The 72089-nt window shown below is 40.5% G+C and overlaps 1 protein-coding gene across 3 annotated transcripts; it reads right to left on the bottom strand.

The window, feature by feature from the left end:
• Positions 1 to 20076: 20076 nt before the first annotated feature.
• Positions 20077 to 39989, bottom strand: SYPL1 (synaptophysin like 1; the record flags this gene model as incomplete). Of its 3 annotated transcripts, XM_080701548.1 has the most annotated exons (6): positions 20077 to 20211; positions 21931 to 22119; positions 26818 to 27025; positions 28623 to 28744; positions 39658 to 39729; positions 39939 to 39989. In XM_080701548.1, 6 exons carry the CDS (start codon positions 39987 to 39989, stop codon positions 20077 to 20079), a joined length of 777 nt encoding a protein of 258 aa, XP_080557674.1. The 3 variants fall into 3 exon arrangements, with proteins under 3 accessions (XP_080557674.1, XP_080557676.1, XP_080557675.1); XM_080701550.1 differs by lacking the exon at positions 21931 to 22119; XM_080701549.1 differs by lacking the exon at positions 39939 to 39989 and having other exon boundaries at positions 39670 to 39726.
• Between the last annotated feature and the right edge of the window lie 32100 nt (positions 39990 to 72089).

The raw sequence follows: 72089 nt of genomic DNA, 5'->3' as shown, positions 1-72089 counted from the left end.
AAGAACTCTAAGCTCCATGCTTAGTATAAGTAGTAAGCCCTTGCTCTGAGTGCTATAAAGTAGGGTAAAGGTCTTGTGTGCATCCTAAGGGTCTCCTGTCACTACCTGAAACTTGCTGACTCTTGCTTCACTACTGACTGCTGTCTGTTGATATCTATCCCCCATTACATCAAACCCTGGTCTTGGTCCTTGAGTTCCACAGACCGAGGTTGGAAGCACAACAGAGACTTAGAGAATGAGCTTTCTTTTGATTCTTCAGTCTGGTCACTTTCCGCAGTACCACAGCAGCCGCCCATGAAGCTCTGCCAGGGACGTGGTGGCCACTGTGCAATTGCTTACCTAAAAGCAGGTCCACTCTAGCCTCCTACACTACTTTTCTTGCTATTTCAAGATCAAAATGCCTTTCTCTGTTACCATGTAGAAACTGAGGGCTGTATAAAGAAAACTTTGGTAAGGAATCGCATAGAAGAAGTGTGAAGTTGTTGGGTGTCGTGGTGCACACCGCTAATCCCGGTACTTGAGAGGCTGAGACAGGAGGTTCGTAGGTTCAGGGCTGGTCTCAGCAGCTTAGTGAGGCCCTCTACAACTTAGTGAGAACTTGTTTCAAAACACAAGAATAAAATTAGGGCTGGGGCGTAGATTGGAGGTAGAATGTCCCTGGGTTCCATCTCCAGGAAAACACACACACACACACACACACACACACACACACACACACACAAAGATAAAATATAAAAGGGGGGGGTATACTGCTGAAATAGAATCCTCTAAGTTCAATTCCTAGTACCAAAACAAACAAAAAATATATAAAGCACATTATAGTATAAATGTAGCTAAAGCAAATGCTTGCACTTAGGATAAACATTCACTTTGCAATATTCTTATTTATATATTTTTCCAGAATTTAAATGGAACCAGATTTGATAAATAAACAAATTTTTTAAAAAACTGTCCCTAAGGTACTTTAGCTGATATCTTTTTTATTTCATTCCTAGAGTTCCCAGCCAAAGTGTTCAAAATCTTCTGCCTGACCTTAGAACTGCTAGGGGCAGCGCATGCTCCCTGAACACTTTGTTGACAAGGACTGCAACACTTCACAGTCCACTGGAAAGCCATAAAGGCATGTTCTGGGTCATTACTGAAGCTTCTAAGAGGAGCTGCTTGCTGCATTTGGGTAGTAGGAATAAGAAAAAAATTCTTTTATTACAGTTCTCATGGTTTTCTTTTTGTTGTTGTCATCTTAAAAATGAATTTCAAGTGTACCAAATGTAATTAACAAGATCTCTTGGTTCGTGGCATACTCTCACCTTTGGTCTATACATGGCTTTTTTAAACTTTATGTTACTTTTATTTAATAATGAATACCCGGCCAGGCCAATGCCCAATCAAGAACTAGACCAGACTATCGCCTTTTTACCTTGACTCCAGGAGAAAGCAAAGGCCCTCATACCCTCCCCACTCCATCTTTTTCACACAGGTTACTCTTCTAAATTTGGTGTTTGCAATCTCATTTCTCTTTAAAAATTAATTAACCAGCCGGGTGTGGTAGCACATGCCTAAGACAGGAGGATCACAGGTTCATCGCCAGACTCGGCAATTTAGTGAGACTCTGATTTAAAATAAAACACAAAATAGGGCTGGGGGTGGCCCAGAGGTAGAATGCACTTGGGTTCAGTGTTCAATCTCTAGCAAAACACACACACACACACACACACACACACACAATCAATTATACTTGGACACCTGCATAATATATGGGGGTTTTGTGGTTAATAAAAGTAGTGTTGTGCTATGTTTAGTGTTCTGTCGCCTCTTCTTTTTATTCACCATTGTTTCTGAGACATTGATGTTGCAAATCATTAATTTTCACCTCTGCTAATCGTCCATCATATAGCTCTACTAAAACATATTTATATTTTCTTCTGCCAATACATATTTGGGTTACTTCTATTTCTAAGAAAATATTTCCTGCGATGAACATTCTTCTGCTTGAAAGAATGCTGGTGCCAATGTTTCTCTTATGTTCAATACCTAGATGTGGAATTACTGGGTCTTAAAGCATGAACAATTTTACAAGATAATGACAAGTTATTTTCCAAAGGTGTTATAATAATTTTCATGCTTACCAGCAATGTGATTACACTGATCCACATTACCCTGAAACTTTTATTGTCAGCATTCATAGTTGTTATAGATATAAACTGGTATCTTTGTGTGTGTGGGTTTTTTTTTTTTTTTTTGCAGATAATGGGGATGGAACCCAGGGGCATTCTCTCTCTGAGCTACACCTCCAGCCCTATTTTTTATTCTTTATTTTGGAACAGGGTCTCACTGAGTTGCAAAGGGCCTCACTAAGTAGCTGAGGTTGTCTGCAAACCAGGATCCCCCTGTCTCAGCCTCCCAAATGCTGGGATTACAAGCGTGCACCACCGCGCCCAGCTTATTTAAGGGTAGTTCTGACTTAGGTTTTCCTGATAATGAGGTTGAACAGTGCTTCATGTATACTGGCTGTGTTTTTCCATCTCTGTGAAATGCATGAACCTTTTGTACAGTTTTCTAATGAGTTGTGTTTACTGGTTTGGAGGAATCCTTATTTATATATTCAGCATGCTAACCCTTGTGCTATGATAATTTCTCCTAGTTTCATTTTTTATTTCCTTAACAGTATCTTTTTTTTGTGTGTGTGGTACTGGGGTTCCTGGAAACCCTTCTACCTTCAGGCTACATTCCCAGAAACCTATTCTTTATATTTTTATTTGGAAACAGGGTCTCTTAAGCCAGCAAAGCTGGCTTCGAACCTGCGCGATGTCACCACGCGCAGTGTCTTAACAGTATCTTTTGATGACCCATTTGGATGGCTAATTTTATTGTATCTGAGACTGTGAATATTGTCTTTTAATGCTTAGCATATTTTTGTATTTTATTAGGAAATCTCTCCTATCTGAAGATTAGAAAGGTATTCATTTATGTTTTTCTTTAAAAGATAAAAATTCTCTCTTGACATTTAGGCTCTTAATCCTTCTAGGCTTTATTTTAATATGTGGTGTGAAGTGTGATCTGATTCATTTTTTTCTGCATGGATAACTAATTTTTCAGCCCATTTGTTAGAAAGTTTCCTTTCCCCAGTTCTTTACTTCCAGTCCATCTTAGAATTTCAAATACGCATAGGTATAATTCTGGGATCTCTATTAAGTCTGCTGGCATTTGTTTACTCCTACACTGATACCATCCTATCTCAATTATTATAACTTCTTAAAAAATCATTATATCTGCTGGGATAGTGTTCTTCAAATAGCTGGTTATCTTTGGTCCATTGCTCCTCCATATGTAAGAATCACATTTTATGAAAAGACTTTATGGGATTTGAGCTGTGATTGATGCATCATAAAGATCCATTTGGAGAAAATTGATGTGTTTATGATAAAGACTTACCTGGTCATAAAGATGAGATATTTCTCCATTATGTTCTTTAATCTTTCTCCAAATATGTTCTTTAATCTTTTTGCCAAAATTTTTGTGATTTTTGGGGGGAGGTACTGGGGATTGAACCCAGGGGCATTCTACCTCTGAGCTACACCCTAAGTCCTTTTTTTTTTTTGTTTGTTTTGAAACAAGGTCTAAGTTTCTAAAGTTCGCCTTGAACCTGGGACCCTCCTGCCTCAGCCTCCCAAATTAATGGGATTATAGGCATGTACCACTGTACTCAGTTTATGATTTTTAATGTACAGATTTTGTACAACTTTTGTTAGACTTTTTCCTAGAACTCATTGTTTTGTGATATTCCAAGTCAATAATAATGACTCTGTGTGTGTGTGTGTGTGTGTGTGTGCGTGTGCGTGTGTGTGTGTGTGTGTGTGTGTTGTTACTGGGGATTGAATCCAGGGGCTTTCTATCTCCAAACTATATTCCCAACCCCTTTTTATTTTTTGTTTTAAAACATAGTTTCACTATGTTGCTGAGAATCCTGCTGAATTGCTGAAGCGGGTCTTAAACCTGCGATCCTCCTGTTTGCTGGGCCCATGCCCTAATCCCTAACCTGGGAGGCTGTGATAGGAAGATTGCATGTTTGAGGCCACCCTCAGAAACTTATCAGGAACCTCAGCAACCTAGTAAGACCCTGTTTCAAAATAAAAATTAAAAAGGCTGGGAGTGTAGCTCAGGAGTATAGTGCCCCTCAATTTGACCCCCAGCACCAAAAAGTAAAAATAAAACAATAATAAATTATGTTTCTTCGTAGTGTGGCATATGGAAATAAAATTGCACTTTAAAAATATCTTTTATGTGTAATAATTTTAGAGTCTTTGGAGATTTCTCTGTAGATAATTATATCATCCCAAATAATGCATTTTATTGTCTTTGTTTTGATGGTTAGGTGAATTTCTTGACTCAATGTACTATATAGGATCTCTTAAAAATGCTGACTAGACATGGTGAGGCAGGCATCTTCAATTTGATTCTGATAAAAAAATAAAAAAAGCCAGGGGTGGTGGCGCCTGCCTTTAATCCTAGCATTTGGGAGGCTGAGACAGGAGGATCGCAGTACGTTCACAGCCTCAGCTATTTAGTGATACCCTTTGCAATTCAGTGAAACCCTGTTTCAAATAAAGAATAAAAAATAGGGGTAAGGGTGTTGCTCACAGGTAGAATGCCCCTGGGTTCCATCCCCAGTACTGAAACAAAACAAAACATAACAAAAAACAAAACAAAACAAAAACAACCAACCAACCAACCACCACCACCAACAACAAAACCCTTCCAATGTGTTCCTCGTTGGTATGAGTTTTGTTGTTGGGGCTTTACTTTAGTGAGAATGGATTTTAGTGAGACTTCTGAAGCCCACACGATATTGCTTTCATTCCATTGACCAGCATTTATTCACAAAGTCTCACACAGCCGCAGGGAGGGAGGCTGGCCGACAGACAGTCTTAGCTAGCTGGCAGCAAGCAAATGGAGTTCTGCTGAGATGGAGAGGAAGAATGGATATTTCCTTGCTAATGAGTAGACAGGCTCTGTTATATCTTGTAGATATTGCCCCAACACCAAAATAGGCAATCAGACTAGTATCATACAGATATTTCACAAGATATGATAATGTCTTAGACCTTTCCATGAAGTTATAAAAATAACACTGCAAAATAGATGCAAAGGCACTTTCTTAATCCACAAGTCAATCCTACTTATGTCCTAAATTCAGAGTTCCTTCTGGGCAAAACCCAAGACTCTCCTGGTATTATTAGAAGATACCTCCCTCATCTTTTCCATTAGCTACCCGAAGGGAAATTCTAATTTTAGTCTGAATTGTGATTGCCAGTGCTGTTCCTTTCCCCTCCATCCTTAACTTGCATTTTGTGGCACTGGGGATGGAAGCCAAGCCTCATGCATCTTAGGCCAAAGCTCTACCACTGAGCTACATTTTCAGTGTTTGCCTTGAGACAGGGTCTGGCTAAGTTGCCCAGGCTGGTCTTGAACTCCGGAAACCCAAACCTTAGCCTCCCAAGTAGCTGGGATTACTTACAGGTATGCACCAAGCCTGGCCTGTTTCTTGGTATTTTTAAAAGTACCTCCTTAGTTCAAGAGGTTACAGCCCTGTATTTGATGGGTCATTTCCAGACAATGTCAGGGAATCATAAGACTTAATGTCCAGGTGTAGTTTATTCAAATACACTTCTGCAGTCTCCATCCCTCACTACTTCCCCTGCCCCCGCCTGCCCTGCTGGCCACCCAGGCATCCTGCTATCCTGACTATGATTTGAAGGTGTGTGAGTTTGGTTGAGCTTGCACTATGTTTTCCAGAATCCCTGGCTTTCACTGTTGGCATGGCTTTAGGACAGTGCTGTGTGGGATCTGGAAGGTCGGGGTAAAGCAGCCAGGGGGCTGCAGGTGGGTGCAGGGTTTGCATAGCTGCTGGTTCACTTTGTTGATGGGGGCAGCTGCCAGGCCCGAGGCACCTGCAGCTGCTGCCCGATCGATCTCCTTCACCTTTGCTGAATCCTGTGCCTGCTTCCTGTAGCTCAGCAGCGAAGGGCACAGTCTGCAGCTCGCCTGTGTGGTGGAGGAGGTGCAGAGGAAAATGGAGTGGGTTCCAGTTTGTTCTTTGGGTTCCTTCCCAGTTGTCCCCACCTTGGCTCCACAGATTCCAGTTTGTTTCCTGGTTTCTGGCTTAGCTTCCTGACCCGACTACTGTTCCTACGAATCTACCCGAATGTCAGACCCATCACCCAATGAGCAAGCCATCTCCTCCTGACTACTTCACCAGCTCCCACCGCTGCACAAAACCAATATTGTCCATCAATGGCACGGTCCCTGCCTCTCACAGTGGCTCTGCTTTCCTGACTGAACTCTGGTGGGCGCCACACCTCTCCTTGCCAAGACACTCTGCTCTTAGATAAACTCCAGGCCAACAGCTGCATACTTCCTTCAAGTATTCATTCCACCGTTTCAAAGAGGCCTACCTCTACTGCCTAACTAAAAAGCTCCAAACCCGAAACACTTCTGGCTCCAAGCACTTGGGATAAGGGCTAATTATACTTAAGTATAACCCATACTTAAAATTCCAATCTCTCTTCTAACTGCCCTCACGCTCCAGAACCTGTTCTACCGCCTCTGCCTCTTCGCTCCTCACAAAACATTCTAACATTTTGGCTAAGGTAGTTTTTTACTCACTGAGATGTTTAGTCTCTGTTGTTTTTCTCTTCCTCTAGAAAGTAAGCACTTCAAGGTACTTTGTTCATTGATGTATCTGTGGAACGAAATAAATACTTAATAAAGAACTTTTCTCTCCGTCCTTGTTTCTGGTTTGACATCTGACCTTCCCAGTCAGGTGGTGTAATGAACTGCTTTGGTTGTTTTCTTTCTGGATACACATCAAGGTCAAAATGCCCACCATATGGATGAGTGATTTTCCTTTTTTACCCCAAAGTAAATTACATTGTGTATAAAGATTGTTTTGGTTGTGGAAGGAGCTGTGGGGGAAGCAGAATTCAATATTAGGTAAATATGTATATATTTAAAGGGGGGAAGGGCAGAATAAGGTTTCTGCTATCTCTGGGGCAGTCAGAGAATAATACTGTATCTCCATCCTCATGCCCAGGATGAAAGTGGGTTTGGTGGTTCAGTAGTGGGGAGCCTGCGAGGGGGGTGGCAGAGAAAGCGGCAGGAAGGCAGTAGGAAGACAGCTGGTGCCGTCTTGGCAGGACGGTGGGTGTAGAAAGGGGGCAGGATGGCCTGATACGCTGGAGGGCCAGCAAGGCAGTGCCCGAGTTCAGCTGAGAAGAGCCACCAGCGGGCACTGCTTCCACACAGCGTTGTCACCACATCTTCCTTGGCATATGTTACCATTTATTTTTACTAAAAGTTTTTATTATGTCATATTTGATACATAACAGTTTATGTACCATTTTTCCTTATGAAGTATAATAAAGCAAGCACACAAAAACCATCACGTAATTTATAAACTAGAACACCAACAGTGCTTTTGAAGACCCATGTGCTCCATCAAGATTCCACCCAACCAAGATAAGCACATTTTAGATTTTTTTTTTTTTTTTTTTTGGTGGTGCTGGGGATGGAACCCAGGGGCATTCTCCAAGCTACACCCCCCTATTCTTTATTCTTTATTTTGAAACAGGGTCTCGCTAAGTAGCTGAGGCTGGCCACAAACCTGCAATCCTCCTATCTCAGCCTCCCAAGTACTGGGATTTAAGTGTGTAACACCACACCTGGCTACATTTTGGATTTTATTTGTACTTTCCCCTGCTTTAAAACATATGAATGTATGCCTACATAAGATAGTTTGCTTTTGTTTCTTTTAAGCTTAATGAATAGTATCCTACTGTATTTAGTCTTCTGGAATTAGTTCTGAAATTAACAATCTGAGGTTTGTCCCTGTTGGTGCATACAGATGAAACATTTATTTTCACAGCAGAGGAGTCTCTAGTGTTAATATGGTTGGACATATCAATAATCTCATTTACAGTGAATATTTTATGTGTCTATTTAAGAAATTCTTTCTTATCCAAAGTCAAGAATATATTCTTCCAGAATCTGTTTTAAAAATTGTTAAGATTTAGTCTTCACATTTAGGTGTAAATTTATCTGAAATTGATTTGTGACCTGTGAAAGGTGTGTGTGTATGTGCGTGTGTGCGCGCACATGTGTGTGTGTATTACTGGGGATTGAACCCAGGTGAGTTTCTCACTGACCTACATCCCAACCCTTTTCTAGTTTGCTTGGTTCATATTTTACATTTTTGGGGAAGGGGAACACTGGAGATTGAACCCCAGTGAGCTTTACCCCCATACCGTTTTTTACTGGGGACTAGGAATTGAACTACTTCTGAGCTATCCGTCCAGAACACTTTTACTTTTTTTTTTTTTTTTTAAGTTTTTAAACAGTTAAGTTGCTACAGGTCTTGCTAAAATGCTAGTGCTGGCCTTGAACCCATGATCCTCCTGTCTCAGCTTCCCAAGTACTAGGATTAAAGGCATGAACCACTCTGCCCTGCCTTAATTAAAAAAAAAAATACAAATTGCTATTGTTCCAGCATCAAGGACTAAAAGAACCCATTGTTTTTCTACTCATCCATTTAGCCAAACATTGTTTAAAAATACACATTCAGTCAGGCGTGGTGGCGCACAGATTGCACAGGTTCAAAGCCAGCTGCGCTGGCTTAAGAGACCCTGTTTAAAATATATATATATAATGTCTGGGAGTGTAGCTGGAACCCCAGTACCACAAAGAAAAAAAAAATAAAAAAAATTGTATTAATGTAGATTTCTCACCAGCATGTGTGAAAGCCAAACATAGCCGGGCATGGTGGCACACACTTGTAATCCCCGCACTTGGGAGGCGGAGACAGGAGGATTGCACTGGATCGAAGCCAGCCTCGCTCGCTTAAGAGACCCTGTTTCCAAATAAAAATATAAAATAGGTCTGGGAGTGTAGCCCGGAGGTAGAAGGGTTTCTAGGAACCCCAGTACCACAAACACACACACACACACACACACACACACACACACACACACAAATACACACTGAAGCATAAGTTCCTTTCTTTAATGTCTTTTAATTAGTCAACTTGTTCTTCCTTTACAAATATTATTTACAATAGTTTTATAGTGTTACCATTTAGTAGAGCAAATCTTTCTACTGCCTTCTCTAGGAGTGCCCCTGTTATTTGGGGGCCTTTGCTCTTCCATAACAATTTTAGAATAAGTTGGTCAAAATTTGCCAAAATGTATGTAATTTTGATTGGAATCATGTAGATCAAAAAGACCTTAGTAGTTTCCTTAGCAACAATCCCGCATATTTTATCTTCTAACTCCCTAATCTTTTTTCTTTAAATGGTATATGTTCTTAAATTTTAGTTCTTATATAGAAAGTTTTGTATATTGATCTTATAGCCAACTGTCTTCCCAATCTAATTCCAGTGGGTAGTTGGTAAATCACATTGTTTTCTCTACATGGACACATATATGTTGTTAATAAGACTTTAGTTTCGTGCTTCCTAATATTTACTTTTTTCTTGTTTTATTGCACTAGCTAGAGTCTCTAGTATGATGTTATTTAATTGGTATGCACCATATTCATTTTACTTTATCTCCTCTCAAACCTCTGTCTTGTCTCCTTTCTTATCCTCAGGTGATAATCTTATTTCACTGAGAAAACAGCTACAACCAAGAGAAACTTCTTGGTCTAATTATCACTAAATCTACAAACCTTCTCTTAAAGTCCTGCTTTTCCTCCTAAAGTAATGAATGGACTGTGCTCCAAGAGCAACCTTTCCCCTCGGGCACCAGGTCCCGCCCTCTCTTCCCTTCTTGAAGATGTGATTGCAATTATCCTTCTTTTCCTCCTGGTAACAGCAAGTTTTTTGTCTTCTAAAACGAATCAGTCCTAACAGCTTAAAAACATGCTGTGATGCTTATTTATTAAGCACAAGAAATGCCTCACTTGATCTCACATCTCCCTTTAGCTGTTTTAATTCTCCGCTCTCCTTTACAGGGCAGCACCTCAAAAGAATCACTCATACTTGCTAGTCTTCACCCTCTCGCCTCAAATTACTCTGTTGACCTACTCTAACTAGGCTGCTGTTTTAGAAGTCCAAGAAAATCCTTGGCAAGGACTTTTAAAATAATCACATTTGTCAAATGTAGAGCTCTCACTCCTTATTTTACTTAATCTCTCAACAGCAAGTGTTGTTTGACCTCTGGGCACATGTGAAGGAGGTGTAAATGTGTACATGCCTAGGAAGCACTTTTTCATTAATTTTTTTTTCAAAGAGGTAATACCATTGGCTATATGATACCAATAAATATTTACCAACATTTAGTAAATCTCTAAACCACTAGAGGATTTTTTTGTTAAAGCCTTTTTGTTATTAGAAGTAACTTGGGGAGAGAGAGAGAAAGGAGGAGAGAATATGGTTAAAAATATGGATAAATCTAGGAGTTCTGGTACACTTCCCCTTTGGGACTAGCATGGACATTTTTCATTCTCAGATACTATTTATAAAGGGATTCTGTTTATATAGAGAGGGTGATTTATCTCTAGTACAGATGGTTCTATACTAATAAGCAGGAGGGAACAATGACAGAAGTAGCAGTGTATTTCCTTAAGTCTTCTATTTCGCTGATTAAATATGTAGTTTGGCAATTTAAAAAAAAAGGGAGGGCTTCACATTTCCTTTTTTCTCCTGCTACATGCAACTAAAAACCTGGGGCACCATGTATAAAACAAGACTCTGCAAGGTGGAGAGAAATGGGCTACAGGGATCTTGGAGGCCCAAAAAGCAACGCGGTGAATTGTATGATTTTCCTGTTGCTTCATAAATCCCTGACTTGAAGCTAAAGAAAACGGGTGACCTGGAAAGAGCAGTGGGTTCAAGTGGGGTGGGGTGGGGGACTCTAACAGAAGTTGGCTCTCTGTAGCCAAGACAGGAATGAGGAAACCTAGCAAGACAGACAACATTTATTTAGTAATGGAGATTGAACCCAGGGGCATTGCAACTCCAACCTACACTCTCAGCCCTATTTTTTATTCTTTATTTTAAAACAGGGTCTCACTAAGTTGTGAAGAGCCTCACTAAGTAGCTGAGGTTGGGCTCAAACCAATATCCTTCTGTCTCAGCCTCCGAAGTACTGGGATTATAATCATGTGCCACCACACCCAGCAACAGAAAACCTTTAGGCAATGGCCACTCTACTCCAGCCAAACATCACAGGAAAAAAACTGGTCTCATCCACACTCACATGAGCAAAAGCCAAAGCTTGGAAGAAGACGTTTGTGACATAAATAACCAAAGGAAGAGTCTTCGGAGTCTTACAGAACTACAAGCAGTCACTGAGAAAAAAGCAGAACAAAAGCCGGGCGTGGTGGCGCACACTTGTAATCCCAGCATTCAGGAGGCTGAGACCGGAGGATCACGGTTCACGACAGCCTCGGCTACTTGGTGAGGCCCTTTGCAACTCAGTGAGACCCGGTTTCAAAATGAGGAATAAAAAATAGGGCACGGGGTATAGCTCAGAGGTAGAATGCCCCTGTGTTTCACCCCCAGTACCACAAAAAAAGTAGAACACCACAGTAATTTCATAGAAAGAATATGAGCATAAAGAGAGGGTGCTTAGGCCTGCTGTGGTGATGCTCACCTACAATCCGGGTTCTTAAAAGGCTGAGGCAGAAGGACCACAGGTTCAAAGACAGCCTTGGCACTAGTGCATGACTTAGCTACCTAGTAAGAGCCAAAAACACACAAAAAATACTTAGATAAGTAAAGGTGACCTAACCGAGGGAGATGGAAGGGGGAAAGAGGGAAACTCCCAAAGGCACATGGTGAACACTTAACAAACATATCAAAGTCAACCACTAAGCCAAACAGGAGGAGTAAAGGGGGAGGGAATGGGGTTAGAACTGGGGAAGGGCTGAACAAGTGATGTGTGCATGCATGCCTCTGCCATCTTGTACCTCATTCAGATGTATGACTGCAATGCACCAATAAAAAAATATAAAAAACAAAAAACTAAAATTAAAATAAAAGGGGTAGAAGTATAGATCAGAGGTAGAATGTTCCAGGGTCCAACCCCCTGCCCCATGAAATTATGCTTAAGCCATTTATAACCAGGAAAATTAGAATGAATACGAAACATTTCACATTCACCATACTGGTAAGAAGTAAACAGTGTTGGTAAGACTACTATGAAACAGGGGGCTCCCTTCTTCGTTATAGGAGGGAGTGAAAACTTGTAAAACTATTTAGAGAAATGGTTTGGCATTCCCAGAGCTAAAATGTATATACATACTCTATAGCACAGAAATTCACTGTATTGTTTCACAAGAGTAAAAGCTCTTAAACAAGCCAAATGCCTGTCAATAAAATAGACAAATGATATATTACAAATCATGGTTTATTTACACAATGAATCTACATCTGTAAAAATTAATAAACAATGGCAAAATCCATTGACATGGATAAACAAAGAAAGCATGGGAAATAGCAAATAAAACATAATTTTATTTTATAAATTCCAAAAGCCAATAATCACAACCGCAAGCTATTTAAAACAGTGAAAGCTATGCCAGGTGTGGTGGCGCATACTTATAATCCCAGTACTTGGGAGGCTGAGACAGGAGGATCACAGGTTCAAGGCCAGCTTCAGCTACTTGGTGAGAGCTTCCACAACTTAGTGAGAACCTATTTCAAAATAAAAAATAAGGCTGGAGGTATAGCTCTGTGGTAGAATGACCCTGGGTTCCATCCCCAGTATGTAAAAAATAAAAATAAATAATAAATAATGGTAAAGCTACAAAAAAGAGATTAGCATAATGTTTGGAATTGAGGGCAGTTGAGATTTAAGAGATATTGGTAATGTTTCTTGGTCTGAGAACTGTGCATTTTCATATTTGTGTATATGTTGTAGTAATAAAATTATGTTGAATAATACAGTAGATATATTTGACCACTCCAAAATACCAAATCTGTATCTTTGGAATTTATAAGCGTTACCTCATTTTGAAAAAGGATTTCTGTAGATGTGACTAAGGATCTTGAAGTTCTTTATTCTGTATAATCAAATATGCCCCCTGTGTAGTTATAATTGTCCTTAAGGGAGGTAAGTGCCTTCCAAGTCTCTTGTACAGACATACAAGAATGTGAAGACAGAGATTAGAATGATGTGGCTGTAAGCCAAAGAAGCCAGAAACCAGCAGTGGCTTCGAGACATGGAGTGGGTTCTTTCTGAAAAACTCTGGAGGGACTGTGATCTTGCTGAAACCTTCATTTCATAAAGGAAAACAGTTTGAACTTCTGGTCTCCAAAACTGTGATAATAAGTTTTTATTGTTAAGGTATCAAGTTTGTGGCAACTCATTATAGCAGCTTTCCTTTCTACTCAGAGGTAGAAAGGAAACTCATACAGTTAAAATCGGCTGAGCGCTGCCTAGGAAGGGCAGCTAAGGCGATCCCGCAAAATGCCAGCACTGTAGGAGTATCAGTTGGCACAGCGGAGTGATCGTTTTCCTCGGTGATGTAGGAACAGAGAGCATTTGCAGAAGGATCTGTGTTGGCTTTTGCTAGGCAAGGCAGTAGAAAATACTGGCCTGGGTGGGGTAGACAAGCAGGGAAGTGAATGACCAGAAGAGGCAGGGAGAAAGAAAAGTAACCAGCAACCCTGTAAGATCAAAGAGCAGAGGAGTGGGAGGAACAGACACGGAAGATGGCGGGAGTCAGAATTCAGAGGGCAGTTGGGGCGGAGAGGTCTCGGGTATGGACTGAGTTGGGACAAGGAAAAGCAGGCACTCCCTCAGGTTCCTGAGAATGGCACTGTGATTAAGACCCCTAACGCTCAGCCCAGATCTCCAATAGAGCCGGAGTCTCCCTCAGTTATTTCAAGCAACAATACAACAATGCTCAGAAGGCCTTTATGTTCCTCATTAGGGGAAATTGTGAGATTCCTTTCTGTAAGAGACAAAAGCTAGTTTTTAAGGTATGCTCAGAAGTATCTACCTGGTGCTTTTTATCAACAGGAACCACTGTTACTCAAACTTGCATGTGCATTCAAGTCACCCGAGAAAGCTGGGTATAGTGGTGCACCCCTGTAATCCCAGTACACAGGATGCTGAGACAGGATGCTGAGTAGGGTCTAGGCCAGTCTCAGCAATTTAGTGAGACTCTCAGCAACTTAGTGAGACCTTGTTTTAAACTAAAATATAAAATAGGGCTGGGGTTGTACCTCAGAGGTAGAAAGCCCCTGGGTTCAATCCCCAGCACTTCCCCCGCCACAAGTAACCCAGAGAGTCTGTTAAAAAGCAGATCTGATTCAGTAGGTCTGGACACCAGTGGTGTCTGTTTCTTTTAGTTCCAAAAATGCTGGTGGTTGCTAGTCGGTAGATGAACCAGATTAAATACTTTCCTCTCTAAAAAAGCGATTCTTCAAAGCACGGCCCATTTGGAAGTGATCTCCCCATCTAGGGAAGATCTATTGCTGACTGTTTCCATTCAGTCTTCTCCTTGGACTGTGACAGTTGCCAATGGAGTATAATGAATACTCAATCAGTCCCTCAGGATATGACAGGGAATCAAACTGTAACTTGTATTGAAAACATAAGATAATTCTTATCTACTGGAATAAGTGAATTTACCAAGGCTACATTATACAAGATCAATATACAAAAATGAATTCATAGTTTTTTCTATATAACATCAAGGGACAACTGGAAATTGAAATTAATACTATTTACCATGGCATAACAATATTAACTAAAGATAAACCACACAAAAGATGTAGAGAACCTACATATATCAAAAACTATAAAATAATGCTCAGAGAAATAAAAACTTACATAAACGGAGACTTGTACCTTGTTCATGAGTCAGAAGACTAAATACTAGGATGCCAGTTCCTCCCCAAATGCTATCCAGATTGGACACAATTCAAACTAAAATCCAAGTAGAAAAATGTAGAAATTGACATGCTGATTCTAAAATTCTTATGAAAATACAAAAGACCTCTAAAATCTGAGACAACTTGAAAAAGAACAAAGTTACAGTGCTAACACTATCTCATCTTAAGGTTTATTATAAAGCTACAGTTACCAAGACGACCTGGCACTGCATCAACATAAGATAAACAGACCAGCAAGCGAAACAGTGTTAGAATAAAAAAAAATTTTTTTTTCTTTTTTCTTTTCTTTTTTCTTTTTTCTTTTTTTTTTTTTTTTGCAGGTCTGGGGATGGAACCCAAGGGCATTCGACCTCCGAGCCACACCCCCTGCCCTATTTTTTATTCTTTATTTTGAAACAGGGTCTCAATAAGTTGCGGAGGGCCTAAGTAGCTGAGGCTGTCCACGAACGGCAATCCTCTGGTCTCAGCATCCCGAATGCTGGGATTACAAGCGTGCACCACCATGCCCAGCTAGAGTATAAAACTTGACCTGCACATATACACTTTTTTTGTCCACATATGGACAAAGGTACAAAGACAATTCAGTGGCAAAAGGACAGCTTTTCAACAAATGGTGCTGGAATAACTGGCTCTCCACATGCCAAATAATACCCCCAAACAAAAATTTTTGATCAAGCCAGGCATGGTGGCACACACTTGTAATCCCCGCGCTTGGGAGGCAGAGACAGGAGGATCACGCTGATTTGGAGCCAGCCTCGCTGGCTTAAGAGACCCCGTTTCCAAATTAAAAAAAAATATAAAATAGGTCTGGGAGTGTAGCCCGGAAGTAAAAGGGCTTCCAGGAACCCCAGTACCACCAAAAAAAAAATTTTTTTTGATCAATATCTGAACCATACATGAAAATTAACTCATATTGGACCAGAGCCCTAAATGCAAAACCCCAAACCACAAAACTCCTAGAGAAAAAGCAAACAAGGAATCCTCTGAGAAGAGGATTTAAGACAAAAAGTACAAACCATAGGGAAGATGGTTAAATACTGAAATAAGAAAACTTGTATAATAAAATCCTACGTGAAAGCCAGGCGTGGTGGCACACGCTTGTAATCCTAGCATTTGGGAGGCTGAGACTGGAGGACTGCGATTTGCAGCCAGCCTCAGCTATTTAGTGAGGCCCTCTGCAATTTAGTGAGACCCCATTTCAAAACAAAGAGTAAAAAACAGGGGAGGGGATATAGCTTGGTGGTTGAATGCCCCTGGGTTTCATCCCCAGATCCACAAAAAAAAAAAAAAAAAAAAAAAGTAGGTGAAAATAACAGCCAGACTGGGAGAAGACATTTGCAACCTATACAAATAGTTACTTATCATAAATACAGAAAGATTCATCCTAAATCAGCAAGAAATGAGTGAACAGGAAATACAGAGTAAGGGAAAGAAAATGGCCAATAAATATAGAAAACGGCCACCAATTTCCATGGTAATTAGGAATATACAAGTTTAAAAACACTAAGTACTGGCAAGAAATATGGAGCAACAGGAACTCTTAACAAATTACTGGTAGGAGAGGAAACTGGTACACTTTGCTAACCACAATTTTGTAACATTATGTTACAACTAAAAGTATGTATCCCACATTCTTTTGTATGTGTTCCGCTGTGGCGCGCTGGGAATGGAACCCAGGGTATTCTACTTCTGTGATACACCCCCAACCCTATTTTTTATTCCTTATTTGGAAACAGGGTCTCACTAAATTGCAGAGGGCCTAAGTAGCTGTGGCTGACCCAGAACCCTGATCCTACTCTCTCCGCCTCCCCAGTACTGGGATTACAAACATGTGCCACTATGCCCACCTGTATCCCACATTCTGGTAGTTCTACTTCTAGTGATACGTTCTAGAGAAACCTTCCTATTGATTTCGACAGAATATTTACTTCTGAGCTATTTGTATTAATGAAGGGTAAGAAAAATCTAATAGTACCTCAGTAACGGAAAAGATATATTTGTAATGTCCATTTCCTTAAAAAACACCCAATGCTGCAGAGCATGGTGGCCCACAGCTGTAATCCTAGTACTTGGGAGGCTGAGACAGAAGGATGGCAGGTTCATGGCCTGCCTCAGTAACTTAGTGAGACCCAGTTTCAAAATAAAAAATAAAAAAACAGAGCTGGGGGTGTAGCTCAGAAGTAGAATGCCCCTGGGTTTAATCCCCAGTATCCCCCTACACACAAAGCATAAAAAGTATATATTGTCTCAAATATTACATAATTTAAAACGCTTGACGTCAATACATGGTCAGTTAAAAATCAAGTATCTTTATCCACTCTAGTCATAAAATAAGTAATGAGTCTGTCCATACAATTGTCTACAACACAGCACCTACTATGTTGGGGCTTTTGTTTCTGTCCTAGAAATCATCCTGTAAACTTCATAATCCTGTAATGTATACTCAAAAGTAGGGAGTGACGTAGCAGAATTCCCAAGTCTACTCTAGGCCCAAAGGCTTACTAAATTTAATTTCATTTACAGTATGATCACCTACCATCAACAGAAAAATAAACACACAAAACACCCAGGATTCTCTGAGGAGTGCTACTAAAGGCAGAGGCTATTGTATGCCTGAAGCTTTTCCTGCTTCTGGGCCCCAAACCACCACCCTCTCCACTCCTGCTCCATAGATTCTGCGCTAAGAATATCTACATTAGATTATATCAAAAATTAGTAATCAACAGTGAACATTTACAGTCCTACGTGCTGAATAGCTTCATAACCTTTACACTTAGGTATTCATTTCTTGTGTGTAGTAGTGGGGATTGAACGCAGGGCATCCCTACCTCTGAGCCACACCCCCAACCCTATTTTATTTTGAAAGAAGGCCTCAGTAAGTTGCTGAAGCTGGCCATGAACCTAAGATCCTCCTCTCTCAGCCTCCCATACTCATTTCAGTTTCAGAAACACTCTTTGAAGTCAGTGCATAACATTATAATTTCCATTCCTCAGATAAAAATATGGAGGCAAGGCATATGGAGGGTAATTTGCCTCAAGTCAACTAGCTACTAAGTGATGCAGAAGATTCAAATCCAGAAAGTTTGATTCCAGAGTATCAGAATCTTAACTTCCTAAATGAATAATCAATTAGAAAAGGATTATCTGAAAAACTTAAGCTGAGTTATAAATCAGTCTTTTAAAAATAGACCAAAAAAAAAGAGATAAAGTCAGAGTATACAAAGTATTTTTTATTCTTCACCAAACATTTAAAAACACTATTGTAATTCTATTTCCTGCTTTGAAAATCAGTTCCGTGCTTGACCTTTATTTTTATTTATATTTTTGTGGTACTGGGGATTGAACTCAGAGGACATTCCACTTCTGAGCCCCAACCGCAAGTCTATTTTGCATTCTTTATTTTGAAACAGGGTCTCACCTAAGTTGCAGAGGGCCACACTAAGTAGAGATGAGACTGTCCCCAAACCCGAGATCCTCTTGTCTCAGCCTCCCAACTCCCGACAGATTGTAAGAGTGAACCTGGGGATTGAAGCCAGGGGCATTCTCTCTCTCCTCTCTTTTGCGGTACTGGGGATGGAACCCAGGGGCATTCTACCTCTGAGATACACCCTCAGCCCTATTTTTTTTTCTTTATTTTGAAACAGAGCCGCATTGAGTTGCAAAGGACCTCAATAAGTAGCTGAGGCTGTAAGTGTGTGCCACCACGCCTGGCTTTATTTTTATTTTGAAGCAGGGTTTCATTCAGTTGATGAGTGTCTCACTACTTCCTAAGGCTGTCCTCAAATCTGGGATCCTTCTGTCTCAGCCTCTCAAGTAGTGAAATTACTACTTGCCCAACATCACGTAAAAAATTTTTTTGTGTGCGTGGTACTGGTTTTGCATTGTTCATGCCTTAAATATGAATCTTTCTTGCAAAATAACAATCAGTATATTCTTTCAACTTCTTTATTAAGTTTTTGCATAAAACATATATATTCTCATGTTAACAATTTTTGCTATGAAAAAGCAACAAAAATAAGGCAACAGCAAGATGTGTTTCACATATAAACAATCATGTTTTAAGAAGAAGAAGTCTGGATTCCTGTACAGCAAAAAGATTAGAAAGCAAAATATGAATAACCATTGTATTCGTAATATGCCCAAATGTTTGTGCAAAGACAGTATACTCATAATATAGCTAGCTCACTTAGGTTTATGTCACATAATTCCTTAAACATCCATTTGTGAATGAATATTAAGAAATATGAAATCCAATCACATTTTCACAATATCAATGCTAAACACAAAGTAGCAACTTCATTGACTCTAATGTTAAATGTTTAAAAAATAAAAGGCCATCTTAATTATTTTAACCCTCTGAATAGGGTAAAAAAGGTAGGTCATTTTACTGTACTTGTGGGAGACTAGGTCTCAACCTACACTTACGTGGCATAAGCAACTAAGCATAGCAAACAAATATCATTAAGAGTAATGCCTGCACATTATAATAATATCTAGTTGAACCATGTTCTACCTAAATAACAAGCCTATTAAACCACCAGCAGAGTGGAAGCTTAGGTGTCATGCAACAGAAATATTGAACCACTCACCTGTTAGACATTTCCAAATCCCTGCTCCTAACACAATTTTAGTACACCTATTAAGTATAGCAGGTCATTTAGAAAAACAAATAAAACATATACTCAATCTTTGCAGGTACATGAAAAATATTCAGATATAAAATTTGAACTAGATGTTTTTTCTAAATATGATTTATGTAATCAAGGCTTTCTTAAACAAAGACAGTCTTAGGCATATGGTCTGTACAAACTTACAGTAGTGTATACTCCAAATAAAGATTTTCTTCCTATTATGATATAATATTACTTTTCTGAAATATGTTAAGGCTTGAGGTGTAAACACTTTGGAAGGGAGCAACTTGATGGAAAAATTATCATTCATTTAAAAATGTATATCAAGGCACAACAGGCCCCTGAACTTTCAAATTTTACATGTGAGAATACGTTTACATCTTATATTTCTAAGAAAGGCACAAGTTTTATGTAAAAGAGCAGCAAAATTTTAAACCCACCAATTTACTGAAAAAGCCATTACTTTTATTAGAAACATATGCTTCTCAAGATGTTGGCAACAAGTCATATTATAGTCACATATTTCATACAGTGCATTTCTCCCCTCAATCAGATCCCGGTGGGAGGTGGAACACCTCCTTGGCTATGAGAAGCAGAAGTATTTGATGGACTATGTAAGCTGGTCTCCTTGTACACAAACCAAGCATTTCCTCCCCAAAGGATCATGTTCAGAAAGCCAAATATCTATAAAAAAGAAAAATAAATATAAAAATCTAATACCTACCTAAAAATTTTAGTTTTCCTTGAAATATTTAACATTTTTGGGAAGTGTATCATTTCATTTAATGTTTAATATTAAATACAAAGTAAAAGACTATATAGACTGTATTTCAATGTACAAAACTTGTATATATAATGAATTATTTCAAACACATAAAACTAAAGCTCTAAATCTGTAAAATACAAAAATCATAGCTAAAAATTTTATTTTTATGCTCATTACAAAAAGACGGGATTAGATTTGAAAAAACTAAAACTTTTTTTTATTCCTTTGTGTTTAGATTTGGGTGCTTCAGAGTAAAGAGGACAATAGAAATCCAGGTCTCCTCCCTACTTCTCTCCTGTCCAGAAAGGTTATGAACTGCCCACGTGTACCTTTTCCTGTTTCTTCCTCACCCTCTCTACTGTCATCTCTTCTACTTTCATACAACTCCTACATCCAGAAGAACCTTTTTTGCACTCATCAACCTGAAAGAAATTAATCTTCACAGGCATACACACTGACTAGGTCAAGTCTCAGAAATGAATTAACTGAGGCTATATTATTTTTCTCACATATATGATCCAACATGATCCCAAGAATTTAGGTAACTGCCTTGAAAACACATCTAAATAACATACAATTGCATACAACAGTTCTAGTCATCCTGTCTAAACACTTAAGGAATCATGACGCCCTTTGGTAGTGAGTGAGTAACAGAACTGCAGCGCATCCACACAATGGTGGCCCTGGGGTCTCTGAGATCCAAGGCTCTGCTCTCATCCACACCCGGCCTTCCCTGCCCGCTGCGGTCCCAGTGGACCATGAAGCTACCTTATTTTAAGAGTCCTTTAAAATATAATAGTGACATAAAAAGAAAAAATAAGGTAAGAAGCTTGAGGTTAATAGTACTGCCATGTTACTAAAGGTAAATGTTTTATATCTTTCTGTGTATCTACACACAAAAACATTTCTAAAATTATTGCTTTTAAATTACAAGTTATAAAACAAAAATGTGGTAAAATTTCTTTATAAAGACAGTACTGACTTCATCTAATGGAAAAAATGTTTTCTTGAAAAGACATGAAACCTCCCTAAACATAATATACTTAGTATAATAAACTTTTCTGTATTTTGGTAAAATAGCAGACAAATAACAATTAGTATATTATATAGATTAAACATTATAGATTAAATAAGAAAAATAAAAGCATTATTTTCATGTATCCTGAGTAAGTCTGATTTAGAGAGTAGAGTCTACAGTAAGATTTGGTTCAAACTTTGGTGTGCTTTTCTTGTAGGTCAATTAGCATATGAGCCATACTTTTTTCCCAGTTATAAAATTAAGATAGCAAATACCACCTTCCACATTCCTTTTAGGATTACTGAATAACTTAAGATGATAGTATAATGACATGCACATAATTTCAACAAAAGTTAGACTACTACTAGTGCCGTTGAGGTAAAAGCCCTGCCTCAATCGGGATCTGTTCAAATGGTTCACAAGTAATAATTTTTTACCAAACTTTTCTTTGCTGTGATAAAGGTAACACTATATCATAACCAGGATCCCAGATATCTTAGAACAAATAAAAACCAAGAAATTCATCCAGAGATTTGTTGAAAGTTACTGCTTTCTTAAATTACTAGTAAGGTTTTCCTAATTAGCTAAATAAAAAATTGTATAAATAATGCATACGTACCACAGATACATTTAGGGATCCCATACTAGTCACAGAGTCAAAATAACAGGTCACATTTGATTGTTTACAAGGCATAAGTTCCTGAACAATATTCTGACCGGTAGCTACTTTAATATCTGTAAGAGCTTTAGCCCAGGCTGATGTGCTCACTAACCACAAAAAAGTGGCAACCAGAGTAACAACAAAGTCCTAAAGCAAAAATAAGGAGGAGTTAATAATGAACAGGTGATTAAAAAATATTTCATTTCAAATCCACAATGAAACTGATATTACATTTAACCCTATGGTACCAAGAAATGACTTTCATAATATACTGTTAAAAAAGTCACACTCAACTGGGCACAGGGGCACATGCCTGTAATCCCTGTAGGTAGGAGACTGAGACAAGAGAATCAAAGGTTAGAAGCCAGCCTTATCAATTAAGCCAGGCTCTTCAGCAACTTAGAGAGATCCTGTTTCAAAACAGGGCTGGGATAGTATAGCTCAGAGGAAGAATGCCCCAAGTTCAATCTCTGCTAGAGAACTAAAATTCTGTCCAGAAGTACTAGTTATAGAAATCTAAGTAACACTTTAAATATGAATTTGTATAATATAAAGTTTAAGTCCTATCTTGTTTGTTCTTCCTGCAAATTAATGATCAAAGTGGGATAATACAAAATTTTAGGTCTAATGCTACTCTTAAGCATATGGACACCCTTTAAGACTGTGAGCTCTTGTACATCAGCAGCAATAATCTAAGTTCAGAAATGAATTTTAGGGTTTATCACCAAAGTTTTAAGTAAATTAGATTAAATTTTAATTATTTTGCCAGTTACCTTTTAGTTATTTGTCAGTAATCTCTTCGGATATAAAGAAGCTATGCTACACAGCTTGCCCACCTGATCGATCCTGTGATTAGAAGATCAAAACCAAGTTCTAACTGTATAAACTTGGAGGTATGTGCATTTTGCATTTAAGGTCTCCATTTCTACAGGTCCTCTTAAAAAATGTAGATCAAAGAGCAAAGGATAGAAATATTTTTGCTACCATTCTCTGCACTGTAGGAACATTTCCCTTTTCACTTTCTGTACTTTCTTATACTGACGACAGACATTTTCTAATATTTGTCAAGATAAACAATGACTTTTGGTGAACTGATAAATAGTATGTTATCACATGTTAAACAAGTTCTTTTGAACGGGGCTTAGTGGCACACTCTTATAATTCCAATACTTGGGAGGTTGAGATCCTATTTTCAAACTAAAAAATAAGCTGGGTGTGGTGGCACACGCTTGTAATCCCAGCAATTGGAAGGCTGAGAAAAGAGGATCGCACAGGTTTGAAGCCAGCCTCAGATACTTAGTGAGGCTCTCAGTAACTTAGTGAGACCCTGTTTCCAAATAAAGTATAAAATAGGTCTGGGTATGTAGCCCAGAGGTAGAAGGCCCCTGGGTTCCACCCTCAATACCACAAAATAAAGTGAATAAAAATAAAAAATAAAATAAGGCTGGGGATAAAAAGTTCAGAGGTAGAATGCCCCCAGATTCAATCCTCAATACCACAAAAATAAACAGCAATAAGAAAACCAAGTTCTCCCTAGGCTAGAGCTCACAGCTTTGATCAAGATATCAAATCCCTTGATTTTCAACTATTTTCTTCTTTCTAGATGCTGGCTGGCTGGCTGGCGCTGTGTGTGTGTGTGTGTGTGTGTGTGTGTGTGTGTGTGTGTGTGTGTGTGTGTGTGCGCGCGCGCATGCTCGCGCATGTGCTGCTGGGGAAGGGCCTTATGACAGGCAAATGTTTTACCACTGAGACACATTTCTAACTCTCCTCTTTCAAAATTCTTAACTAAAACTTGCATGCATATTTTCCCCCTTCTGGTCTATGCTCTTTAAATTTGCTTTGCTTATGGCAGAAAGTTTTGACACAGGATGAAGGAAAATGAGGGATTACTCTGTCTTCTGTAGACTGCAACTGTCCTGCTCAAGACTCCAGTCATGCTGCAATCTAAGTGAACAGCACCACCTGGAGTTCTGTGGTGCATAGCTGCAGCTGCCTGGAGCAGCTCTGCTTTTAATAAGTTAAATGTGTGCATGTATGCCTCACCATCTTGTATCCCATTAAGATGTATGACCACAATGCACCAATAAAAAAAATTAAAAAAACATTTTTATAATTTGGGATACCCTGGTTTTACTTTCATTTTTTATATACCTGATTGTTCATATTGCCTGAAATGTGTAAGCATCTGCTACGTAACACAAAAACATGCCATATTTACCTAAAGTGAGAACTGAGGTATATTTAAAATTTCACAATTGAAAAACTTAAGAATATCTTAGCATAGAATTGAGGATACTGCTAAGAAAGGCTTTCCCTTGTTAACAGTACAATGTTTTATTTAGCTATATTTAAAAATCTGACTGGGTATGGTGGTACATGCCTTTAATTCCAGTACTTGGAAGGCTGAGACAGGAGGATCACAGGGTCAAAGACAGCCTCAGCAAGTAGTGAGACTCTCATCAATCTAGTGAGACCTTGTTCCAAAATAAAAATGAAATAGGGCTGGTGGTCTAGCTTGGAGGTAGAATGGCCCTGGGTTCAATTCCCAGCAACCCCCTCCACACACACACATACATCAGGGTATCTCCAGAAATTTTGTATTTATATAGTTAAACTAAAAATAGGATTCAAAATTTAACTTAGAAGCTGAACTTTTACAGATAAGAAACACCTACTGGACCAACAATAAAAAAATAATTTACGGAACCAATTCTATACTATCTCTTTATGTGACCACTAATTGATCATTTTAAAGTAGAAAATTACTTTTAACTTCCTGAATGATGCAACTAGATCAGTTTTAGAGTTGTATTAGATAGAACAAACTTGTACACAACAGATCTGAATGATTCTTTAAAAAGTGTAGTACTTTTTCCGGCCCTGGTGGTGTACGCTTGTAATCCCCGCACTTGGGAGGCGGAGACAGGAGGATCATGCAGGTTCGAAGTCAGCCGCGCTGGCTTAAGAGATCCTGTTTCCAAAAATATAAAAAAATGGTCTGGGAGTGTAGCCCAGAGGTAGAAGGGCTTCCAGGAACCCCAGTACCACACACACAAAAAAAAAAAAAAAAAAAAAAAAAGAAAAGAAAAGAAAAAAGTGTAGTACTTTTAAGTTTACTAGCAAAATATATAAAAAAAGGGCTCACTGGTAGATTAATAAAAAAAATTGTTTGAGCCAGGCACGACCATGCCTGCAATCCCAGTATTTGAGAGGCTAAGACAAGAGGATCACAGGTTCAGGGCCAGTCTCAGCAAATTAATGAAACCAGTTCAAAATAAAAAATAAAATTAAGAGTGGAGGTATAGCTCAGAGGAAGAATGCCTTGGGTTCAATCCGTAGCCTCTCTTCCCCCACACACGTGGGATACTGACAAGGCAAGAAATAACCTCTAATTATAAAAAATGTTTAACAAAATATAATTATGTGATTATCCTCCTCCCTTTTTTTCATTTTTATATAAATTAATGTAACTTTTATTAATACCTACTCACTTTCTAAACCAAAGCTCAAAAAGTCTTCAAAAGTCAACAATTTCCTAACATGTAATTACTGTTGAATAAGCATTGCAAATTAAAATAGTTGCTGTCCATTTTTTTTTGGGGGGGGGAGTACTGAGTAGTGATTTGAGTTATACCCTAATACTATTTTTTTATTTTGAAACAGGGTCTCACTAAGTTGCAGAAGCCTCACTAAATTGGTAAGTAACGCTGGTGGCAAACCTTGATCCACCTGTTTCAGCCTCCCAAGTCCTGAGATTACAGGTGTGCACTACCACTACTACGTCAGCCTGATATTCATCTTTTTGAAAAGTACTTAACAACCAGGAAAACATCTGGTTTTCTTTTGTCTCTTCAGACATAAAAACCAGACTCTCTCTAAAAAAAAATTTATTCCTTACTTACCCATTTACATTCTTATGATCCAGGCAGCAAAAATTAAAAGTAAATAAAACTTATTTAATAATTCCTTCATATTTAAATAGCCTTCCCTTTAAAGTAAGTTCACAAACAGCAGACATGTTTTCTCACAGACTCCTATGTTCTTCCTTCCATTCAATAGCACTCATCTGACTTTGAAGTTACTCTTTCATAGTGGAGGTAAAAGGTAAGACCATGGCTCATGTCTACATTTGCCACTAATAATCCAGGGCAGAGTATGTCTATTCTGTAAATCAGAGATTATTTTACTTCTAGTTCAGCAGACTCTGAAGGCAAGAAAGGTATCTATCAAGAATTTGAATCCAAATGCTTCGTTGGCATCAAAGATTTAAAATTAGCTAATAGATGCCACTAATATGAAATATAATTATCAGAGCCATATTTTAAGTTAAGGAGTTTAGTATGAAAGCAGCCATAGATAGTGTATAAAGGCTGGGGTATGGCTATGTTAAAAAAAACACTTTTAAAAAACAATGACTTAGATTTGACCTGTGGGTCATAATCTGCAGATCACTGATATAAACAATTAAGCTCAATTGTAGAGGCATAAAGAGGGCCTCTGAGGAAAGAGAAAAAAGGTTAAGAAGTAGAAGCAGTAAAAGTCTTCACCAAAGGCATTCATTTCTACTTAGTTTTTTTGCTATCTGCAACTTAATAAATTTTATCACATACTCGAGCTTTGAAAAGGTTAAAATAGGGCTAAAAACAAACATTTCCTGGAGTACGAATAGGCTAACAGAATTGAGTTAAACTTAATAATGAGAGAAAGTTCAACCTCATGGCAAATATCAAAACTTGTCAAAAATTTTGAATTCCAATAAAAAAATCTATAACTTCAAATATAACTTATCCTTAGTTTATACTATACAAGTTATTTTCATCACACACACACACAGTGGTTACTTACAATCATGGGCAGTTTACGACTATCCCGATATAGGTTCGTGTAACCAACATAAAGCAGAAGGGCAGCAGTGCAGTACAAGAATACAAAGACTGCAAATGTAACATAGAATTGTGCAGAAGAAGAGTAATCTCCTATGAGGACATGACGTTCCCAATTCACATCACACACATTTACAGCTGATGGTGACTGAAATGATGCCTGATTCAGCCTATTAAAAAAAAAGCCAAATAAACTTATGAACTATTCGATTCTCCCAAAAGAGATAGAAATATTTAAACAGAATATTGAAATGACACTTAAAAAATAATCCCCAAATATAAAAACATTTCCTTTGGGAGGGAAAAAAGGTGAAGACTCAAATATTTAAACTAAAGTTCTCATAATCATGTAAACAAATTAAATCTGATAACTGGTTTATGACAATCAGACTGAATTAAACACTTTCACACCTAGATATTGATCTTCCGGAAATAAAAAAAATTAACAGATTTGAAGAGATTATAACAAATATTTTATAACTTGAGACATACTTCATTCTAGGAGGCAAAATCTATGTGATTAGCCTTATTAGAAGAGCCATTATAATAATGATTCACATTTAACCGTGGTTAATTAGCTGCTAACTAAAAAAATCACATTGCCTCTAATTTCCTCCAACCATAAAATGTAAAAACACTAAAAACATTAAAAATGCTGGTTACATTAAAAATGCACTTAAACATTAAAAATTCTGGATACAGTTCCTTATATAGGAACTATGTAGAAAGGATAGGCGATGGTGGAAGCCAGAGGCTTTCTACCTCCGGGCTATACTCCCAGACCTATATTTTTTTGGAAACAGGGTCTAAGTTGCTGAGAGCCTCACTAAGTAGCAAAGGCTGGCTTCGAACATGTGCGATCCTCGATCCTCCTGTCTCAGCCTCCCAAACGCAGGGATTACAAGCGTGCGCCACCACGCCTGGCCATAGAATGGCTTTAAATAATTGTAAGCACGAGGTATCTGATATATCTTTAATATCAAAACATCCTTACAACGTAGTCACACTTTTTATTGGACAGAAGAACTGAGTGTTATGGACATCAAGTAAGTAATAAAGTTAGTTAAGTGGAAGAAGATCCACATCCTGGCTTAAACATAGGAAATATTCAGTAAACATTTTGATGAACACTGACATCTAAAGAAGACTTCACGAACTAAGTGTTCATTTTCATTTTAGAGTAAGAAAGTATGATTTTATATTAGGGATTCTTCACCTTATATAAATGTGTATCTTAAAACTATATAATGAACTATTATTCAGTAATTGCAAAAACAAGGATTTCTGTTGTGTTTGTTTCTTTACATTAGGAGTTCCCACACTTATGTAACAGAGAATTTTTGTTTTTTCATTTCCAATCTACTGTGGGATGACAGATTAAAAACGTCAAGGCAGCCAGGCAGGTGCATACCTGTGATGTCAGTACAGGCAATTCAGTGAAGACCGTTTCAAAATAATAAGGCTGGGGAATAGCTCAGAAGTAAAACACTCCCTGGTTCAATCCCAACTAACTAATTAACTAAGTAAATGAGGCAATGTCATACTGCTACCAAAGTTTCTAAATGCTTATTCTTATTTTCTATATGTCATCACAGTCTAAGAAAAGTTTGCAGACAGGTACTTGTCTATGTACCAGTTTAAGTAGCAATCACAAAAGAGCATATAATCTAAAATTCTTAACCCCCACAATCAAAATATTGTTGAAATTTTAGGAATTCAATATGAAAGTTAAAGAAGCATTAAATCATAAAAAGAAAAATAACTCACCTGAATGGATAACCAAAAGTGGCTTTAACAGTTTTATTTTCTTGTAATTTAGGACAAGTCACTAGAATTTCTGTTTTGCCCTTAAAACCTCCACAGGTGGAAAAAGCAAAGATGGAAGCAATCTACATTAAGTGAGACCAAAAAAGACAAAAGAGAAAGAGAGAAGCATTACTGTACCCCAAAGGTCATTAAAATTAAGTACACTGATAAAATGGCTAACGTTCTAAAAATCATTAATCATAAACAAAATACAGATAGCAAAAACTAACTAAAGTTTTATATGTGTCTCAATTTTATATATCTTCTATATATGTCAAAAATGTGATTTTATTTCCCCTGAGTATAAAAGGAATTAATATACCAGCCCATATAACATTTGCTCATACTTTAATATATTAAAATATTAGTATGATACTCAGATCAGACTTATTTCTTAGTATCAAAATCAAAAGGGATGATTTGGAGGTTATTTTTATTTGAAGTCCAAATTACCAGTAAACGTTATGGTCAAGAAGTTGTGTGGAGGGAAGAAATGCTACTTAAGCCTGTAAAGCCTCATTGTGTGGGTATTTCCTGATCTTAAAAAGTAGTTAGAAATTTGTTTTTCTAATCATGCATATGCTTAAAAAAATAATAATCTCTCAAGTGCTAGCTGTAAAAAAACTGAAAGCATCCTACTTGTTAATAGGGAATAAAATAAATTATAATTCACTAATATAATAAAACATGCAGAGGTTAAAATGTTAGGATTTACTGATATAGAAAAATAGTTATCACATATAGTTAAACAATGTACTGTAGACGTATCTCCATCTCTGCATACACAAAAAAATAAAATCTAAAAAGGTTAAGCATCAAAATTTTAACAGTGGTCACATCTCAACACAACAGAAAATAATTCCTTTTCTATTTGTCTTCTAAATTTTCTCCAAAACAAACAAAAACCCAGATATGTTATAATGACTAGAACTCAATCCTTTAGCAAGTGTTGATGGCAGTACTTGAACTCGAACCACTTCTAACCACCACATCCTGATCTTTAACCACTATCATCTCTTGCTTGAATTTTGCCCATGAACCTTCTAAATGATCCTCTTGTTTCTGTCCTTGCCTTGTCTTCAGTCTAGTATAGATACAACAGCCAGGGTGATCTTTTATAAATAAAAGGAAAAAACTCAAAACTCTTGAATTGCTTAAACTCTCTGAATAAAAAGGTTCATATAAAGTCCTCTGAGATTCTTTCCTCTCTTAGTATTTCTAATCTTGTGTTGCTACTTTTTCCTTTAATCTCTCTGAACAAAATGGTCTCCTTGTTATTCCTTAAACTTATTTCCTCTGCCTGGAATACATGGTTTACTTCCTCACTTCCAAAGTTCCCTGCTGCGGTATGAACTTATCAAGGAGTTCCTTCATCGCACTATATTTACTAATAACATCCCCTACCCCTAATACCTATTCCCTTTATATATGGTGCTCTATTTCTCCTCCATACTGTTTATCCTTCCCTAGAATAGAAACTTGAAGAGGTCAGGGACTCAAGGTCACATTTATCCAGCAAATAGAAAAAATTCAACAAAGATCTGTTATCAAAGCGTAAACTGTTGAACACTTCATCATGTTAGTTTGAATAAGTATTCCCTAGCAGCCCGTGTGTTATACAGACTAGATTGCCAGCCTGTGGCATTATTGGGAAGTGCGAAAACCTTTAAGAGGTAGGGCCTAGTGAAAGGGACTTAGGTTTTTGGGGTCATGCCCTTAAAGATGTTGGGGAAACCCCTTTTCTTCTTGGCTGCCTGAAGTGAGTGAGCAGGGCTTTGCTCTACCATATGCTACCTGCCATGACAGGCTGGCCCACTACATGCCCAAAATCAAGTGGGCCAATTAAACATGGACTGAAACCTCAGAAACCAGGAACCAAACAAACCTTTCACTTTTTAAAAGTTGATTGTAGCTGGGCGTGGTGGTGCACACTTGTAATCCCAGCATTTGCGAGGCTGAGACAGGAGGATCGTGGTTCGCGGACAGTCTCAGCTACTTAGTGAGGCCCTCTGCAACTTAGTGAGACCCTGTTTCAAAATAAAGAATAAAAACTAGGGCAGGGAGTGTAGCTTGGAGGTAGAATGCCCCTGGGTTCCATCCCCAGACCCGAAAAAAAAAAAAAGTTGATTGTCTCAGGTATTTTATTACAGTAATTGAAAGCGTACACACTTGACATTAAACTTATTCCAGGGCTTTGAATCTTACAGTCCATAATTAATATTATAATAACTATCAAGAGATTTTTCCCCCACAAGAAGAGATACATGAAAAAGAATCTGGTTACATATATGAAAAGTCTGAGGTAATGTCCAATACATGAGTTCATAGGTAAAGAATGGATATTCTCTCAGATAAAAATACTCATGAATATACAGAATCAAAGCATAAGGTCAGGGAATGAGTCCTGTACATAGACTCACATTTAGAGTTAGAAAAGAAGAAATGAGATAAATTGAACCAATGGAACAAAATAAGAGGCCAGAAATAAACTACCATGCATAGAAAATTTGTACCTAACAGGGTTAGCCTTGACGATCAATCACTAAGAAAAAGAGTAATTTTAAAGATGTGTTCACAAATTCTTTGATAAAACTCCCATAAGAAGTGCAGCTTAATTTTTCTTCCTTTAAGCGCAGACTGGACATACTGAATTGCTTCTAGAATAGAGTACGGTATAGGAAATGGATGTCTTCTAATATTAGGTTATAAAAAGCCCACAACTTCTTAAACTTTCTCATTATCTGGGGAAAGTCTGCTGTGTTGGGAGGATACTCAGGCCTTTAGAGACTCATGTGGCACAGAAGCAAGGACTGCCAGCAACCACATGACTGACTATGGTGGTGGAACCTCTAAGGCCTGCCAATGGTCATGCGAGTGAGTTAGAAGTCTGGGATGACTGCAACCCAGTCAACAGCTTGGCAGCAACCTCAATGGAAACCCTGAGATCAAACCATATGTTTCACTGCTCCTAGATTCCTGTACCACAGAAACTGAGAGAGAAAAAAATATATTCTGGATGCCAGGCGTGATGGTGCATGCTTGTAATCCCCATGCTTGGGAGGCTGAGAACTGAGGATCACACAGGTTCGAAGCCAGCCTCAGCTGGCTTACAAGACCCTGTTTCCAAATAAAATAAATTTTTTTTATATTTTATAAAATATAAAAAACCCATATAAAATATAAAAAACCCAGAGGTAGAAGGCCTCTGGGTTCCACCCCACTACCACCACCAAAAAAAAAAAAAAAAAAAAAAAAAAAGATATATATATCTTTTGTTTTAAGCTGCTAAATTGGGGGAACTTATTATGCAGTAATAGATAATATAAAGAAGAGCTATTTAATAAATGCTCCAAATAAGCCACAAACTTAACATGTCAAAAGTTAAGTCTTTTAACAAGAAAATCTATGACCATTTAGAAGGGAAAAATTTCTAGATTTTTTTTTTCCCCCAAAGTACTAGCCTAACTGGGTATGGTGGCACACACCTGTAATCCCAGTACTTAGGAGGCTGAGACAGGAGGATCACAGGTTTGGGGAAAGCCTCAGCAATTTAGCAAGACTCTCAGCAACCTAGTGAGACCCTATTTCAAAATAAAAAGGGCTGGGTATGTAGTTTGGAAGTAGAATGCTCCTGGGTTCAATCCCCAGTACTACATACACACACAAAAAAGGCCAAACTTCCCAACTTGTTATAAATAGCACAGTGGATCTAGTCTCAACTTTACCTTTCTAGATTTATCTGCACTATATCTCTGCCAGGTACTGTATGATTCTGTCACACAGTACTTACTCTTCATGAAACAGCATGTATTTGACTTAGGTGTGTATGTTTCTCTTGCTAGAACTGCCTCCATTCTCTTTATATGCTTATCTCTTAAGGCTGCACTGATTTCTTGTGATAGAACTCACTCTTCTCCTGTGCTGCCACAGATATGAACTCTATTATATATTAACTTCACTATAGCCATTTTTCTTGTGTCTCTTGCTATATAAAGTACAAAAGTCAGGTGTGGTGGCACGCGTGTAATCCCAGTGTTTCGGAGACTGAGACAGGAGGATCGCAAAGGTTCGAAACCAGCCTCAGGTACATAATGAGGCTCTCAGCAACTTAATGAGACCCTGTTTCCAAATAAAGTATTAAAAAAAAGGGGGGGCTGGGAGTATAGTCTGGAGATAGAAGGCCCCTGGATTCCACCCTCAGTACCAAAAAAAAAAATAAATAAAAAAGCTGGGTGTGGTGGTCCACACTTGTAATCCCAGCACTCCAGAGGCAGTAGGCAGAGACAAGAAGATCATAGTTCGCAGACAGCCTCAGATAATTGGAGAGGCCTTTTGCAACTCAGTAAGATTCTATTTCAAATAAAAAAAGACTAAAAACTAGGGGTGAGGTTGTAGCTCAGAGGTACAGTGCCCCTGGGTTCAATCCCCGGTACCGGAAAAATAAGACTCTCAGTGCCTACCTAGTAAAATGCCTGGCACATAGCAAATGTTGACAAAATACTTGCTTAATTCAGGAAAAATACTGATATCTAATAACTTAGAAGTAAAACCATATTTCAAATAAAATAACTTCCAAGCTGCCTTTTATTACAAAATTAAAAGTCCATTCTGTCTTTATCTTATAGAAAAAAGGAACATTTTAATAAAAAGTATACATTTTATAATAAACACAAAATAATCCTAGAGTCAACTATTCAACCATTTCAATTCTCCATATATTCTACTGCCATTCTAATCTAGATTAAAAGTTATAGACTAGTGGTCCATCAGTAAAAACCCGGCCTGAAGGTATATTTGTAGAGCTTTTCAAGTATTTATTTTTTAAATGTGAATTTATTACATTATATTAATATCAAAATACATTTAAAATTTTACATTCCTACTTTTCCTGAGTGTAAATGGAAAACGGAAGGCAAGGCAATATCTGAAACACATTCTCATAAAATAACAATCAGATGGAACTGACGTGACAGATACCACTCAAGGTAGGACATGTGCTTTCCAGATTGCAATCCCATATTTTCTTAGCCCTTAGGATATGTTACTTGCCAGTAATCAATGACTATTGTTTTATTTCAGTTTGCTCATTTATTTGTTTTATCAGGGTGGTTCTATAAGCACTTCAGTTTGTACCTCTAGTCTAAAGTGAGAAAACCGGGCATGCTGATTTATATTTCCTTTACACCTTTTATTTTTGGTGAAGGATTGCTAGGCATTGAACTCAGGGGTATTCTACCTCTGAGCTACAAACCTGACCCTTTTATTTTTTGTCTTAAGACAGGGGCTCACTACATTGCTGAGGCTGTCCTCGAACCTGTAATCCTGTTTCAGCTTCCTAGGTACTGGGATTACAAGCATCCGCTACAATGTTCCAGGAGTGCGCCACTAGACTTCCTTGAAGCTTTTGAAATTCATTTCCCCATTCCTTCCTACTCCAGGAAGAATGAATTAAACTACAGACATAGAATTCTACCTGGAGAGTAACTAAGAAGAATACCGGGGCAGGGTGACAGCAAGCTTCTTTTCAGTTCTAAAAGGTCCCATATTCATAATAGCCCCATAATTGCCAGAGAACAGTCCCATTTATCTCACTACATCCACACTACATGCACAATCTCTCATTTATTAAGAGATCTGTATCTCAGGGCTAATATTATAAACAGCTTTTCTGGAATACTTGAGTATTCTAGAAGAAAATACCCAATTAACTCCTGTACAAGAAGAAAATATTTAAACTTCTATTTACATATACTTTTAGATTTAAATATAGAATTAAAGCTTTACTGCAATTAATATACCACTGAATTCATGCTGTGCCTAGAAGTGAAGTGGTCACAATGTCAATATAGATGTATACTAGGTAACCAGAAGGTAAAGAGAATGGAACAGACAAACCTCAACTTTTCTTTCACTTTCAGCATTCATGTACTACAAAGATTCATGAATGTACCTGGGGTTCTAAGGAAAAAGTTTTATAAAACAGGAGTTCATGATGAAAAAAAAATTGGAAACTACTGGTAATTTTCAATGAGTTATTTATCCTCTACATCCAGAGTCACAGTCCTAATTCATATTCTTACACTCTGCTCATACTGAGGGTTAAACTAGGAAACACTGAAATTCATCTAACTTATGAGAGTCTTTCACATGTTTCTAGTTTCAAGATACTACTGCTACTTGGTTTCATCATTAACCTGGAGTCATCTACTTGGATTTCTGTCTAACATTTAGTTTATGAAAATGATATAACTTAAATATTTAGAAATAGATCTAAAAGTATATTATGTACAAAACCAAATGTGTCTGTTTTCATTAAATGATCATTTAGTACTTGAAAATAAACTATTACAGTGTTTGCCCTCCCTGCGCTTGGGAGGCAGAGACAGGATCGCACAGGTTCGAAACCAGCCATGCTGGCTTAAGAGACCCTGTTTCCAAATAAAAATATAAAAAATTAGGTCTGGGAGTGTAGCCCGGAGGTAGAAAGGTGGAAGGGTTTCCAGGAACCCCAGTACCACCAAAATAAATAAATAAATAAAATTATAAGTTGGATGCCTAGAACTAAGGAGTTGATTTTTATGAGATACTTATTTTTAAATGTTATTAATGTTGATATTTTGGTTTATTCCCACCATGCAAGGAACAAAGTACTTATTCCACTCTATTATCTCCCTCTGCTTCTAAAGTACAATCACAGAAAGTTCTCAAGAATCTGCTACTACAGCCAGGCATTGTGGCACAGGCCTATATTCCCAGTACCTGGAAGGCTGAGACAGAAGAACACAAGTTCGAGGCCAGTCAGAGCATAGTAATTTAGCAAAACCCTATTTTAAAACAAAAAAATAAAGTAGGGTTCCACATGTAGCTAGGAGGTAAAAATGCCCCTAGGCTCAATACCCAGTAAAACAAACACACACACACACACACACACACACACACACACACACTCTCTCTCTCTCTCTCTCTCTCTCTCTCTCTCTCTCTCTCTCATGCACGCGCGCTCTGTTGCCTAATATAACCCATAACCGTTAAGATTCGAATTATATGAAGTAAATGCAACTATTTCTGCTTAAATAAACAAGAGCTTTTTAAAAACAATCATATATTGAAAATATCCTCATGTCATTTTTATTCTTAAATACCTGTTGAACCTAAATATATTTATGTTAAAATCATTTTTGGATTATTCAATTAATTTTTGTGTCCTTTAGAGTCAATCGGTATCTTCATTGTTGATCTGGATGATCTGAATGACTAGAAGCAAGCCTGCCACTTCATGAAAAACTGATACTTCTTGTTACCTCTGATAAAATTTCAGCTTTTAAGCAAAAAAGCAGTTTCGTCATGTGTTTCAGTACACTGGGGCAGCCACCTCAATTAGGTTTTCCTCCCTTTGTTTCCCTGTCTAGTGGCTTTATGGTCATTTCTACTTGACTTTCTGAGTCTCCTACTTTGCCACACTTTATGAGGGGACCCCTAAACCAACATATGAAAATATTCAAGTTTTCACAAGTCCAGACCTTCCAGACCTTATTAGGTAACAATCTCTCTCTCCTCCTGCCATTTTACACATCTTACTCTAGTACTCATAAATCCAGCCTGAGGTTTTTTCATTTCTGCTTTTGGTTCCTGGTGACGTTTATTTTATATTGAAACATCAATTCTTAATCTGTGGACCCGAGTTCCCAAGAATCTTTCAGGAGTCCACAAAGGTTAAAATATCTTCGTAACAACGTGAAGACATTAGTTATTTACATTTTCCACTGTATTGTTTGCACTGAATAAGCAAATGCTTTGGTGGATAAACTGTCCAGCAATAGTACCAAACTAAATTTTACTGGCACATACTTGGAGCTAAAATTAATAACCTAGTTTAAGAATGTCTGTAGCTGGGGGTGGTGGCGCATGCTTGTAATCCCCGGCTTGGGAGGCAGAGACAGGAGGATCGCGTAGGTTTGAAGCCAGTCACACTGGCTTAAGAGACCATGTTTCAAAAAAAAAAAAAAATGTCTATGATATTATTTTTGTTCACAGTGTCTAAAACATGACAACAGTAAATGTTTCTCCTTGCTGATAAATGGTCACTTCTCTTTAGGAGTGTACAGATTGAGTGTATAGGAGTGTATAGATTGAGCTATGTTAGATTGCAATAATGTATGTTAATTTTAGTAATTAAACATCGGTATCTTTAAAAAAAAGAATGTCTGTGATAAAGCAATGAAGACTTGTATTAAACTCTGACCCTTCAGTACTAACATTCTTGGGTGATGAAATGGGAAGTACAAATAAAAAAGAGTTTTGCTGCATACCAAAAGACAATGGTTGTCTCCAGGGAGGATTTAGGCAATTGAGCTATAAACTCAATTAGTCATTTTTCTTTTCTTTTGTAACACCATTAAATCTCTCCCATCTTCACAGTCAAATAGTGGTTCACTCACTGTATTCATTATCTTACCAGATATCTAATCAGACTATAGCAATCTGGCTTCCGATCTTATAGAAACTGCTCTTGCTCAAGCAAACTGCTTAGTGACCACCAAAACCAAGGGACACACTTTAGACATTCTTTTACTTAACCTTTCCATTACACCCAACATTGTTGAGCACTCTTCTTGAAATTCTAATAGTGAAGCCAAGATACTATGTCTCTCCATCTTCCTAACCATTTCTTCTGTCCCTCTGCCAATAGTATCTGCTGAATCTTTAGCCCATACTGTATTTTTGTGTGTGTCTGGTACTGGCGATTAAACCCAGGGGTGTTCTACCTTTGAGCTATACTCTCAGCCTTTTTTTTTTTTTTGAAACAGGGTCTTGCTAGATCATCAGGAGTCTAAATTGCTCAGGCTGATCTTGAACCTGGTCTCAGCCTCCCAAATTCTGGGATTATAGCATGCACCACCCAGCCCAGCTTCAGCAGATACTGTATTGAGTGTTACTGAATATGTGTTTGTCCTTTTTTTTTTTTTTTTTTTTTTTTGGTGGTACTGAGGGTGGAACCCAGAGGCTTTCTACCTCCGGGCTATACTCCCAGACCTTTTTTAATATTTTATTTGGAAACAGGGTCTCACTAGGTTGCTGAGAGCCTCACTAAGTAGCTGAGGCTGGCTTCGAACCTGTGCAATCCTCCTGTCTCAGCCTCCCAAGCGCAGGGATTACAAGCTTGTGCCACCACACCCGGCTGTGTTTGTACTTTTAACTCTACATCCATATATACAATTGCCTATAGAATACTGCAATCTACTAGATCCAAAGAGACCACAAATTCAATACTTCTTTATTGATCTTCTACAAAAATTTGCTGCTCCCCCTCTTAAAGAATCTCAGAGAATGAGGCTGCCACCAAACCCAGCCAGAAATGAGGCAGCTTTCTTAAGTCCTTCTTTACCATCAAAACATATTCTAATTTATAAATCTCTCTACCCTTACTAGAACTAATTTTAGACCCTCATAATTTCTCAGTCAACATAACTCCCTTCCTCCAATTATGACCGTTCCAAAGGGTTCTCCACACTGCTGACTACTTAAAGTTTCTAAAAGGCAAATTACATTATTTGTTTGGATTCTGGCAATAAACTCCCCAATATTCTATACCCAATACATATGCATTTTCCTAAGGAAAGGACCTAGATGTTCAAGATTAACCCAAGAGGGGTCAAACCCTTTGAAATCTACCAGCCAGAATCATCTCAAACCATACCTCTTTCCCAGTACTTACAGGTTTCAGCCAACCCCCAATTATTTTAAGTTCTCACACAACTGAAGTTGAAGTTCGCTTCAACTTTTCACCCCACTGAACATAAGATTCCCTCTGCCTGGAAACCACGCCTCCATCTACTCCCCAAGTGAACAAGTCATCATTCAAGTGTTCTCTCATCTATATACTCCTTCCTAGCTTGATCTCTTTCTTTCACCTATTACACACTGCATATACTTCTGTTACAGTATTTGCCATATGGCATTTTCACAGCTGTTTTCATATCCTTCATCCTTATATGATCATGATCATTTTATTCATGTTCATATGTTGGCGTTTAGCACAGAGCTGGTATATAATATATACTCAAATATTTGTTAAGTAAATATTCACTACACATTAGCAGCGTATATTCTTTTCACAAAATTATCTCTAGCATAATAAAAAGCTGTTCAAACTGAAACTAGGATTTCCTTAATAGCTTAAAAAGGCTATTCTTCAAAACATATCAGAAAACAAATGGAACTTATCACCAGTGATATAAACTATTAAGGAAAAAGCTAGGTCTATAGTGTTTGTTTTTTTTTAATCGACACTGTAGGACATCAGTGTAATATCAGCACTATTTCTCCAAGCAAATCTTTGGAGGATGGTGCACACAGAAAACAGAGTCAAGTGCTCGTCGGAGAATTTAAGTTTCTATGTTACTTTTAAAAACATCCTCGGAGGAAGCTGGAAGTTCTTCACCCCTTTATCACCAGAAATAAAGTTTGAAGGAGACATGGATGTAAATGCTGCTGCCTGGATAAATGCCAACGACCCATTAAATATGGCCCTGAAAATCAGTACCGAAATATGTACCGGGGCTGCGAAGTTTGAAGTCAACCTGAGGTACGCGATAAACGCACTACCTACCCCCAGCACACCGCCCCCGGCCGGGGTCGACTCGTAAGTCTCCTCGGATGTTCATGGCTGTGTGTCCAGGAAAAGTACTAAAAGCTGACTTTCCAAGCAGGATGTCGCTTGGAAGGACCTAAAACCGACGCGAAAGGGCCTCTCCTCCGGCCGCCCCGCCCCACAGCTTGACTATTTTTAACTCGGGGTCAGTGTATAAAGCGCGTCAGTCCCGGGCGCGGGCCCGGCGGCAGGCCGCGGGCTTCGGTTGAGCGCAGCAGGAAGTCGGCGGGCGCGGGCGGGCGCGGGGCGCGGGGCGGGCGCGGGCGGCGGGGTCCCGGTCCGCTCCCGGCCGCCGCCGCCCACTCGCTCCCTCCCGCCCGCCCTCCGCCCGGGCGCCGCACTCACCCACTCCAGGATCTTGATGAAGCCGAGCGGCTCCTTGAGCGGGTTGAGGTTGATCTGGAAGGCGGACATCCTCTGAGGGAAGGAGGGAAGAGCGTTAGCGCGGCGGGCGGAGGAGGAGGAGGAGGAGGAGGAGGGGAGCGGCGCGACTCGAGCAGCGCGGGCCGGCGGACGAGGCAGGGCGGGCGGGCGGGCGGCGGCGGTTGGGCGGCGGGCGGAGCGCGGGGCGGAGCCGCGGAGGGCGGGCTGGGGCCGGGAAGGGGAGGCCCCGCCCCGCGCCGCACCTGGCCCAGCCGGCTGACCCGCTGGCGAACCAGAAAGATGTTGGGCGCCATGCTGCGTGCGCCGCGCCCCCTCCTGAAGCGCAGCCCGCGGCGCCGTCTCTCCTGCGCAGGCGCGCCCGCCCGCGCCCTTCTTCCGGCCCCTCCCCGCGGCGCCCCGGCCTGCGCCTGCGCACTAGAGCCTCCTCCGGCCTCGCGCGGCGCTGTGTCCCCGCGCCGTGGCCCCGCCCACTGCATCGCGGCCCCGCCCACTGCATCGCGGCTCCCTTCACCGCGCACGACTTTTAGGTGAGTTTATGAGATGTGGGCAAAAGAAGCCGCATTTCAAAGCTTCTGTTAAGAGCCTTTAATTAAAATGATGGGAAGTTGCCGCACGGACTTCTGGCGACCTGTGTATGCGGCGCACCTCGGAAGTTCGAGTCACCAGACTTAACTACGGAAATTGCTTTATTTTCAAAGTTATTAGAAGAGAAAAAAAGGAAAGTCATACCTATTGCTAGAAGTGTACGGAGAGGCCTTTGATGGCCCCTTACCCCCAACGCTCTTTCCCCGACTGCGAGGCCCCTCCTTTGGGCGTTCTTGGAGTCTCTTCCTAAGGCTGACTCCTCCAAGATTAGTTATAGGTGACACTTCCTTCTGACACCCAGTATGGGAGCCCCAGCTAGTCACTTCTTGTCTGGCTTCCTTGTTACTGGAGAGCTGGAATACTGTCCTGTTCGTGTGTGTGATACGATGGTGAACAGTGAAATATTTAGTAAATAAGGAAGGGCTTTAGTGCAAAAGGATCCTGGTACCAGCTTCCAGGTACTTATCTGTATATACCATGTGACCCTGAAGTTATTCCATCAGGGTTGACAGCTGTTACTGAATAGTCCTTCTAGTGAACTAAACCTTTTTCTTTCCTCCCCTCACCCCTTTCTTGGCGCTGGAGCCAGGACCTCCCCCGTGCTGGGCAAGCAAACACTACCACAGAGGTACACCCCCAGCCTTAAGCCTTTCTTTCTTTCTTTCTTTCTTTCTTTCTTTCTTTCTTTCTTTCTTTCTTTCTTTCTTTCTTTTTTTTTTTCTTCAGGCCTATTTACCTCCATGTTTGGTTCCCAGAGAGAACAAAAGTGTATTCCAATTTCCTGGTAGACAGAGACCATCTTTTTTTCTGGTTCTAGTTCCTCAGTTCCCTCTAAAGCACCCTCTGTCCAGTGGCACCTAATGGATAATTGCAAATTCCTCTTAAAGCATTCTAGATGCCCCCTGGGGCTAGGTCAGTGGAAGGTGACCATGCACTTGAGACCACTATGTACTTATTCCATGTATTTCAACTGTCCTGTTTTAAGGAAGGAGACCATTTTTATATCTCCCAGTCAGTACTTTTCGTTCTCTTTAACCCATTTTTTTAAACTTTAACTCACATTCCATTGAGGCCTGTTGGGTAGGTGTCTAGGAATGGAGTAGCAGATAGTAAGATTATATAACTTGAGTTTCATAAAAGATTCAATTTAGACTCAACACCATTTCAAAAATGAGACATTTTCACAATTAGGGTATAAACCTTGTACACACACACACACACACACAGAGAGAGAGAGAGAGAGAGAGAGAGAGAAGAGAATTTTAAAAGGAATTGAACCCAGTGGTGTTCTGCCTCTGAGCCACACTCCCTGCCCTATTTTACTTTTTAGTTTGAAACAGGGTCGCACTAAGTTGCTGAGGCTGACTTCAAACTTGCAATCCTTCTATTTTAGCCTCCCAAGTACTGGGAGTACTCCTGTACACCACCGGGTCTGGTGAATTATTAAGTTTTAAACATCTAAAATAAACTGGGCATGGTGGCCTCGATCTGTAATCCCGGATACTTGGGAGGTTGAGGCAGAAAGATCTCTTGAGCCTAGGAGCTTGAGGCCATCCTGGGACCCATGCTGAGACCTTGTTTTTTTTTTTTTTTTTTTTTTTAAGAAAAATCTAAAACATACCACAAGTTACCAATTTAGTTTTGGCACTTCTTCGTTTTTTCACATATTGAAGTTCTCAGAAATTGGAATTGGCTGGGCCTTCTTCTGTGAACTTTACTTTCCTCTCTTTTGCCTCCCCCCTACTTTCTTTCCTTCTTGTTCAAGCCTGCTGATGGGGGGCCTGATTGTTGCTTCTCTCCTTGGACTTTTAATAAGGCCCCTTTCTCAGCTCTGTGCCACTAGTTTTTACAGATGGAGACCATTTAGTGTGAGCAGAACCATATCAGGTGGCTTGTCAGTACTCATTCGCAGGATCCTACTGAGCAGAACCCTGCAGTGAGCCCGCTGCTGTGACCTTCAGTCACCTTCAGCCCAGCACTGCTGCTGCCAATCAGCTGGGCTCAGGGGGACTCCTACCTTCCTGAGAAGGAGCCATTTGTGGCTGGCAGGTTCAGTGACATCTGATTAAGTGACAAGAAAATTGTGAATTTTTAAAAATCTTCCCATAACAAGAGTGTTTAAACAATTGTATTTTATTGAAGGCACAACTGTTCAAAATCTAGAAAAGATATCCAGATGACTATCATATTGACTACAACCCTGTCATTTTCTGATTTTTTTTTCAGATCTGAAGAAAGCACCAAAAACTCTAGGTACAGTATACTCCAGGTCTACCATACCAGGGCCACTATGGAAAGTAATACCTGAAAGGCAAAATTGTCCTTTCTATCTGAGGTGGTATTATTAAGCTCTGTCTATAGGTTAGCCACATACTTTCATGGCTAAAAGATCTATATAATTTGTCCTTTTTTATTTTCTCTTTTCTGTTTATAAAACCTGTGCCAGAATGATACTTGGGATTTAGGAATGTTCAGAAGGCCAGAAAGGAGACTATATTTAGCAAATCATATTAAATAACTACATTCTTTTACTTTTTTCAATGGGAATACAAAATTTTGGTCATACATTGGCAAGATGAAATTTTGTAACTTATTCCCAACAGATATTTTCCTTTTTTTTGAAAAAAGAATATTTAATACCACAACTTCCCAACATGAGTTTTGCTTATACGCACAAATAGGTCTTTCCTTTTCACTAATGAATTCAACAATCATTTTAGAAAGATTTAAAAATTAGTCTACATTTACTTAATTTACAATAGATAGATTCAATAGACCCAGTAAATCAATCACAAAATAATTAAACAGGCCTTTTAAATGTAATTTTTAATTTAAAAAATCAAGAGAAAAGTTGTAATACACTATATATCCTTCATTCAGTTTCCCCTAATGTTAACATCTTCTGTTACCACCATATATTTGTCAAAAAATGGATTTATATTAGCATATTATTATTGACTAAACAAATTTTATTTTTTGCAGTGCTAAGAATTGAGCCCAGAGCTTTGCATATGCTAAGCAAACAATATACCACTGAGCTACGTCCCTAGCCCTAAACTACAGAATTTCTCAAACTTTGTCAATTGTCTGTTAATTTTTTCTTTTTTTCTTTTTTTTTTTTTTTAACTGCTTTAGGATCCAGTCCAGGAAAACCCATTTAATCTCATAAGGTCTTTTCTGAAGGGTGTTCAAGAATGGAGGGAAATATGTTAAGACAAAATCATTTTCCATTCTATTGAAAATAGAAAAAATGCACAAGAAGAATTCAGTAGATGGCAGATCGCCTCGACTCCAGAAATGCTTTGTGGCTGCTGCTGGGGTGTCAGCACCTTCTCCTGGTAGGCTCCTGGGTCTTGATGTCTCAAAAGTGGCAGTGACCTGTTGCCACATACGACAGGTTCAGGTGCACACCTAAAACTCTGCATCTGCCAGGCGTGGTGGCACACACGTGTAATCCCCGAACTTGGGAGGCTGAGACAGGAGGATCAAACAGGTTCGAAGCCAGCCTCAGGAACTTAGTGAGGCCCTCCACAACTCAGTGAGACCCTGTTTCAAAAAATAAAGAATAAAAAATTGGGCAGGGGTGTAACTTGGAGGTCAAATGCCTATGGGTTCCATCCCCAGACCCGCAAAAAAAAAAAAAAAAAAAAAAAAGACCAAAAAAAAACTGGGCTGGGAACTTAGCTCAGCAGTAGAGTGCTTGCCTAGCATGTAGTGATCTCTGGGTTCAATCTCCAGTACTATAAAAACTAAAAATAAAAATAAAGAAAAAGAAGAAGGCTAATTGTATAACAACTATTTTAAAATGGCATAACTTGGCCTTCACCTAGTGTTTTACATTTTTTCAGAGAACTTTAAAATGATCCATGAATTAAAGGAGAGAGTAGAATTTATGATCCACACCTTGATCTTTCAGAAACTGACTCTCAGAGGGAAGAAAGCATATCAGCAAAGGCCTCGCATGAGGAGGAGGAGGCAGAGCACTGAAGCTTGAGAGATGTGTAAGGGACTTACCCCAAGTAGGGAGCTATGGAGGGGAGGCCATGGAGATAGAGGGGAGGGGAGTTCTTTAATGGGATCAGATTTGTCCATGCCTGATTCTTTGGGTGATCAGAGCAAGCTAGGAGTTATATGCAAAGAGGAGTTTAGGCTTAATTCCCTGGCAGCAAGTTGCTTTCAGGCAAAGAAGAAACACCTAGTTTAGTTTAGGAAGATCACTATGGCAGTAGTGGAGAAGACAAACTGGAAAACTCATTAGTTGATAGGCTCATGATAGATGTTATTTTTTAAATGTATCGGTCAAGAGCTGCAGGCCCCAGGTATGGTGACAATGAGCAAGAGCCGACCGCCAAGTTGGCGCTAACAGCACTTCTGCCTGTGACAAAAGCATGAGATGTAGACACAGAAATCACTGGCTTCTCGCCTGGACTTTCCAGATTGACACATTTTCCTGGAGCATTATTATTTAATTTCCTTTGGCCCACCTTCTCTGTATAAAGAGGGTATTTGTTTGGCACCACTTTGCATATGGTAATTAATATCGGTGGAATACTTCTGACTTGAGAATAAAGATGAATGTGAAGATGTCGTAGGCTGATCCCGAATCATACCCGAGGGTAGAGGATTCAGTAGGCTGCCTAAGGCATGTAAGCAGCATCAATATGGAGAATTTAGGATCCAGTTTTCAGCATCTTCTATCAGAAGAAATTGTTTAGTGGACTTTCACATTGTCCTATCTTCCTGGGAAGTAGATTGCCCCCAAAGACCTTTCTCTTGAAATCGGGTGGCAAGCAAAACAAAATGTTTACTAGTTCAGTCTGAATGGTCTGTTCATCCTACTTGAAATCACAGAACTGAGTTTCTGCCCAGGAGTAAACAGCATACGATAGATCTTCAGGGTGGATACATAAACTGGGTGGATGAAGTGCTTTGTGCATGCCAGACAGGATGTTTTAAGCATTCCAGACCTAAGACTGGTAGCTCTCTCTCCTGACTCTGACCCTGTAGAGTTTGTGTAAGGAAGACCATGATCTTTGAGTAACATGGTAACATTTACTAGAAGAACACAGGTTACCAAAGGTGACCACTTTCAATGTCGGCTAGTCACATGCTCAGGAAGCCTATGATCTTAACAACAACAACAAAAAATCATCTTCTAACATGATGCAGAGAGGGGAAATAAATGAATGAGTGGAAGCTGGCCAGGAAAATGCCAGTACTGATGAAATGATGCAATGGAAGTTGGAATATAATTTCCCTAGGAAGCAGAAGAAAGTATTTTACACAGTAGCCAGTTTTCTATAAATTTATAAATATAATTTTTGCAAATGGGATTTCACTTTTAATATACTTTAGGAGTTGGCTATCTAAAGGAATCTTTTAATCTGCTTGTACTTTTTAAAGCAACAATCACTTGTAATTTTTTAATAACTAAAATTGGTCTTTGCTTTCTGAAGTACTTTCTTCAGTTATTGTTATTTTTCTTAGAGGAAAACAAAAGGCTTCTGTTTGTATTTAAACCCCTCTGCTTTCTTATTTCTTTTCATTGATTTTTCTCTCATTTCCTAAAGTGGTCAATGAATGAAAATATAGGAATTTTTGACTTTGGCTTTGTATCTAGAGCAGACGACCACCTTTAAAATGAGGTTTTGGAGAACGAGAAAAGCCCTGATCACCGCCTGTGAGAAAACTAGACACACATCCACTGCACTGTCACAGCGACCCTGAAATGTCATCAGAACACATCTGCATTGCAGGCTAGTAGCTTCCTGTATTAAAACATAAACACCCTGGAAGCTGGGCATGGTGGTGCTCCTTTGTAATCCCAGTACTTGGGAAGCTGAGACAGGAGGATCTCAGATTCGTGGCCAGCTTCAAATACTTAGTGGTGTCCTCCACAGCTTAGTGAAATTAGGGCTGGGGGTGTGGCTCGGAGGTAGAATGCCCCTGGGTTCAATCCCCAGTCCCGCAAAAAAAAAATAAATAAATAAAATAAATAAAATAAATAAATAAATAAATAAAATGCACACACACACACACACACACACACACACACACACCTGGAGAATTATTGCATTAAATGGTCTGTTGTAACATGACACCTTAACAGGAAATTATGTGGATATTTTATCTCCTGGCAGTGAAAATAATGGGAGTGAGAATAATGAGTATTTTAATGGGAGTATAGGGAAGAAGAGATCATTGAAATCTGGGGCACAACCCCAGGAAGACAAGTTTAACTAAAGGAGGGCAAATTTTGGGTTGCCAAGAAGGTGCAAGAGGGATACTGATTGCCTGGGAAGTATGGTGGAAAAACAGCCTCATACATATTGGAGAAAAGGAAAAAGGGAAGTAAAACTAAGGCAAATTTAGCATATTTAGTTACAGTGGCTGCCAATCATTTGATAAAACTGAACTGAACACTTCATATCTCCTTCCAGCATTATTGGCCACTCATACGTACCAGATACTTTCCTAAGTACTGATCACACAGTGTAGAACGCAGCATTCTTATTCAAAAAGAGTTTACCTTTTAAAAGAAGAGATGGGGGGGAGATAAAATAATTTTTGTAGTTAGATGTGGTGGTATACGCCTATAGTCCCAGTACTTGGGAGGCCGAGACAGGAGGATCATAGGTTCAAGGGTAGCCTCAACAATTTATTTTTTTATTTTATTTTTTATTTTTTGGTGGTACTAGGGATGGAACCCAGGGACCTTCTACCTCCAGGCTACACTCCCAGACCTATTTTATATTTTATTTGGAAACAGGGTCTCTTAAACCAGCTGAGGCTGGCTTTGAACCTTTGCGATCCTCCTGTCTAAGCCTCCCAAGTGCAAGGATTACAAGCGTGTGCCCCCACACCTGGCTCAAGCCTCAGCAATTTAGTGAGACACTATTTCAAAATAAAAATTCAAGTAGGGCTGGGGGTATAGCTCAGAGGTAGAATGCCTTTGGGCTCAACCTTCGATACGTGTGTGTGTGTGTGTGTGTGTGTGTGTGTGTGTGTGTGTGTGTTAAGTGCAATTTTTATATTTGGGGGATTTATGTATTTTTATTTTAAGATCTACCTTCAGGTGGGTGTGGTGGCACACACCTGTAATCACAGTAGTTAGTAGGCTAAGATAGGAGGATTTCAGATTCAAGCTTACCCTGAACAACTTAGTGAGACCCTGTTTTAAAATAAAAAATAAGCCGGGCATGATGGTACATGCGTGTAATCCCTGCGCTTGGGAGGTGGAGACAGGAGGATAGCACAGGTTCGAAGCCAGTCTCACTGGCTGAAGAGACCTTGTTTCTAAAAAAATATTTATAATAGGTCTGGGAGTGTAGCCTGGAGGTAGAAGGGTTTCCAGGAATCCCAGTAACACACACACACACACACACACACACACACACACACACACACACACATATCAAACTAGGAGTGAAGCTCAGAGGTAGAATGCCTCTGGGTTCAATTCCCAGTACCACAAAAAAGGTTGGGGCCATAGCTTAGAGGTAAAATGCACTTGAATTCAATCCCCAGTACAAAATAATAATAAGCTTTGGCTGGGCCTGATGTGCACACCTATAATTCTTGTATTTAGGAAGATGAGACAGGAGGCTCACAGATTAGAAGCCAGCCTAAGCAATTTAGCAAGACCCTGTTTCAAAATAAAAATAATAAAAAGAGCTGGGGATGTAGTTTGGAGGTAGAATGCTCTAGGACTTAATCACCAGTACCCCCCCCAAAAAAATAAAAAAAGACCTACTTTCTATTTGCTATTTCTTTCTTTCTCTCTCTCTCTCTCTTTTTTTTTTTTTTTTTTTTTTGACGGTACTGGGGTTCCTGGAAGCCCTTCTACCTCCGGGCTACACTCCCAGACCAATTTTTTTTGTTTGGAAACAGGGTCTCTTAAGCCAGCCAGGCTGGCTCCGAACCAGCGCGATCCTCCTGTCTTAGCCTCCCAAGCGCGGGGATTACAAGTGTGCGCCACCACGCCCGGCTCTTATTTGCTATTTCTTCCCCAACACAATGCCCACTTTCCTGTTACAGTTCCAGAAATTCTAGTGTTGAGAATTCTTTTTTGTTTGTTTTTTGCAGGTCTGGGGATGGAACCCAGGGCCACTCTACCTCCGAGCCTCACCCCTTACCCTAATTACTTATTCTTTATTTTGAAACAGGGTCTAAGTTGCGGAGGGCCTCACTAAGTAGCTGAGGCTGTCCGCGAACCATGATCCTCCAGTCTCAGCCTCCCAAATGCTAGGATTACAAGCATGCACCACCATGCCCGGCTAAGAATTCTAATAAAGAGAATAAAAAAGAAGTGTTGGCTAATCACATGTCCAAGAAGCCTGTGACCTTCACAACAAAAACCTTGACCAGGTTTGGTCATGGAGCAGCTGGTGACAAGCAGGAAATAGAGGGAGAAGGAGTATGCCCAGAATCCTGAAAAAAAAAAAGAAAAAGAAAAAGTAAAGAAAGAAAAAAAGCTAACAACACTGATTTAAAATGCTCCACCTAGGAGAGTGAACTTGCACCAGTAATTCAGATGAAGCAGTAACTCAGTAACTCAGGGCAAGCGAGGAACAGAATTCTTCCTAAACTTCCAGGTATAGTGTAGGGAGTGTATCCATGAAACTGCAGAGCAAGCCCTTGAGGTGCTATTGCTCAGTATTAAAGAGGGGCTATAAATATATACTTTGATAGGTGTCATCACACTCAGAAGTAGGAAGTCAGAGCCAGTATTGGTGGCACATGCCTGTAATCCCAGTACTTGGGAGGCTGAGACAGGAGGATTACATGTTTGAGCCTATATCACAGTAACTTAACAAGACCCTATTTCAAAATGAAAAGTAAAATAGGACTGGGGGTGTTGCTTAGAGGTAGAACACCCCTGAGTTTAAAAAATGAAGAGGAAGTCAGGCAGATAATTTATGTTATTTTCATATTACAAGAAAATTATACTATTGTTAATAGAATACTGAGGGACAGTGTAAAGTATATTTATGCCTTGTTCTCATATACCTACTATTTTTTTTTTTTGAGGGACTGGGAATAGAACCCAGGGGCATGCGACCTCTGAACTATACCCCAGCACTGTTTTTTATTCTTTATTTTGAAACAGGGCCTCACTGAGTTGCAAAGGACTTCACTAAGTAGTAGCTGAGGCTGTCCATGAACTGCAATCCTCCTGTCTCAGCTTCCCAAATGCTAGGATTACAAGCGTGTGCACCACACCTGGGTCATATACCTACTATTGAAAGCCCTCATAAGAAGAGAATTATCTAGAGCAATTAAGTAAAACTGCTGTCTTCTACAGTCTTTTAGTGGCACACATTTTTATGTCTACCGAGGCTCCCCTTGGAGAATTTCACTCCTTTCTCCCCACATTTCAAAGTCATGTATGTAATTAAGTCCAGGAATGGGTGTGTGATCTAGGCATAATCAGTGTATTTTATTCCACTAGGCCCAGTGATTGGGTCGTGAAAGAGTATATAATAAAAGTTGGACTAGCCGACAGCTCTCTGAGCATTTTATCAGTTGTCTATAAAAACACTCTTTTTTCAGGATCACAGTCTTTTAAAACCTCTGGAGATTTTGAGCAGCCAGGATTCAGCTCACTGGCACATTGAGGGAAGCAACCTGAAGAGAAAGCCAGGCAGAGACAAACTACTCTAGAAAGGATAGGAAGTGGGAAAGAATCCGTCCAAACAAACATTCTAAGAGGTCCTTTGCAGATGATGTTGGGTAGAAGCACAGGCTACCAGCCTCTTAGAGTAGGGCAAGTGGAAGGCAGGTGTGGTGATGTATGTTTGTAATCCTAGCTACTCAGGAAGCTGAGGCAAGAGAATCACAAGTTCAAGCCTAACCTCAGCAACCGAGACCCTCCCGCAAAATTAAAAAAAAAATTAAAGGTGCTGGGATGTAGTTCAGTGGCACAGTACCAGTGGGTTCAATCCCTAGTACAAAAAAAAAAAAAAGAATAGGGCAAATGGATTATGACTCACCATAGAACCAGTTTTCCTTGTTGGAAGTGTGGCAATAAATGTACAGTGTTAGGGGAGTGATAATTGCAAATAACCAGGTTGGGACTTCCTTGAAGTTATGTGCCTTTCGGTAACTTCAAGATCAGTGTATACCTGCCCATCTCCCCAAAGCCTTCCTGTGCCTCTGATACTAGCCTGCTACCACCTGGGGAAAATAATAAAGAAGGAACAGGAAGCCTGAGAGAGTGCCCAAGACCAATAGAATGGTTTTCTTGTCTCTCTCAGGCATCAGAATGTACACTGTTTGCCCTGCATATTCCACTCCTACCCCTTCAGGGCCAGCACAGTCCCAGAACAGAAAGCATTTCAGCGAGGCATTGGATGAGTGAATTTCATGTGGCACATAGAGATAGAGGCCCTGAAATATTCAGCTTGAGCAATTCATTTCTTTGGCTTAAGTACCGTCTCTCTAAGCATCCTCTTTAAAAATGCAAATACCCAGAAGAGACATAGTAGATGTAGCTGTCAACCAACAATTTTCATTTTTTGGCAGTTATCAGACCAGGGGGGGACTATAAAAATCAGATTTTTGAGAATGCTTTCCGTGAGATAGAGCATAGATTTGTGTAAGCAATTTGGAAAATAGTTTGGCATTATCTCCTAAAGTGGAACTTTTATTTACATATGATCCAACAATTTCACTCCTAGGGAGGGACTCAAGGGAAAGTCTTATAAAACTGGAGCCACGTAAAAGAATATCACAGCTGCACTGTTTATGATGCAAAAGCCCAGAGAGAATGGAGATGCCCATCCGAGGAGAATGGATGGAAAAATTGTGATGTATTTACACAACTATTGATATAGCAATAAAATAAATGAGCTGTACTCATTCACAAAAATGTGGATAAATCCTGGCACTAAAACACTAGGGGAAAAAATTAAATGCCCCAAACTTATATGATAAGGTTTTTTTTTTTTTTTTTTTTTTTTTTTTTTTTGGTGGTACTGGGGGTGGAACCCAGAGACTTTCTACCTCCGGGCTATACTCCCAGATTTTTTAAATATTTTATTTGGAAACAGGGTCTCACTAAGTTGCCGAGAGCCTCACTAAGTAGCTGAGGCTGGATTCGAACCTGCGCGATCCTCCTGTCTCAGCCTCCCAAGCGCGGGGATTACAAGCGTGTGCCACCACGCCCGGCTATAAGTTTTCATAGAGTTAAAACCACGAATATAAAAATATGCTTTATAGAAATTCATATAGGTGCAATAAAACTATATATTTTTAAAAAGTGAAGAAAATCTGGATGAAAGATACCTTATGTTGAGAGGGTTGGAGAGTAGGATTGGGGACCATATATTTAGATAAAGGTTATGTCAAAATTCTAGCTTATATTTTGGATAGTGGGTTTGCAGACACTTATCATATTATTAAGAATAATGAAATAAAAACGTAAGTACAAACATAACTAGAAAGCCTTGGTTCCTTGGGAAACAGAGGCCAATGCTTTGCTGGACCCAGGAAACCCCCAAACAATGGCAGAGAGGGAGAGTGAGGTGAGGCAGGGAGGCAGAAAGCATTGGTCAGGAGGCCTTAGCCTTGCTTCACAGAGCTCTCTCTGCAGAGGCTGTGTCTGTCCTGCTGCATGAGAGTCTGAGTGGGAGGAGAGAGAGAGGAAATTGTCAGACTGGGTATCTAATGGGAAAGTAACTTACCCCAGTAACCATGTCAGAGTTGTTTATCCTGAACCCTTTTGGTGATAGCTGGGAAATAAGATGTCACACCTTGTGTTTTAGTGAATTATGGAAGCGGTAGAGGATGCCCGAACCTTAGGACAGGTGTCTTATCAGCCCATCTTCCCAACTGCAGCGAGGAAGGCCCTGGCCCCTTCCAGGTAAAACTCAGGTCCTGGCCAACCTCAGGTGGAGTAGGTTGGTGCTGTGAAGGCGACTGAGCTAGTCCTATCAACCGAGCATCGAGAGAGAAGATGTATCCCGTATGAGCAGGAGCTGGAAAGTCATACCCAGGTTTGTATTCACTTGGATAAATTACTTAACTTAACTTGAACCTCCTATAGGATATGAAAATAGTATAATTACCTACGAGGATGGTTCTAAGAATTTAAAAAAAGAATATGTATAAGGCTACCAGCAGAATCTTTGGCTCATAATAAATGTCCAAAAGAAGTGATTCCCCTTCATCCTACCCCCAGCCTCATTCCCTGATCTTCACCCCACTCCACTCTTTTCCTGACCCTGAGCAGCCCCAGAGCATCGGGCAAACATTTGTACCCCCTTCCTAACCTTGGGGTCTGTTTTGTGCTCTTGGTTGGAAAAGCAATTGGGTTTAGGAGCAGCCCAAGTGCTAGGTGCTCCAGCAGGCAAATAACATACCACCTCCTGGAAAGAAAAGTTTTCAAATCTTGTCTGAGATTTACTTTGGTTGAGAGCAGAGCTGGCTCAGTAGGAAGAGGGCACCTTACCCCAGGATGTCAGAAGTCGGGCATAAAGACAAGGCCACTGATGGCAGTTTTCGAGTTTATTACAGAGATGTGTTCACTCCCTTACAATTTGCTACCCTGGCCGCCTGTCCACCTGGTTGTTCCTTTGTGTCTAGAGCACCACAGAGGATGCCTAAGTCTGCCAGACGTCCTGCTAGTGGATAGACTTCACTTTCGTACAGGGTTTATTTTCTTTTCCCATCAGTTGAGAATATCCATTGCAGGGCTGAGGATGTGGCTCCATGGTAGAGTGCTTTCCTAACACATGGAAGGCCTTGTGCTCACTCCCCAACACTGAAAAAAAAAATGTTTCCATTTCCCAGTTTGCCTTTCTTATGCTTTTATGTGTCCGTGTCTTTTATAACACTACCATTCTTTGAATTAATACTTAACTAGAAATTAGAATAAATTCACACTGCTGTTTTGCTGATGAAACGTGGTATGTAAATGGAGTTTTTAGTTGTGTAGATTTGGATGAGTGACTTGGATTTTTCTTTTCATGTTTGTTAAAACTGATTTTCTAGTTTGGGGATAAGATGAATTTAGTGGAGGCAGAGGATAAGCTTTCAAAAGGGGCTCTCCTTATCACTAATGCATATTTTAACTATGCGTCAACTCCAGGACACTCCTCAGAGCCATTGGGAGGATAGAGAATATTCCTAATGCTAGATTGCTTCCTTTCAATTAATCCCATGATTTCCACAAACATGTAGAAAATTCTGGAGGAGTGGCACTCTTCACACTCTTCACAAATTTCCTTTGGCCTCCCCCTCTGGCTCATTTCATATATTCCTAGATACTAGTTGGCCTTAATTTCCTTCTACTCAAGGGATTAGGATATGATTTAGTGATTTTGTACCACTATGCAGAATATTGCTCTAGATATTATTATCTGCCTGTTCTCCCAACACCTCTTGAGCAAAGCCTGAAATTCTACTACCAGAACTTCTTTTGACTAAATTTTGATTGCTCTTAAAAGATCTAGATGCTGGAGGACTGGAATTTTAAGCTGCCCTAAATCATCTCTGTGTTTATGTGAATGTCCATAGTTTGACTTGGTAGTGGCTCTAAGAACATCTGAGAGATGGAGCAGGAGGAGAGCCTGTATTCAGACAGCTCAGGTCCAGCAGAGAGCTTTCACTATGGTAGGAGTCATCCTGGGTCTACTTTAGAGTAGGTAGTAACATTTTGATCAGGAATCCTTGCCCAGATTTCCAGCAGTTATAGTTTATTCCTTGCCTTTAACTTTCAAATTAGTAATGTTTTCAGTAGCAAGGCAAATACAGTGTAGGTTGGCAAAGTCAGCAGAGGTCCAAAACGCCATAAAAACAAAATACCAGAAAGTGTTCCCCAAAATACAATGCTAAAAATAGCAAAACATTAAAAACTCTACAGCCAAGAATCAAGGCATCTTGAGGGAAGAACCACACATCATGATATTTTGTACCCTTTTATTGCTCTCTGGTATTGGTATATCTTTTAAGAAAGTCAATAACTTTAAAGTTAGGATGTTTCCTGAAGCAGTGAGGTTATAGGGAAGGCAAATAGTAGACAGTAGCTGAACCAAAAAATCTGGATTATTTGTGTGCCTAATTGTGCTGATGAATCCTTTTTGGTCAGATCCCTTCATCTCTCTGGGGACACCCAAAGGCCTGGACTTTGCTGAGCTACACATTGAAGATGTGAGACTTGTGTCCCAGTATTGATCTCCAATAAAAGATAATCAAAGCCTGAGTGCGGCACTTGGTGTTGCACATTCTTGAGTAAGAAGAGACATGCAGCCTTGCCTGTTACATTCAGAACTTCCCCCTTCCTTGCCTTTGTCCTGATGTTAACCCATCGCAAAAATGTAAGGGCAAGTAGAGCCTTAAAATATAGAAATAATAACCCTGAAATCACACATAGTTCTGCCAGGCACATCTTAAAACTACAAGAATAGCAAAAGCCTTGTGCCTTGCCCTTGGAGATTACATGCAGCTCCACAGCTGCAAGTAGTACCTCTCTCCGCATTCTCTGTGACCTGGCCTTGGTATGTGAGGTGTAAAATCCATATGCACTTCAAAGCACCCCTTAGTTGGTAGGCATCTGGTATGGCAGGTATAGGGAAAACAGACTACTGGTACCTGCCTTTAGCAGCTAAGATAGTAAGTGGGCTACCCAGAGACAAGATAGCACCACCTGCAGCTGATGGAGATGTGAGTTACTAGCCCAGTTGCCATGGTAACATAGACACATACCAGCAAATACTGTAAGAGACAGGGGTCCAATGAGAGGGAGAATTCATTTTCAGATTCTCTGGTATGTATCTCTCCAGCACATTGCTTTTCCTTTCTCTCTCTCTTGTTTTATAATAAGGGCTTGCTTAAGAGCTCTAACTGAACTGTTCACTAGTTCTTTAATTTCCTGATTCAATATATCTATGTGACTGAGGAAGAACCCACTGTGCCATTACAAACAGTAACAAGTTGAGCCTCATTTTCTTTTATTCCTAACCTTAGAAAATCCATTTATTTATTCCTTTTCAGTTTGTCAGACCAAATCTTGGGAAATGTTGAGAATTGAGTGCCGACAATAATTACTGATACTACATAGTACTTCATAGTTTGCAAACAACCTTTATATGCATTATTGCACTTAATCCTCCAATGACCCTATGAAGTAGGCATTATTATTTTTTTTGAGGGTCTGGACATCTTCAGGGGCATTCGACCTCCAAGCTACACCTCCTGGACTATTTTTTATTCTTTGAGACAGGGTCTCACTAAGTTGCGGAGGGCCTCACTAAGTAGCTGAGGCTGTCTGCGAACTGTGATCCTCCAGTCTCAGCCTCTCGAATGCTGGGATTACAAGTGTGCGCCACCACACCCAGTTAGGAATTATTATTTTATCATTATTATTATTGTCTCACTTCTACAATTTGTAGAAATTGAAGCTTAAAGAGTTGATGTACCTTATGTAAATTCACATAAAGTGATAATGGCTTAAAGCTTAGGTTTTTAGACCCCAAATTCTGTTGTTTTCAATTTACACTAATTTTGAGAAGGCACCAATTGTCCACCATGCTGCTCTCACTAATAATAATGATGGAAATAGAGGCCAACATTTTAGAAGTGTTCATATGATGCCAGGTACATCCCCGTTAATCCTCTTACCAGTCTTTGACATAGACTTTATAATAAACTTTATCTCATAGTGAGTAAACTGAAGCTTAGACAGATTGGGTAAGTATCTGAGAGGATAAAGATATTGCCCACAGGTACATAGCTACTAACCAATTGAATCGGAGTCCAAATCCAGGCCCATTGCTGGGCATGATGGCGCACGCTTGTAATCCCAGCATTTGGGAGGCTGAGACATGAGGATCGTGGTTCGCGGACAGCCTCGGCTTCTTAGTGAGGCCCTCTGCCACTTAGTGAGACCCTGTTTCAAAATAAAGAATAAAAATTTGGGGAGGGGGTGTAGCTCGGAGGTCTAATGCCCCTTGGTTCCATTCCCAGACCCGAATATATATATATATATATATATATATATATATATATATATATATATGCCTATTTGTCTCCTGTGCTCTTAAATACTCAAATATATAACCTTGCTGTGCCCTTTTATGTCTCATTCAAAGCTATCTGGCATCTTCCAAACAGTAGATTCAGCACAGCAGAAGCACACAGAATGTTTCCAAAGATAAAGAACAGAATTACATGATGTGGAGAGGACACAGATGGTGAGCAATAAGTCTCCCAGTATTTATAAGAGTGGGAACACAACTGACCTTCAAATAGGGACTGAGAGAGCAAAACAAAGAATATTGATGGGCTCAAGGTAGGCTGCTTCAAAATTTGGCATGTGGGCATATTGAATATAGATCAGGCTGAAGAAATTTCAGAACATTGTAGAACCAAGGTCTCTCTGACCTTCCCTATTCTCCCAGGAGGCAGATCAGAAGAAGCTCACGTAAGAAGTGCCCTCCCTATACTGAGGGAAGGAGCATCCTTATCTCTGAAGATGGAGTCACAGAGCAAACAGGCTTTGTTAAATATCCCCTAGTTTATTACTATCACGCTTTTGCCCCTCATCTTTCTCTAGGACTCATCTTCATCAAACCTACTATTCAAAAAAGGTTTTATGTTGCTGAGCATGATGGCACATATTTGTAATCCTAGCACTTGGGAAGCTGAAACAGGAGAATCCCAATTCCCGGACAGCCTCAGCTATTTAATGAGGCCCTTTGCAACTCAATGAGACACTGTTTAAAAAAAAAAAGAATAAAAAAATAGGACTGGGGTGTCACTCTGGGGGTGTCATTCAGAGATTGGATGCTCCTGGGTTCCATCCCCAGTACTACCAAAAAAAAAAAAAAAAGGTTCGTTTTTCAGATCTTTATTTCCTTATGAAGGTTCTTATGTCCCATAAAACTTACAGTAAATACATCTGTGTGCTTTTCTCTTGTCAATCTTTCTTTTGTTACAGAGACCTCAGCCATGAATCTAGGAAGGTGCTATTCTTCCCTTTCTACAATAATAAATGCATTTAACCCAGGGATGGGGAGATAAGGAGAAAAACAAAACAAAACAAGACTAACCCACATGAAGACATTAGAAACTTACTACAGCTCCTCTGCCCTGAGCCAACCACATTTTATAGCAAGACTGCAGTGCTGGGAGCCAAGGCATCTGCTAGAGTTTGTATCCTAAATGTCTTCCAGAGGCCCATGTGTTGGAGGTTTGGTCCCTGGGGTGGTACTACTGGGAGGTGGTGGAAACTTGAAGAGGTAGGGTCTAGTGGGGTGTGTGTTCTCGAAGGGGATTGTGGGACCCCACCCCTCACCCTCACCCTCCTTCTGCTCCCTGGCTCTGGGGTAAGCAGTTTTGCACTGCCATGCTTTGCCCCCATGATATGCTGCCTCACCACGGACCTAAAAGCAAGGGGCCAATTGATCATGGACTGAAACCCATAAACTGTGAGCCAAAATAAACCTTTTCTCTGGGTTATCCCAAGTGTTTATTACAGTAATGGAAAACGTAACACATCCTGTACTAATGACGACCTGAGGGGCAGTGCAGAGCTCACTGTGCCAGCATGGTACGGGAGCTCCTCACACACGGTGGAGGCAGCAGCCTGTTCTGAACATAGCAGCTGGAGAGAATCTGAGCCTCTTTCATCTCCTGTCATTCCCTGGGAGGCAGTGGGGGAGACTTTTCTCCCTGTCATGGCTCCTAGTTCTCATTTCTAGATGTGCATTAGAATACTCTGGGGAGCTTTGCACATTTACCCATGCCTGGATCTCGCCCCAGAGTCTCTGGTGAATGATACCCAGGTATTGTACTTTTTCAAAACCTGCCCTAAAGCCAGGCTTGGTGGCACACACTTATAATCTCAGTACTTAGGAGGCTGAGACAGGAAGATTGAGGGTTCTCGGCCATCCTCAGCTACTTAGTGATGCCCTCTGCAACTTAGTGAAGCCCTGGTTCAAAATAAAGAATAAAAAAATTAGGCTGGGGTGCAGCTTGGAGATAGAATGTCCCTGGGTTCTATCCCCAGTACCACAAAACAAAACAAAACAAACAAAAAACAAAAAACCCTGCCCTAGTGATTACGAAGCAGGAAGAATGTTAATGCTCTAGAGTTTCAGAGCCAGAAGCAAATCACTGACACACACAGCCGATGAATCTCCTCACTAGGCCGATGAATCTCCTCACTATTTTGGTGAGGTTGGGAAGGAATGGGCCTTGTAGATGGGTTTGGAGGAGGAGGTGTGAGGCACAGAGCTGGGGTGCAACTTGCCCAGGTCAGAGGGCATGTGAGTGGCAGGATTGTGATAGGAGGTGGGCACCTTTTCTTTCTGGTCTTCCACACCCTTTTCTTGTGGTAGCATATTTATAATAGTCATTTTCATTTTTCTAAGGGCATAGTTTTATATGTATCCAGGCAGGAAGTTTTTACTTTTTAATTGGGGTGACATTTCTTTTTTTTATTTGGTGCATTAGAGCATACATCTTAATGGAGTACAAGATGGTAGAGGCATACATGCACACATCGCTCATTTATCATTTAGTCTTTCCCCAATTTCTATCCCATTCCATCCCCCCTCCCTCCTTCTCAAATTTGGCTTAGTGATTGACTTTGATTTGTTTGTGAATGTACACCATTTATATTAAGGAATTTTCCTCTTCCCCCCCATCCTCATCCCCCTCAGTTAGGCTGCCTTATTTGCTCATCTGTGGTTTCTCCTTCTTTGACTATAGTTCTTTCTATGACTTTTTCTCCCTAGCTTCCATGTTATTAGGGATATTTTATTTTTTGTAACTGACTAATCTCTCTTAGCATAATATTCTCCAGTTCTATCTATTTCCCTGCAAATGACATAGTTTTATTCTTTGTGATGGCTGAATAAAATTCCATCGTGTACATATCCCATAGTTTTGTAATCCATTCCTAAATTGACCTGTACTGCTGTTTCCTGGCACAGAAACCCAAATGTGTCTTCTTTAATTATTTTTTAATACACTTTTTGTTTGTTTGTTTGTTTTGGTTTGGAAACAGGGTCTCTTAAGCCAGCGAGGCTGGCTTCGAACCTGCGCGATCCTCCTGTCTCCGCCTTCAAAGCGCAGGGATTACAAGCGTGCACCACCATGCCTGGCTGTCTTCTTTAATTCTTAGTTCTTCATAAGTCTGAGGAGCACGTCCCAAGACTCCCATGTCCAGTTAAAAGGCACCAACAGGAGTGTGTTTTGTGCCTTCTGTATGAAGCATAACACCCGCTGCAGTGAAACACACTAGTGGAGGAGAAATGCAGACCCAACTCGGTCTCAGCTCTCAATTCTGCAGTAAATCCAGCGTGGCTGGCATGGGCCCTACAACCATCAATTCTTTCTGAACACAGAGCTAAATCCCTGAGGAGGCCTGTGCTGGAGAGGTCACCTGAATTGCATTCTGCTTAAAGGCGCGGTCGTGTTTCCTATTTTAACTGGGTCAGTTTGGTTTGTTTATTTTTGCCATTTGATTTCAGGGCAGGGGTGGCAATTTCAGCATGCTGGCAATTCCCAGAGAGTGCATGTTCTGAGTGATAGGGACAGGTGTTCAAGAACCTCCAGTGACTATTATTTAATTTGGTTCCTCCCCCAGCCTCATGGCTTATATATGAGTTGTTATGTGACTGAGTTCTATTTTTATCTGCAAACACACTCTGTTCCACTAGAATCATGTTCTTTAGACACTGCATTATGCAAACTGGCTATAGAGTTTGCCAGGAGTGCTAAACTAAACTGTGACAATTCCCAGCCGTAGTCATTGAAACCCCCACAGTGAATCCAACAGCATGCTTACTTGCTGCAAGATAGAGTTTCCGTGGTGTTAAATAACTCTCTGTGTGGCCTGATGAGAAAGCCATGTCTGGCTGTTTCAATCAGTCTCTCTCATCTGACTAAGCCCAGAATAAATCCTCTCTGGGCTTTGGGTGAAGATACTAAAAGACTTCTGGTGAAGAAGATTAAACCTGAAACAAGTTGAAATGTGGCATAAGCAATGTTGCTCATTGCAAGGCATTTCCTCAGGTCCTAAGCAAGGGAGAAGAAAAGATGGCACAGATGGAGGCCATCCTGTTGGAAAGCCCTCTGGGGTAGTGGGGTTGCTGTGCAGCTCTGTGGTGTGCAGAAGCAAGTAGTTTGCACAGGTGCACTGGTGGACTTTCGGTTTTTTCCTCGTGGTGATCACAGAGAAGAGGCTCTCCGGAAAAGCACTGGTTCTTTGCCTGGTTATTTGCCTTTGACTTCTCCTGAATGTTGACATCTGGCTTGTTGAAGATGATCCAGAGAAGGCCCAAAGATAGAAGTCTCTGCAGGGAGAAAGTTAATATTGGTCAGGATTCTTTGGTGACAAGAAAGAGAAATAAACTCTAAGAGTGAGTCTACTTACATCTGGATGTGGTGATGCACATCTGTAATCCTAGTACTTGGGAGGCTGAGACAAGAGAACTGCAGGTTTGAGGCTGGCCTCAGCTCTTAAACCCTTAGAAACTTCGTGAGACTATTTCAAAATAAAAAAATAAAAATGGCTTGGGGTATAGCTCCAAGGTCAAATGCCCCTAGGCTCAGTCCCTAATCACACACACACACACACACACACACACACACACACACACACACAATCTACTTAAGCTGAAAAGGACTTTTTAGAAAATAATTTCCATGAGAGCAGGGGCTACTTTGTTCACTGCTGTTTCCCCAATAGAACCTCCCTTCTATAACACCTTCCGTAGTACTCAAATACTACTTCTATAGGAGGCCCTCAGTGTCTTAGTCCATTTCAACTGCTACAACAAAATACCCTACACTGGGTAATTTAAAATGAGATAAAATTACAGTTTCATCTCCTTATCAAATTTGGACCATGTTTATTATCAACATAACTTTGTGGCTCATTCTGATATATGAAGATCAAAACCATCATTAACTTAGTATTCACTTTTATTGTATCCTTTTGCATTTACTTTTTTTTTTTTTTGGTGGTACTGGGGTTCCTGGAAGCCCTTCTACCTCAGGGCTACACTCCCAGACCTATTTTTACATTTTTATTTGGAAACAGGGTCTCCTAAGCCAGCGCGCGCGGCTGGCTTCGAACCTGCGCGATCCTCCTGTCTCTGCCTCCCAAGCGCGGGGATTACAAGCGTGCGCCACCACGCCCGGCAGTATTTACTTTTACCATGGTCATAAAAGTCAGTGGCAAGTATTTTAAAGGATCTTTACTAGGTAAGTATAAGCATACACACGGAAAAATATAACAAGCATATGTGAAAGTAATCTTATGCTAATAGTTTAATCACTGCTGTGGTACAAACCAGTTGGTATAATGGCATAACCACATATTCATCTGTGCCACAGATGCTGCTGCGATTTCTTAGAGCAGAAATTTCTATAGAGCAGAAATTTCTATAGAGCAGAAATTTCTATCTCATGGTTCTGAAGGCTGAGAAGTTCGAGATCAAGGTGCCCGAAGGTCTGGCGTCTGCTGAAGGCCCTTCTCCTCCCGGATGCCTCTGTGTCCTCATATGACAGAAGGGCAAATAAGCCCCTTCCATAAGGGCACTCGTTCCATTCATGAGGCGACAAGGGCCCGGCCTCTTAATACTATTACATTATGAATTAAGTTCCAACATCTAAACTTTGGGGGAACCAACATTCATAGCACTTAGTAAATGTCTATGGACTGAAAGAAGATAAAGCATGGCTCAAAGAATTGCTCAGAAGACCTAGAACTCGATCCTGAAAGGATGAAAGTGAGAGTGTATCTGTGGGGGCTGAGGTAGTGGGATCTAGGACATCGCTGCTGCTGGAATGGATTTTCTCATTATGCTCATACTTTTCAGTGTCTCATGCTTCAAAGCCCAGAGAGTGAGAGAAAGGGGTGTTTATTCGTCAGGATTCTCTAGGGAAATGGGACCAATAGGAGAGCTATATCAAAGATTTGGCTCACATGACCACGGGGCCTGGCATTCCATCTTGAGGACAGTCAGTGGGCCATCAGGTTGGAGACCAGGAGGACCGGCGTTCCTGTTTGGAGGTCATCAGGCAGAAGGAGCCATGGGTGCCGATGATGCAGTCTGCTAGAGAGTTCCTTCCTGTTTGGGGGAGGTTGGTCTTTTTGTTCTATTCAGGCTTTATCCAATTTGGATGAAGAACACCCACGTTATAGATGGTGATCTGCTTTACTCCACTGATTAAAACATTCATCTCAGCCGGGCGTGGTGGCGCACGCTTGTAACCCCAGCATTCGGGAGGCTGAGAAATGGAGGATCATGGTTCGCGGACAACCTCAGCTACTTAGTGAGGCTCTCTGCAACTTAGTGAGACCCTGTTTCAAAATAAAGAATAAAAAAATAGTGCAGGGGGTATAGCTTGGAGGTCAAATGCCCCTGGGTTTCATCCTCAACCCCACCCTCCCCCCAAAAAAGAAAAAAAACCCCATTCATCTCATCCAGACACACCACTGCAAAGACACCCAAAATGTTTCACCAGATCTCTAGGCACTTCATGGCTCAGTCAGATTAACATATAACATCACGGACAGGCAGAAGGAGAGTGCAACTGGCTCAGTTTAAGTCATGTGTCCACCACATTAACCAGTAGAAAGCAGAGAATTTTTTTTTTTACCATTCTAGAGACTTTGTACAAAGAAACAAAAATTATTTTACAAAAGAAAACTAGGGAGCTGTTATCAGGAAAGGAAAATTAATACCAGGATGCTCTTCCCTGGGAGGGTCTTATTTTGCTACTGTGTGGGGCCAGCATCAGAACACACTGACCTGCTTTACTTGCCTTCTTCCACCTGCCCTCCCGTAGGTAAAAGAACAGGTGAGCCGGGCATGGTGGCGCACGCTTGTAATCCCCGCACTTGGGAGGCTGAGACAGGAGGATCACACAGGTTCGAAGCCAGCCTTCGCTGGCTTAAGAGACCCTGTTTCCAAATAAAAAATATATAAAATAGGTCTGGGAGTGTAGAGGTGACTGTGGACAGATTGTCACCTCCAGGCCCCTGCTCAGAGGAGTTTGTGCCAAGGGTTCAGCACTGAAATTCCAGCACGTTGAGAAGACTCCCCCACACTGCAAAGGGCATTCACAACACATCCCTATCCCAGAAGAGTTTGAATCTGCTGTACTCTGCATTTTTTCTTCTTTTCTATTATTCACATATATTGGTACTTTTTTTTGTCTACCCATTTTGGTAAAACAAGATTCTGCTCTGCATATACCAGAAAATCACCCCAGTACATAGAAGCCCACCGTGTTTACAGTTTGAGCAATGCCTCCTTATCTGTGACATCTGTGTGCTGTGTACAATCTGTCCACCTGTATATAATAGGCCAGAACTACAGGGGGGAAAGGGATGCCACAGAAAAGCAGGTGGCAGAAAGTACAATATGTTCAACGCTCTTGTGAATGCTGTGTGAGGGAGTTCTCTTTCTTTGGCTTCTGACCAATAGCTGAATCCACTGATCAGATTCAAAACAGAACTGTGAGTCCAAGGCTCCTACAGTGTGCCAAGGCCGCCATAGTCCCAGAGGGAGCTCCCTGGATGGACCTAGGGACACTCCTGTCTTCTTGGTGGAATTCCAGGCAGGGAGTGGCAGGGGACATAGGTCACTACTATGTGGCACATCTGCTCTGAGGTCCTCTTGGAAGTTTGGAAGCCTTACTTCTGATTAGCACATTTAATCTAACTTAGACTCACTGCAAATTCCACGGATTCATGAGGGAGTAGGCAAATCAATAGTCTAAAATGAAAACATATAAGAGTAATACAAATAGAAATTGTAGTATTTTTCCCATATTTCACTAGGTCACATTGTTCAAATCCTGGGGTAGGCAGAGGAGGGATAAGGGAGTGCTGTCAGAGTGTGAGAATTACCAGAACTGATGAAACAGTTTTGAGTTATTTTCCCATTGTGATTCAATGGGCTTCATCAAATCACAACGTCGTGGAAAGGTGGTCAGGAGGCAGATAGGTGCTTCATAACATAAGGGTAGCTTCACTCCATAAGAGCCCACTCTAGGGGTAACTAAGCCAATCCTGAGAACTGCCTTAGTCCCTCTCAAGGACCCCTCATCCCTCTAGACCCTTCATCTAGAACCTGTTACTTCTCCTACAACACCTGTGGTTTCTAGGGGTTGGCAAAGCACGCTCCCCTGTGTGCTGCATATTTTTTATAAACAAGTTTTATCAGAACACAGCCACACTCACTAGTTTGTGTATTGCCTACTTTCACACGACAGTGGCACACCTGAGTCACTGCCACAGAGACCACATAGTCCGCAAAGCCTGAAATGCTCAGTACCCGATTCTTTACAGAAGTTTGCCGATCCCTGTTCCAGGTAGTCAGGACTGACCACTGTGTGTTAGTGATGGAAGGCAGAGCTCGCTGCCTGCCCCACTCTAGAGTTGGGCTGGAGTTTGGAGCAGCTTCTTGTGCTAATGAGGCCAAGTTTGGCCTTGCTTTCTATCACGCATTAGCACCTAATTCTTGCAAAATTTCTTAGCAATCGAATTCGTTGGTCACAAGGACACAGGGACATGAGTGTGGATGAAAGTGGTGTGAGCAGCATCCTGTCCCGCCCTCAGCCCTTGCTGCCCGCCCTGGTGGGTGTGCTGCTCCCCACACAGGCATAGTGGTGCATGTCACCAAGGGGTGCTCTGATATGTCCGGATGTTTGGATGTCTCAAAAGGATTTATTTTAAAGTCAAGATTTGATGTGTATCTTAGTCTGTTTTCTTTTATTGTTAAAAAAAAAAAACAACAACACAGTAGCTGGGTCATTGATAAGGAAGTTCAATTTGACTCACAGCTCTGGAGGTTGTGAAGTCTGAGATTGGGTGATTGCATGCGGTGAGGGCTTCGTCGAATCACAACGTGGTGGAAAGGTGGTCAGGAGGCAGACAGGTGCTTCATAACATAAGGGGAGCCTCACTCCATAAGAGCCCACTCTAGGGGTAACTAAGCCAATCCTGAGAACTGCCTTAATCCCCTCAAGGACCTACTCATCTCTTAAAGATCTCATCACCTCAACATTGTTACTCTGGGACTCAAGTTGCAATATGAGTTTTGGAGGAGACAAACAGTATACAAACCATAGAAAGGTGACAGTTGGGAAAATAACTCAAAACTGTTTCATCAGTTCTGGTAATTCTCACACTCTGACAGCACTCCCTTATCCCTCCTTCTTTGGCTCCAATCACTGGAATGAGAAAGGAATTCAGAGCTGAAAAAGGAGATAAAAAGAAAAGGAAGAGTAACAAGAAAATTATGTTTTAGAAGTATTAAAAATACCAGCCTATACTGAGATGTTGAATTTGAACAAAATAAAGAGATCCAAAGAGTTGCCCAGCCCTTTCCACAATGGGAGAACACACACGGGGAACCAACTTGGAAGCTGGAGTAGGCCCTTCACAACAGCAGAGCCACCAGCACTTTCATCTTGGGCTTTGCAGAACTGGGGAAAACAAGTGTTTCCTGGTTATGAGCCACCCAATTTATGACATTTTGTTTTAGTAGCCCGAGTGGACTAAAAGAAGCCAATTAGCACCTGGGGAACCTGTCCCCTCTCACCCCAACTGCCACACAAAATTATCTGTGCTTGGTTTAAAGAGGCACAGAGTGCCCAAGGACCACTGAAAAACTGAAAAATCACTGGGCATGGTGGTGCATGCCTATAACTCCAGTACTTGGAGGCTGAGGAAGAAGGATTGCAGTCTTGACAGCCTCGGCAACTTAGTGAGGCCCTGTTTCAAAATTAAAAAGGGCTGGAGTGTAGCTGAGAGGTAGAATGCTCCTGGATTTAATTACCACACACACACACACCAAAAAAAAAAAAAAAAAAAGAAAAGAAAAAAAAACCCTGAAAAATCCGCTCACTGATGGTCATCCTATACTAGATAATCAGAATGCTGCTTTGGTCCTATCAAGTGGGCTCTAACTCAAAGAGAAACGGCTGTTCCTGAGATAGCAGGAAAAGATAGCACAAAAGACCGGACAACAACATAAACCCCTGTGCACAGTAGACTCCGGCCCTCTGCAGCCTGGCCTGCTACTTCTCTGCCCTTGTGCTCTCTCAGCAGCCCATCCTGACACCCAGATCAAGCCAGAGGGGCAGACTGTTTGTACAAGTTGATGAAATTGTTGCCGAGGAAAAGCCTGAATAAACTCTCTCGCTTTGCTTGCTCTCAGTTGACTTAAAAGGCAAATCACTCATTTTGGAGGCCACACAACTGGGCAGTGCATTGTTAGTTTCCCAACAGCTTTACTAGACCGCACTGCTGATGTGTGGCGCGTGATGATAATGGTTGCCTAGGTTACATGCTGGGACTTGGAAGCTACTTTTGCTGAAAATGCTGGCTCTTTCCCCTGGGCCTGCAGAGGTCCGATGGGCAGCTGAGAGGGGATGGCAAGGCTTGGATCGCTGCCTTCGGAGTGAGTCTGAACCCTTTGCTGCCTTAACCTTGGGTCAGGTTCTACTTAGCTGTGCACGGAGAGGTATGAATTGCCTCTTGGAGCTGATAGGTGTTTTCTTCTACTCCAATCTTGCACTCTTCCAACAGTGACAGCAGCCCAAGCACCTACGGTCCTTAAGCCCTGTCCCAGGCGGAACCAGAGACCAAGATGTTTGCAAAGGATGTTCTCGCTCATGGCAAGAATACAAAAGTTCCTAGGACAAGTTGTCGGTGACGGCCTGGTGGCCTGAATCTTGCACCAAAAAGAAGTCATCTTTAAAAAGCATGCCCCAGGCCAACAAAAAGGACATTAGCCCACCCCAGAAAACCAGCTCACACCTGTCCTTTTCCAGAGAGGCCGGGTTCCCCCGTCTGTCAGTGCTGTCTTCCTTCAGCTGAAGCCTTGCCTCTGTGTGTTCAAAATGTTTGGCTTGGTTGCTTTTCTGTCATTTCCGTGCCGAAAGATCCCGTCTCCAGGAACATTCCCTCTGTTTCCTGTGTGGGCAGCACGTGGCTTCAGAAGTTCACATTCTCAGATGACACGGTATCTGCTGAGTGCCTCCAAGATTCCAGTGGTGGTGGCTCCTCCGTGGCCCCAGGGGATAGCAGCAAAGGACATTTTCACAGCTTAACAGGAGCAAAGGGATTGGGCATGGGGTTTTCCTGGAGAGAGCCTGAGCATGAAGAAAGAAAATGGCGGCCACACCATCCTCTGCAGGATTGGCTTATGTGCACAGTGGTTGGTTAGAACGACACCCAGCTCCAGCTATGTGAGCCTGGTGGGCACATGTTCTTTTTTGTCTTTGTTGTTACTTCTTTTTTAATTTTTAGTAGTTGGAATTGAACCCAGGGGCACTCTGCCGCTGAGCTACATCCCATCTCTTATTTATTTATTTTTTATTTTGAAACAGAGCCTCCATAAATTTCTGAGGCTGGCCTCGAACTTATGATCCTCCTATCTCAGCTTCTCAAGTAACTAGAATTATAGGCATGTGCTACCATGCCCAGCCCCTGTTCTCCTATCTCTTCTTTTGGAAACTCTCTCTAGTTCTGCCACTATTAACTGCCACTAAGTATTTCCCAGCCACCAGTGCGACTTGGGGGTGATGGTGATTTTTATTTCAGAACTCAGGTCCTAGGCTTTATAGAATTCCGATTTCAGTCCTGAGTGACACACTTCCAAGTCCCTTTGAGTTATGCCAAGCCTCATCCAAAAGTGTAGGCACTGCTGGGTCCTTGCCCAACAACACTCTGCTCTGTGTAGCCCTGATTTTGAGGCAGGGGTGTCCTTTAGCTGGTTGTTCACCTGGGAGTGGGGACACCTGTTGTCTTTCACCTGTTCAGAGGGTGCATTTTTGTCCTTTGGACAAAGGCTCCCTGTGCCTATTGTTTGCTGCCCGGAACAGGCCAGGAGAACTGCAGAAGTCTAGGGCTACCCCAGCTTCAATCACTGAGAACACTGTCACTGTCTACTTGTCATTGTTTAATAAGGAAAAAGTGAAAACCTCACCCTTTTGTGTTTTTTTTGGTTGGGTGAGTACACAGCTGAATCAAATACCTTATGGATGGATGAAAAATTGAGAAAAGCTTGGTGTGGTGGAGAAGTAGGAGAGAAGCGTTCTTTCTGGAAGCACAGGGGACAGAGGGAGGAACAAGGGAGAACAAGACAGAGAGCACCCACATGCTCACCAGTCCCTGCTTACTCAGTGATTATTTATATCATGGCATATTTGCCCTATGATTTTGAATGTGAATCATATGAAATCAGCAGTTATCATGGCACATAATCTCAAATACTTTGGTATGAAGCAGACATATATTCCACTACTTAATCATGAAAATCAAAATTAACATACCATATAGTATTTACTCATTTTCAAATTTCCCCAAATAACCTGAGAATAATTTTAATAAATTCTTTTGGAACAAGGATCTACTCAAAGTTTATTAAATGTATTAGGTCATTAAGTGTTTAGTATCTTTTTATTTTTTAGTCTCTTTCATTTTGCTTTGTTTTTCCATGACATTGACTTTTTAAAAAGTCTGGGTTTGGTGTTGTGTACCTATAATTCCAGTATTTGAGAAGCTGACACAGAAAGATCAAAGGCTCGAGGCTAGTGTGCAGTATGCACCTGAGTTCAATATCCAGCAACACACACACACACACACACACACACACACACACACACACTATCTTGAGAAAGTGCCACATTCTGTTTTCTGATGTTTCTTGCCCATTCTCTTCTGATATTTTCCACAAACTAGAAACTTAACCAGAACTATAAAATCTTAGTCATATTAATTCACTGTAGTTTTAATTCATAGATTCCCAAAGTAGGGGTCAGTGCCTCAGTGGGGGCAGGAGACAGTGGAGCGATCTGGCAGGTGGTAGTAGCCTTGGGTGCAATTGGCACTGAATAAAAATGGAAGCACTTGGGGGTACTGAGTAATTTTTTCCTAAAAAGGGGATAGATGGTCAGCCAATAAGTTTGGGAATCTATGTTCACATTGATATCTGCTGTTTTTTTTTTTTTTAATGAGATTGGCCATTTGGAGTTGCTCTTATGACGTGGCTATTCAAGTGTCTCCTCTACTCACTGTCTGTCTTTTTCTTATTGATTGCATGAGTTCTTTATTCTACATATGTGTTGAAAATGTCATCTTCCACTCTGTGAGTGATCCCTTTTTACTTTTATGATTCCTTTGTGTGTGTTTGTGTGGGGGTAACTGGGTATTGAACACGGGCATCCAACTTCGAGCTATACCCCCAGGACTTTTATTTTTTATTTTGAATAAGTATCTTGCTAAGTTGTTGACAGCTTGACAAGTTTCTGAGACTGGCCTCAAACTTGTGATCCTCCTGTTTCAAGCCTCCCAAATACCAGGATTACAGGTGTGCACCATGATCATGCTTGTCTTTTTCTTTTCTTTTTCTGGTACTGAGGATTGAACCCAAGGGTATTCTCACTCTGAGCTACCAGCTCTACTTTATTTAATTTCATTCCTTCTTTCCTTTCTTTTTCAAAACTAGGTTTCACTAAGTTGTGGAGGGCCTCGCTGAGTTGCTAAGGCTGGTCTGGAACCTTCAATCCTCCTATCTCAGCCTCATAGGTATTGGGATTACTGATGTATACCACTATGCCCAGTTTAATGACATCTTTTGATAACGAAAGTTTTTAATTTTAATATCCAGTTTGTCAGTATTTCTATGATCTGCTTAAGAAGCCTTTCCTAACCTGGGGTTAAAAAGATACTGCTATAGATGATCTTCTCAATTGCCTTTCACAAATAGACCTAAGGTCCTTCTGGAAATGCTTTTGGTGTACGGTGTGAGGGGTCAGGTTTCATTTCCTCAACACTGGTTTTTAAAAGCATGTTGCTTTGTCCAGCACTCTGCTGCTGCCTTCAGCTTAAGTTCAGGGTCCTTATGTGTGCAGGTCAATTCCAGAGAGCTCCAGTCTATCAGCTGGTCTATTTTTCTTTGTATTATTATATCCTTCCTTCCTTCCCTCCTTCCTTCCTTCTTTTTTCTCTCTTCTCCCTTCTCTCTCTTTCTTCCTTTCCTTCTTTTCTTTCTTTTGAGTAAATCCAGAGGCATTCTACTTCTGAAAGACACCCCTAGCCCTTTTTATTTTCTAGTTTTAAATAGTCTCATTAAGTTGCTGACACTGGCCTGGAACCTGTGATTCTCCTGTCTCAGCCAGTACTGGGATTACAGATGTGTGCCACTGTGGCTTCTTAGATGTTGTATCTTTCTAAGTCTTGATACCTTCCCGTGCAAGTTCTCCCTCTACATTACTTCAAGAGTGATTTGGCTAAGACTACTTGACATAAGAATTGGTTCAAACCTGAAGGTTACTTTGGAATAGTAGCATGGAATTACAATTTTTTGTTGGGCTATGTTTTGGGAAGTGACATATCAAATCTGGTCTTTTCCAGGGATTTTCACTCTGTGACTTAAAGATTTGATTTGAGCTGATTCAAATCTAATGTTTGAAATTCCCATTATCTGTTAAGTTCTACTTATTGAAACCAGCTGAAGTATAAGAACTTAGCTGAACCTGAAAATAGCTGGTGACCTAATCCTGAAACTGGCTGAGAGATGGGTTGACCCTCCTTTGGGGATACACCCAGTACAGAAAAGGAATTCTAGAGCCAAACTTTCGGGCTCAATTCCAGATAAACCATGCGCTAACTGTGCAATCCCGAGCACATTAGTTACCTTTCCTGACCACGGTTTCCTCAACAGGACAATGGGGGATAATAGTGACCACCTCATGTATGATCGGCCTTCACTTTTGCCTACACAGCTTGTTCACTGACCAGCCTCTAATTGTCGGGCTCCCTCCAGATTCCCCTGGACCCTCACTCAAAGGTCCTGGCTATTACTTGTATGGCTACATGGGAGAAAAAGTAAAACCAGAAGTTGTCTACCTGGACTGGGGAAAGGTAAGCGGGTCTGGCTTTCCTCTGTGATGTAGCAGGTTGTTGAGACTCTCGCAGGGCATAAGTCCAGGTTACCTTCTGCCACTGATAGTGGCTAATTATCAATGACTCAAGAAAATTGGAGAAAACGTTTTGTTTATAACTTTTAAGTAATAGGCAGGAAGAGCTGGGGCTGGTATGGTGGTCAAAATGTTATTAGGGCCAGCTCCTTCTGTGTCTACCCCACTATTCTGTGTGTGTGTGTGTGTGTGTGTGTGTGTGTGTGTGTGTGTGTGTGTGTCTTACCAGGGATGGAACCCAGGGACATTCTACCTTCGAGCTACACCCCAGCCCTATTTTTATTCTTTATTATTATTTATTATTATTATTATTATTATTATTATTATTATTGGCGGTACTGGGGTTCCTGGAAGCCCTTCTATGTCTGGGCTATACTCCCAGACCTATTTTTATATTTTTATTTGGAAACAGGGTCTCTTAAGCCAGCGAGGCTGGCTCCGAACCAGCGTGATCCTCCTGTCTCCGCCTCCCAAGTGTGGGGATTACAAGTGTGCACCACCACGCCCGGCTTATTTTTTATTTTGAAACAGGGTCTCACTGAGTTGAGTAGCTGAGGCTACTAAGTAGCTGAGGCTGTCCTTGAACTGATCCTCCTGTCTCCGCCTCCCAAGCACGGGGATTACAAGTGTGCACCACCACTTCCGGCTCTACCCCACTATTTTTTTTTTTTTTTTTTTTTTAGTGGTACTGGGGTTCCTGTAAACCCTTCTACCTCTGGGCTACACTCCCAGACCATATATATTTGGAAACAGGGTCTCTTAAGCCAGCAAGGCTGGCTTTTGAACCAGCGTGATCCTCCTGTCTCTGCCTCCCAAGCACGGGGATTACAAGCGTGCGCCTCCACACCCGGTGC

The sequence above is a fragment of the Muscardinus avellanarius genome, assembly GCF_963383645.1.
Source record: "Muscardinus avellanarius genome assembly, chromosome: 9".
NCBI lineage: Eukaryota > Metazoa > Chordata > Mammalia > Rodentia > Gliridae > Muscardinus > Muscardinus avellanarius.
The sequence above is the reverse complement of the archived record's forward strand: the minus strand, read 5'-3'. Positions and strand labels throughout refer to the sequence as shown.